General features: G+C 38.6%; 4 protein-coding genes across 4 annotated transcripts; 1 reads left to right on the plus strand and 3 right to left on the minus strand.

The window, feature by feature from the left end:
- Positions 1–7,077: 7,077 nt before the first annotated feature.
- tha1 (threonine aldolase 1) lies at positions 7,078–18,541 on the plus strand. Its single transcript, XM_022669011.2, has 7 exons — positions 7,078–7,450; positions 8,386–8,469; positions 9,182–9,270; positions 9,603–9,788; positions 10,548–10,685; positions 14,095–14,287; positions 15,287–18,541. The coding sequence occupies exons 1-7, from the start codon at positions 7,162–7,164 to the stop codon at positions 15,592–15,594; spliced, it is 1,287 nt and encodes a 428-aa protein (XP_022524732.2). The 5' UTR covers positions 7,078–7,161; the 3' UTR covers positions 15,595–18,541.
- On the minus strand, positions 16,004–27,151 carry tmem235b (transmembrane protein 235b). Its single transcript, XM_007259293.4, has 4 exons — positions 26,694–27,151; positions 25,347–25,406; positions 23,911–24,048; positions 16,004–19,205 (listed from the first exon to the last, which is right to left on the minus strand). Exons 1-4 carry the CDS (start codon positions 26,863–26,865, stop codon positions 18,970–18,972), a joined length of 606 nt encoding a protein of 201 aa, XP_007259355.2. The 5' UTR covers positions 26,866–27,151; the 3' UTR covers positions 16,004–18,969.
- A 4,821-nt stretch (positions 27,152–31,972) lies between these two features.
- birc5a (baculoviral IAP repeat containing 5a) lies at positions 31,973–34,477 on the minus strand. Its single transcript, XM_007259294.3, has 4 exons — positions 34,271–34,477; positions 33,729–33,838; positions 32,665–32,782; positions 31,973–32,316 (listed from the first exon to the last, which is right to left on the minus strand). The coding sequence occupies exons 1-4, from the start codon at positions 34,376–34,378 to the stop codon at positions 32,224–32,226; spliced, it is 429 nt and encodes a 142-aa protein (XP_007259356.2). The 5' UTR covers positions 34,379–34,477; the 3' UTR covers positions 31,973–32,223.
- A 2,229-nt stretch (positions 34,478–36,706) lies between these two features.
- Positions 36,707–51,132, minus strand: fscn2b (fascin actin-bundling protein 2b, retinal). The gene is made up of 5 exons (XM_007259296.4): positions 49,226–51,132; positions 39,114–39,270; positions 38,738–38,859; positions 38,382–38,549; positions 36,707–37,906 (listed from the first exon to the last, which is right to left on the minus strand). The coding sequence occupies exons 1-5, from the start codon at positions 50,043–50,045 to the stop codon at positions 37,701–37,703; spliced, it is 1,473 nt and encodes a 490-aa protein (XP_007259358.1). The 5' UTR covers positions 50,046–51,132; the 3' UTR covers positions 36,707–37,700.
- Positions 51,133–61,998: the final 10,866 nt, after the last annotated feature.

The following is a 61,998-nucleotide window of genomic DNA, read 5'->3' on the forward strand; positions in this document are numbered from 1 at the left end:
AATTACTGTTTTGTCCAAAATGTCTACTTCAGTTTAAGCCCTGACTGGTCATTGTGCTATATGTAAAACTTAAGATATCCAGTGTGATAGCATAGTAGTGCAAATCGCATGAAAATGAGCAAAAAAATTGATCTACAGTAAGGGGTTAAGCATCTTTATTTGTCCTTTGGGCATCTCCAAGTGTCCCTTTAGGCATCTCCAAATGTATTTTTGGGCATCTTCGAGTGTTCCTTTGGGCATTTCCAAATGTCATTTTTGGCATCTCCAAGTGTCCCTTTGGGCATCTCCAAGTGTCATTTTGGGCATCTCCAAATGTCATTTTAGGCATCTCCAAATGTCCCTTTGGTCATCTCCAAGTGTCCCTTTGGGCATCTCCAAATGTCATTTTGGGCATCTCCAAGTGTCCCTTTGGGCATCTCCAAGTGTCCCTTTGGGCATCTCCAAGTGTCCCTTTGGTCATCTCCAAGTGTCCCTTTGGGCATCTCCAAGTGTCCCTTTGGTCATCTCCAAGTGTCCCTTTGGGCATTTCCAAATGTTATTTTGGGCATTTCCAAATGTTATTTTGGGCATCTCCAAGTGTCCCTTTGGGCATCTCCAAATGTCATTTTGGGCATCTCCAAGTGTCATTTTAGGCATCTCCAAATGTATCTTTAGGCATCTCCAAGTGTCATTTTAAGCATCTTTATTTGTCCTTTGGGCATCTCCAAGTGTCCCTTTAGGCATCTCCAAATGTATTTTTGGGCATCTTCGAGTGTTCCTTTGGGCATTTCCAAATGTTATTTTGGGCATCTCCAAGTGTCCCTTTGGACATCTCCAAGTGTCATTTTGGGCATCTCCAAGTGTCATTTTGGACATCTCCAAGTGTCATTTTGGACATCTCCAAGTGTCATTTTGGACATCTCCAAGTGTCATTTTGAGCATCTCCAAGTGTCATTTTGGGCATCTCCAAGTGTCATTTTAGGCATCTCCAAGTGTATCTTTGGGCATCTCCAAGTGTCATTTTAGGCATCTTCAAATGTCCCTTTGGTCATCTCCAAGTGTCCCTTTGGGCATCTCCAAGTGTCATTTTAGGCATCTCCAAGTGTCCTTTTAGGCATCTCCAAATGTCATTTTAGGCATCTCCAAATGTCCCTTTGGTCATCTCCAAGTGTCCCTTTGGGCATCTCCAAGTGTCATTTTAGGCATCTCCAAGTGTCCCTTTGGTCATCTCCAAGTGTCCCTTTGGGCATCTCCAAATGTCATTTTGGGCATCTCCAAGCGTCATTTTGGGAATCTCCAAATGTATCTTTAGGCATCTCCAAGTTTCATTTTAAGCATCTTTATTTGTCCTTTGGGCATCTCCAAGTGTCCCTTTGGGCATCTCCAAGTGTCCCTTTAGGCATCTCCAAATGTATCTTTGGGCATCTCCAAATGTCATTTTAGGCATCTCCAAATGTATCTTTGGGCATCTCCAAGTGTCATTTTAGGCATCTCCAAATGTCCCTTTGGTCATCTCCAAGTGTCCCTTTGGGCATCTCCAAGTGTCATTTTAGGCATCTCCAAGTGTCCCTTTGGTCATCTCCAAGTGTCCCTTTGGGCATCTCCAAATGTATCTTTAGGCATCTCCAAGTGTCATTTTAAGCATCTTTATTTGTCATTTGGGCATCTCCAAGTGTCCCTTTAGGCATCTCCAAATGTATTTTTGGGCATCTTCGAGTGTTCCTTTGGGCATTTCCAAATGTTATTTTGGGCATCTCCAAGTGTCATTTTGGGCATCTCCAAGTGTCATTTTAGGCATCTCCAAGTGTATCTTTAGGCATCTCCAAGTGTCCCTTTGGGCATCTCCAAGTGTCATTTTAGGCATCTCCAAATGTCCCTTTGGTCATCTCCAAGTGTCCCTTTGGGCATCTCCAAGTGTCATTTTAGGCATCTCCAAGTGTCCTTTTAGGCATCTCCAAATGTCATTTTAGGCATCTCCAAATGTCCCTTTGGTCATCTCCAAGTGTCCCTTTGGGCATCTCCAAGTGTCATTTTAGGCATCTCCAAGTGTCCCTTTGGTCATCTCCAAGTGTCCCTTTGGTCATCTCCAAGTGTCCCTTTGGGCATCTCCAAATGTCATTTTGGGCATCTCCAAGTGTCATTTTGGGCATCTCCAAATGTATCTTTAGGCATCTCCAAGTTTCATTTTAAGCATCTTTATTTGTCCTTTGGGCATCTCCAAGTGTCCCTTTGGGCATCTCCAAGTGTCCCTTTAGGCATCTCCAAGTGTCCCTTTGGGCATCTTCGAGTGTTCCTTTGGGCATTTCCAAATGTCATTTTGGGCATCTCCAAGTGTCCCTTTGGGCATCTCCAAGTGTCATTTTGGGCATCTCCAAATGCATCTTTGGACATCTCCAAATGTATCTTTGGGCATCTCCAAGTGTCATTTTAGGCATCTCCAAATGCATCTTTGGGCATCTCCAAGTGTCATTTTAGGCATCTCCAAATGTATCTTTGGGCATCTCCAAGTGTCATTTTAGGCATCTCCAAATGTCCCTTTGGTCATCTCCAAGTGTCCCTTTGGGCATCTCCAAGTGTCATTTTAGGCATCTCCAAGTGTCCCTTTGGTCATCTCCAAGTGTCCCTTTGGGCATCTCCAAATGTCATTTTGGGCATCTCCAAGTGTCATTTTGGGCATCTCCAAATGTATCTTTAGGCATCTCCAAGTGTCATTTTAAGCATCTTTATTTGTCCTTTGGGCATACAGGAAGAACCGATCCACAGAGGATGCCATCTCCTCCGTGGTCCACACTGCCCTCACCCACCTGGAGCAGAAGGATTCCTACGTCCGTATGCTCTTTGTGGACTTCACATCCGCTTTCAACACCATGATTCCACAGACCCTGATAAATAAACTCTCCTCACTAGGACTGAGCTCTTCGCTGTGCAACTGGGTCCTAGACTTCCTGACCAACAGGCCGCAGTCTGTGAGAATTCACAACATCTCCTCCCCCACTATAATCCTCAGCACTGGCTCCCCTCAGGGCTGTGTGCTGAGCCCCCTCCTGTTCACACTGCTCACATATGACTGCTCACCTCTCCATCCAGGCTGTCATATTGTGAAGTTTGCAGACGACACAGCAGTGGTTGGATGCATCACAAACAGAGATGAGTCCAGCTACAGGCAGGAGGTGGAACACCTGGAGGGTTGGTGCAGAGAGAACAACCTCTGCATCAACGTAAAGAAGACGAAGGAGATGATTGTGGACTTCAGAAGAGGCCAGCATGCCCACCTCCCCCTGCACATTGGAGGATCTGCGGTGGAAGTGGTCGACAGCTACAGGTACTTAGGGGTGCACCTGAGCAGCAACCTCACCTGGAGCAACAACACCTCCACTCTGGTCAGGAAGGCACATCAGCGGCTCTACTTCCTCAGGAGGCTGAGACGAGCTGGACTAGGGAGCGTAGTCCTCACCTCCTTCTACAGATGTGTGGTGGAGAGCGTCGTGTGCTCCAGCATCAATGTGTGGCATGGAAGCTGCTCTGCTGCAGACAGGAAAGCTCTGCAGAGGGTGGTGAAGGCTGCACAGAGGATTGTTGGAGTCAGCTTCCCCAGCACCATGGACATCTACACCTCCAGATGCAGGAAGAGGGCCACCTGCATCAGGAAGGATCCCACCCTCCCAGCACATGCACTTTTTGTCCCGCTTCCCTCAGGACGGAGGCTGCGGAGCATCAAGTGCAAAACAACCAGACTGAGAAACAGCTTCATTCCGGAAGCTGTAAGACTCTTAAACTCCACTTAACAACACACTGCACTGACACACAAGGACAATTACTGCACAAACACGGTCACTTTACCCGCACTGAGACACTTTATTTTCTACTGCTCTAATTCATTTCATGCTGCTATAGCACATTTGCACTCTGGACTTGTTGTTGCAACCTGTCTACTCTTTCTATTTATTTCATTTGGGGTATTTATCTTTAACTATTTTGTATATTCTATTTTTATTGTATTCCTTTATTGTACTTTTATCTATATATCTATTTAATAACAGCTCCTGGGTGTAAACTGGATCGTGAGATCACAATTTCGTTCCACCTCATGTACCACATAAGATGCGAATGACAATAAAATCTCCTTGAATCCTTGAATCTCCAAGTGTCCCTTTAGGCATCTCCAAATGTATTTTTGGGCATCTTTGAGTGTTCCTTTGGGCATTTCCAAATGTCATTTTGGGCATCTCCAAGTGTCCCTTTGGGCATCTAGAAGTGTCATTTTGGGCATCTCCAAATGCATCTTTGGGCATCTCCAAATGTATCTTTGGGCATCTCCAAGTGTCATTTTGCGCATCTACAAATGTATCTTTGGGCATCTCCAAGTGTCATTTTAAGCACCTTAATTTGTCCTTTGGACATCTACAAGTGTCATTTTAAGCACCTCCATTTGTCCTTTGGGCATCTCCAAGTGTCCCTTTGTGCATCTCCAAGTGTCATTTTGGGCATCTCCAAGTGTCATTTTGGGCATCTCCAAGTGTAATTTTGGGCATCTTCAAGAGTCCCTTTGGGCATCTCCAAGTGTCATTTTAAGCACCTTAATTCGTACTTTGGGCATCTCCAAATGTCATTTTGGGCATCTCCAGTCCTATTGTTTAAAATACATGATTTTCATCATTGGGCAAAGGTAAATGTTTATATAATATTCTGTCTAAAAACAAAACACTAAATAGGTTGAAAATTTCCCTTAAACAGGTCAAACACAAACAAATATAAACATTAAATAGGAATCCCACTAATTTCTTAAAAACGTAGTTTGACTAAACTAGTGGCTGCTTAATGTGAGCACATAACTAGCTAAGCTAGTAAGCTAACTCGCCTGTTTGCTAACTGCTCGGCAGCTATCAAAGACCCACAAAACGTATGTGACGTTAATTATGCAGAAGAAATCTGAATATAATTTTCTATTGTGAGTATTTTCATATTTTTTCATCATGTTTGCACTGTAAGTAAGTTAAACTTTAGCTACTGTTAAAATTAGTTTGCTATTTAGCTAGCTAGCTAGCTAGCTAACGTAACTACTTTTAATACTCTGCCTATAGGAATATGTAGCTTGAGTCAGGTACCTTACGGTACGCGTCCACTGGCACTTAAGCCCAGACGCATCCCATTCATTTCAATGGAGAGAGCCGCCGCATGCCGCGGTGCATACTGGGTTGCGTTGCGTTGAGCGCAGCCCCGCCCTCCGGCAGGAAAGTTGAACAGATCTCAACTTTATTCAAATGAATCCGGCCGCCGCGCTGCGTCCAGCCAATCATGGAACAGCAGGCTGCCACACCACACACAGACGAGCCTCACACACACAGAACAGGCGCCTTTTAAACACAGAAGAGAGGCTTAAAATGGCGGAATATGGATTTATACAACTATAGATCACAGTGAAGTTTACTAAAAAGGTAAAAATATTAAACTTATGATTGACTACATCTGTTGCTTCATTTGAATTCAAAAACGTTACGGACACGCCCACACGCGGCGAGCCAAGAGATCCGGTGTTCTGTCGAATTTTCCTACCCATCGATACATGCTTCCCAAAGGTACTGCGCATGCGCCGACCTACACAATTTAATTATTTCTCGAGTTTTATGTATAATTACTGGGGTTTAGGGGGGTTTATATGCATTAAACGACCTGGACGCACTGTCATTGCACAAAAGTGTAAATGGAAACTAAAAATTACACTTATTATCATAAATAAATACAAAAGCAGTTTGTAATGAGCTATATTTACTATAACTTTGCCATGGTACAATGAATTATGCAATCCAAATCTAATAACGTACATCTACTGGAATATCACTGGGTACATGCCCTAAAATAGTGCTTCTTTTGTATTTTTACAGTTAAATATACATTGGGGCAGCACGGTTCGACAAGGTAGCAGAATTCGACAGAACACCGGCACAGCGACCTGCGTTTAAGAAAAGTGCCAGTGGACACGTACCGTTAGACCTACAATAATAAAGAAACCACCCACAATTAAAATGTTGAGTAATTAAGCTTTCTAAAATATCTAAAAAGCATACCTGTCAAATTTTAGATTAAAAAATAAGGAATATTTTCCTCTGTCCACTTAAAGTTGTCCCACCAGCCCAACGTAGGTTCAGTATCCCTTACATTTTAAGACAGGTTTACCTGTCTTACCTGATTATCATAATCTGAAATGTTGCGGACATTCCTACATATGTCATTCTTTTAATACAGCCAAATTAAAAACACTTTTCCAAATATTTTTTTAAAAGTTAAGATTTCATGTCTTTTTGGCATAAATGCACTCTTTTTTTATAATATATTTTTTATTTATTTAATGGATTTAAAATTGAACAAAGGGTGCACAAATTCTGCAAACTGAATCTTTTGATCACTCCACCCCTGATCAGTTTAGTTAATTTTTAACATTTCTAGTTCAAGCTGTATTTTTTTTTATTTTAAAAGGTTTAATCTGTGTGTTTTATTTCAGAGACGAGTATTTTTAAGCAGCTATCAGAAAAATCTCATCACAGTTTACATGATTAGCCTACCGTTCCCTTTCTTTTAGAAAAATCGCTGTATGTCCAGATATGTTTTAACATCAGCTGCTCCGACAAGCTGCCTGTGGCTTCCCCACACTGACCCTCCTTTGCAAGCTGATTGGCTGTTTCTCCTGAAAAGCCCAATACCCTACTCCTGAAAAGCGGGACTTTCTCCTTGAACCGGCTGCACGATTGGTTAAGAGACACAGAGCAGTCAGCTCCCTGTCTCCTCAATAATATATATATTTTTATTTTAATATAATAAGGGAAATTTACGGGAAAATACTAATACGGGAGGACAGCGGGAAAGAGGAGTAAAATACGGTAGTTTCCCGGCCAAAACGGGAGACTTGACAGGTATGAAAAAGTAGCTAATATGGTAATATGTAGCCATATTCACGTAATTTTACCACATAGGTTCAAATTCGCAGCTCACCGACTGCCACCCCAGAGAGCAGTGATAAAGGAGGGGAATGCACTTATTATTATTGGTACGCCTCTCTCGAATCGATTAATCATGCTGTACTGTTGATGCCTTGCTGTAGTCAATGATTGCCGAAAGCACAGATGCAAAGTTCAGGCAGGCTCTAAAGCGTGTGTACAGTAAATCCTCCACACTGCAGATTCAGCCATGAGCTCTAACACACTCCTCCGCTCAGTCCGGGCGCTTCTGAGATGCACAAGCCGCTCTCCGGCCTCCCCCGTGGGCAGCCCAGCCCGCCGCTTCCTCAGAGCGACCCCAGTCAGGCTTTACTACAACCGAACCGGAGCGGGAGCCGCAGACACTGGCGGGTCAGTGCCGGTGCTCACGGTGGACCTCCGCAGCGACACGGTCACCAAACCCGGTCCCGCGATGCGACGAGCCATGGCCGAAGCGGAGGTGGGGGACGATGTGTTTGGAGAAGACCCCACGGTTAATGGTTAGACATGTCACCCACTTATAACTGTATTCATTACTTCAGCCAAAAGTTTTTTATCTGCTGAAAAAGCGATAACGTTACTGCCCCGCAGCAGCACAGCTCGACCTGTCTTTCAATAAATGTACATACACTCAGCACTCAGTTTAACAATTAGCTAAACAACTACTTAACCATACTCTATAGAGTTAATCATTAACGTTTATACAGTACCAAACTTTGAGACTCATCTTCTCATTTTTCCTACGTTCTAAATGAATACTGAAGTCATCCAATATTGAACTTAAAATACTCTGTAAAGCATTTATGTGGGCTCTCATTTGGGGTGCTGCTAACTGTGGAAAGGTTTGTCTGCATGGGTCTTTATGTTATGGGTTCTAATTGCTTTCTTTTGTAAAAAAAAAACAGCTATCATTTCCCCTATTTTCACTGTTTGTTCGTGTCTGTTTCTTCTAATTTTATTGATTATTGCAATGCATAATAAAAAGGCAGTGTTACAAATGATCTACATGAATTGTGGCTTAAGAATATCTGAGAGAATGTAAGAATATATGTAGGACTTTTTTTATTTGGGAGCTTTTATTTCATTAATATTTTTTTTACTAAGTTTAAAGAAAAATGTTTTTTTTTTTCTGTACTTGCCTACATTTCCTGTGTATTCCAGAAGAGGTCTCCCTTTGTATCTCTGTGTATTTAAAAAAATTTAATGATTGATTGTGGATTAATGGAATTGCCTGCCGGGATAACATGAGTTGACAGAATTTGCCGGGTAACATCAGTTCCCAAACAACAACCCACAAAATATGTATACTGTTAAAATTTGTTCTTAAATACTGTTCTGGTCCCTATCTGAAAACAGGTACTTGCACCTGACTAATGTGAATTTTTTATAATTGTTTAAATATATTTTCTTTCTTTCTGTGTGTATGTGTTTGTAGAACTGCAGAAGATGGCAACTGACATTTTTGGCATGGAGGCAGCTTTGTTCATGCCCTCAGGGACCATGAGCAATCTGATTTCAGGTAAGATGAATGGTGAACAGTGCCAAGAGATTAAGATAAAATTAGTTTCTATTCTTCAATGGTAATAGCATAGTGGGAAAAGGTACAGAGTTAATAATATAGTTTCTTCAGTGGAGCCCTCAGAAAAATCGCGAGACTCGCATTTTCTTTGTAAGCTTTTGAGTATGAGAATGGCAGCATGGTAACCTAAAACATGAATTCTGAAATGTTTTAGATCATAGTCCTTTTGAGGCTGTTGCTTTATATTTAAATTTGTTACACAGCAATTACACATGCAGTGTTTCAGTGTAATACTTTAAAACAACTGTGAAATATGTGTGTAAATGTAAAAGGGAAATATATATTTATGTTAAAGTTGTCAGTGCATGCAATTTTTGAATTGTATTGAAGTCTAACATCAGAACTGAAAACCTTATTTACCCTAGAAATATGTGCGTTGTTACGCCTGAGGGCATGCAAGCTGAGTGCACAGTTTAAATAAACACTGCAAAATGTTTAGTGTCATATTAATGTTAACATATATGTACACAAGGCACATCTTCATATTAAATTAAGACACATTCGGGGACATCACATTAAGAAAACACTATATCATGATACAAATCTGAATTTTGCATAGTGCTGTATGTTAACACCTTTAGGACAGCATTTGGAATGCTTTCTAAAATGGAAAAGTCTCACAGCTCTTTGCATCTTTTTCTCTGTCTCACAGTTATGGTGCACTGCAGGGAAAGAGGGGATGAAATGATATTAGGTGATCTGTCTCACCTGCACATATATGAGCAGGGAGGAAGTGCACAGGTATGGTTTATAACATGCCCATCTTTGCAAGCATTTATTTCATTTACCAGAATTAATTTCGTAATGTTTTTGCAATTTAACTAGCACTGTCCATCACAAGTTCCAATAATTGAGTGAGTTGACTGGACATGTTTTGACATTTACTCATTATTTTAAACCCCAATCCAAAGCTCAATGTTTAAACCAGCTGTCCAGAGAGTTCATTGTGATTTGTTCCCACAAGGCAAACTCTATAGAGCGTGCATTTTCTGATGTATGCCACATTATCTGGGGGTCTGTTCATGATGGGTTGGATGTTGATGAAAGGCACCTGCTCTGATGCGTTTCCCCAGCTTGCCGGCGTACACTCCACTACCGTCACGACTCTGCCTAATGGAACGTTTGATCTGGACCAGCTGGACTCGAAGATTCGTCATGGTTACCCTGATGCTCACTACCCCCGCTCCCGCCTGGTGTGTGTGGAAAACACACACAACATTCTGGGTGGACGTGTGGTCCCACTCCCCTTCCTGCAGGAGGTTAGAGACATACAACAAGGTCCCACTGTGTTAGTCAGAATGACATATTGTTGATTGAAAATGGTTCTATATATGTAGAGATGGACCGATCAGTATTTTTGGGGCTGATCGCTGATGCAGATTTTGGGTGGAACTAGGTGCCAAGTCCTAAACTTTTAGGACTTGGTAATGCATTGTTATGGAGAGCTTATTGAGTTAATGTGCTGTACAACTGTTTCTCAAGATGAAATATACTTTAATTTTTTAATCAACTGCATTAAAAGAAATTCCAGTATAGAACTGCACAACAAAAGAGCTGTGTATCCAACACTTAAAACTCTATTTTGTTAAACATGATTCTTTTAACTTTGGTTTAAAGTATTCTGTAGATAGATAGCAGGATTTTGTGTGGTTATGGTAATAGCTACTGTTTGGACTGAAACAAGTACTCTTAAGAGGGGTACATGATTAATGGTGTTAAAAATCTTTATTCTGTTTACTTATCTAGAGAAATGTCTGCAGATTGCAAATTTTGACTGAAAATTGGCCAATACTGATACAAAGTCAGTCTTTCTCAAGCTAATATTATGAAATTGAGACTATGTAGGTTGTATGACTTATGACTATGACTAGATATATATAAGAAGAGAGTAATGTGTTTTTGTACCATAAAATTATATGTTAAGCTTTGAGGTGTATATAGAAGTGTAAAAGCTGTTGATATTATTACTAGTAGTATTTTGATTGCCTGTAATTTCATTGTGTGTGTGTGTGTGTTAGCTGCGTTCTTTAGCAGATCAGTATGGACTTGCGTTGCACATGGATGGGGCTAGGCTGATGAATGCAGCAGCGGCGCTGGGTGTCCATCCGTCTGTCATACTGAAACACTGTCACTCTGTCAGTGTCTGTCTGTCTAAGGTAGGAGTCTACCCACTGAAAAATGATTTAATCTCAGTTTTTATTAATGTTCTTTTTACATGTAATGCCTATTATAGCATGCAAAATACACTGCCTGGCCAAAACAAATGGCCACCAAAAGAAGAGAGTCACAGACTCTAATATTTAATTGGACCTCCTTTTAGCTTTGATTACGGCACGCATTGACTGTGCCATCGTTTCAATAAGCTTCTGCAATGTCACAAGATTTATTTCAATCCAGTATTGCATTAATTTGTCTGACCCCTGCACAAATCCTTCTCCAGCACATCCCAAAGATTCTCAATTAAGTTCAGGTCTGGACTCTGAACCACTCTTTCACATTTCCAGCCCCATGAATCCTGGCATTGTCATCTTGGAATATACCCGTGTCATCAGGGTAGAAAAAATCCATTGATGGAATAACCTGGTCTATATTCAGTATTTTCCTCATTATTTGAGAACATACTGTTGCTAAACCTAGACCAGACCAACTGCAGCATCAACCCCACATCATTTACTTACTTAAATCCAGATGGTGACTTTTTTTTTGGCCAGGCAGTGTATATTATTTCATATTGTTTATTAACATGGTAGCAAGGGGGGGCAGTAAGTCACTAAAAACTTGTATATTGTGAACAAACATATCAAATATACAGTACAGAGCTATCTCCAGCATGTCAAGAGCTATAATCCAGGTTACTTTAAGGAAAATATCTTTTTTTTTTTACAAAAGTGTATTGAAATGCTTCTGCTGTTAAGATATGAATTCATACACCATATCAAAAGCAGGCTGGATGTAAAACCAAGAAAGAAATGCATAAATAGAGGAATCAGCTCTTACATCAGTTCTCTAACCCAAACAATAGTTTCTTTCTGGACAATATTTACATACAGTAAAACTGTATGGAAAGTTGAAAAAAAAAAACAGTCTGTACTGAAGTATAAACATAGTACTGTATCAAAATAGTCTATTAAAATGTTATGAAGACAGAAATATACTGTACAGCGTGCAGTTACTGACACAAGCAGATGTAAGTGCTAACATCATGCTCTACAAACTATAATGAGACGTTAAGTTTTATTGTTAGAATTACAAATTTACTTAAGCAGTGCCACTTTAACATTTTTTAATTTGTAAATCTTTAAAAAGGGAAACTCCTACGTATCTGGATTACAATAATGCTTAAATGACAACATGGCTTTTGGTGTTTGAAAAAACAAAAACTTGAAAGATGCCATTACATTCACCCCTGCTTACTCATTCACGATACTTTCATGGTTTCTAACACCTAAAGACTAGCAGGTTTTAAGCGCAGCTTCTTATAAATGATACTTTTCTTAAGTGAATTGTCTACACAATAGAGATTTCCTGCATAATGAAGGCAGTTATTGGTTATGTAACCGGTTACAGCATTTTTGCTGTCCATGTAATCAAGCTTCTTTGTTCTACACAATATTGAATCTCAGGGCTGGCAGCAGGCCTGTAATCATGTCCTTCCACCCAGAATTTGAGACTCCCTGCTTTTCTTTCCAGAAGGAGTAAGCTCTGCATTGCTATTCACTTCATTGCTCACATGCAGGGTTGCCTGGCTGAAGTAAACCCAATCATACTTCCCACTTAATGTAATCCAGAGTGTGGGTGTCAAAGAGGATATTTGCATTTTAATTACAGGACTTGTTTGTATCTTGCAGGAAATGAGCCATCTCTTTTGCATAATTTTGACTCTTTCCCTGACACTGAAAGACATGAAATGAAGTACATGAATAGATATTATTAACAGATTGCTTTTGTGTCCCTCAGCACAAGTTAAGAGGGTTGATATGCAAACTCACTTACTGTCCTCTCATGATATTACTCCCTTCATGGTCTACATTCCATTTGAAACAATTGCAATTCAGTGACTGTTCAGTTCTGTCAGTAGATGTCTGGAGACTCACTCTGGATTTAGAAAGTTAGTTTGTTTGGAATGCTCAGTAACTCCACAGTGCATTACTGCTTAAGTCTTACTGTGTTTAGTGGCAAACTTACTTACTTACTTAATGTCCAAAATATGCTTTGGTCTACATCTAGGAGCTGCTTGTTTACTGTACAAAGCTAGAATCAGAAGATCAGAGGACTAGTGTCATGTGACATCTCCTGCTTTGAGTGAAGAGATAAACCAGTTAACAATAAATCACATTATTGTTCACAAATGTTAGAGGGGGAAATACGTATGTGTGAAATTAAAAATTAATAGGAGGCAAATATCACACAATTAAAGTAAAGCACACATTTTGTTAATTATACCCAGCTTTTCTGTTAGAACAGTTGGACTGTGTTGTTTTGGTCCTTTATCTAAAATGGAAACAAATCCTTTAAAGAAAAAGTTTGTGGGTTTTAAGGCCTAATTTCAAACAGGTGTTGTTAACACTTGTGTTGTAAATAAGCTAATATGTAATATACAAGTAATGTTTCAATGCAGGAGGCAGTGAAATAGCATTTCAGATCATTACAGTGAGGCACTATGGATCAGTATTGTTAACAGATGCCAGTTAATCCAAAAGACAGTCCCTGGTATTCTCACTCATCTCGTGATGGGGTGGTATCCCTTCACTTTTTTTTCTTTTTCTCCAGTTTTATTGCTCTCAAAGGCCCAAATATTAAAAAGTAAATTTTTTCTACTACTTTACTGTTCAGAGTAACAAAAACCTTAAGCATAGATAGATACTTTATTGATCCCCGAGGGGAAATTCTTGACATCCAGCAGCAGGTGTGTATAGCACACAAAGTTACAAAAAGATAAAAAAATATAAATCATACATATAAATACAACAAAATAAAAAATAAAATGAAATTATAAAAGTACAGTCTTTAGTGTGTGTGTGTGATGTAAAATGGAGGTAGTGCAGTTGAACACAATAGACAGCGAACACCAAAGCATGAGGCTTTGCTGACTTTATACATAGTAAATACATGTGACTCACAACTGATTTGTGGGTAGGAATACTGATTAACCAGTGACTGGACCTTCCAGAGACAGGCATCTGTACTACTGTACAATCACTGCACTCAGGTCATCTTCTCTTCACTAATTGTAAGACTATCAGCACCAGTTGACTGGAACTCAGTCAGCCACTGTAAAGGGGGTGAAATTTTCTTTTGTAATTTTTCCAATTCGAAGTGGGACTAGAAAGTACTAAGTAAAAAAACATGCTTTAAATCATTTTTAACCAGTGGTCAATACTGTATACAAGACCACCTCAAAAAAGACGTGTTATTATCTTCCCAATTCAACACAAATTCGTATATTGCTAATTAGAACACAAAAATAAAATCCATATTAATTGGACAAATGATTATTAGTTTCTGATTCTGTGTAAGCAGTTGTGTTTCTAAGAGTTCATATGTTATGATGTCTGTGTTTGTTAGGGACTGGGGGCGCCAGTGGGCACCATGCTTGCTGGGTCCAAAGACTTCATTCAGAGAGCAGTGCGTGCTCGGAAAGCACTGGGTGGTGGAATGCGTCAGTCAGGCATTTTGGCTGCAGCCGGTAAGATTGCCCTGTCTGACATGCCTGGTAGACTGGATGAGGACCACAGGAATGCCAGGAGCTTTGCTGAAGGTAATGTAAAAATGATTTAAGCTATTATAGATGGCTAGACTTATAATAATGAATAGCTCGTTTGATATGAGTCATTATGGGTTCTGTTGGATACAGATTGTATCTACTGTAGCAGTTAGAATTTAATATAGAAGTGATCTGATCAGTCATCCAAAAGGGGAGTTTACTGCTGATTTAATTATTTGGAATATGTCAGCGATGTGCATTATCAGAGTAAATGCAAGGGCTGTTACTGGGTGCCAGATGGATACAGTAAACATTCCTCAAGCAGCAGTGTCACATGTCTAACAGTTCCTTTCATAGAGGCTGTGCATTTGACCTATATACAGCTCTGGAAAAAAATAAGAGACCACTTAAAATTTAAGTTGAGTTTTTTATTTATTTTTTTATTTTACCAAATTAAAAACCTCTGGAATAAAACGAGGAAGATGGATGATCACAAGCCATCAAACCAAGCTGAACTGCTTGAATTTTTGCATCAGGAGTGGCAAACATTTATCCAAAAGCAGTGTGTAAGACTGGTGGAGGAGAAAATGCTAAGATGCAAGAAAACTGTAAATAAATATATTAGACAGTGCAGGGATGTTTATACACTGATGCTATTAACTAGAATGCTACAGAAATACTATGGCTTTCAATATAAATATAAAAACGTTTTGGATCTGCTGCTTTAACATAAAACTGCATTTAAAACTGTTATTTATAACACACATACTGTGCAGTAAAAAGAGTTGGTTCCTCTTTGTTGTTCTGAATAAATTTTCACACAAAACCTGACAGTAGAACTAAAGACGTAGAATTATACTCAGATTTTAATGCATTTGTTGTTTATTGATTGTGATAAAACCATACAGAGAGGTTAAATATATGAAAATTCTGCATATAAATAGTCAAACATGTAGTAACATTTCCTGCATGCAGACTATCCCAATATGCATCAGTGTAAAGTCGTTTGTTTTCCTCAGGTGTGTAATAAAAGGCCTCTTGTTTTATTTGCAGCTCTGACACAGTGCGACCCTCCTCTGTACCAGGTGGACTTGGCTGCCATGGAAACGAACATTGTTCGATTCGGTCTGCACGACCCTGGGCCGAGTCCCACTGAGTTCTGTGAGCTGATGGGAACTGTGAGTGAGGCGGAGGTGGATGCTCTGGGTCAGGGAGTGAGTGTCCTGATGTTTCCTCATGTCGGAGGCACTGTGAGAGCTGTGTGGCATCTTGGCATTAGTGAGGAGGACACTCAGCTGGCCATAAAGAAAGCACAATTTGTGGCCCATCAGCGCAGCTTAACATCAGGAAGAGGCAGATGAAGCCACAGGACACATCTCTTCCACCTACTACACTCACTTAAACTAATAACTACAAATCTGACACCTCAGAATCCTTGATTTAGATTGACCAAGGATCTATTTTTTTTAACTATTACAGCCTTTTATTCTAATTTAGTGCCAGCACTATTGCAGTATCATTAAGATTTTGAATAGATTACTATTTTTATACTGAATCTGAAAACAGTGACTCGTTTTTGCACTTTGCACATTTTTTAAACATACAACAATGCTCAAACTTAGTGATGCACCAAAATAAAATTAAACATTTGGCCAAAGGCTGAATACCAAAAGTTGTTTTTTTATTATATTTTGAAGGTTTTTCACAACTGCATAAAGTAAATAAGCTAAGTGTATTTTTGTATTGCATTAAAAAAGGCAACTACAAAACTACAATTTTAAATTATTTATTGTATAATGAACATCCTAGCAGATACATATATACATATATTTCACAGTAGTGGCTCCTTGCTACAAAATTATTCCACCACTGCTTCAGATTTTTATAAAATGTCATAAAATCACAATTACAAACACAGCAGGGGGCTTTTACTTTGAAACAAAGGAAGCAGACAAAGCTGGGCTGTAGCTTTTTAGCCCAGGTTGCAAAAAGTTGAGTTAAAACTGCAGTTCTAACAGACAGGTTCCCAAATATTCAGTGCCTCCTTACTCAAAACTGATACTCCTAAGTTTCATGTTCAGTATACTGTACACAGACAGTACAGATTTTCAGAAGGCATGCACATCTACACATTTTAAAAGCATTGCAGTATAGTTATCTGGTTATTGTGCATCATAAATAAAAGCTAAAAACACATTAAGAGATACAAGTATAACAAATACAAATAACAAACAAATATAATTTTCTTATTGTTTGAGATTTAAAACAAGTAATTCCAATATATGCCCATTACATCAATCAGTTAAGATACCAGAAGCATGTATTTGCAAATAACAGAAAAATAATTCTATCAGATCTCTGAATCTCCAGGCATACATGATTAAGAGATTTTCAACACACTTTAGAAAGCTTTCCTGTTTTTGGAGTAATTGACTTTATCACCAGGGCTTATGTAATAGTGTCCCATAAGTGTGTAACACGCTCATTATAGAGACGGATCGTCATGACGACTAAAATGAGATTGCATTTGCTGTGCTGCAACTCCAGAGGAGGCCAGAACTGTGTGTTAGTCACAGCACATAACTCAGATCCCTCAGATCCTGAGGGCTCGTATCTGCTTTACAACATTGCAGTGAATCTGAGTTAATGATATTTTGTGTACAAATAGCCCATTGAAGTTATTGGATTGTATATTTGGTTTTATTTCTAATTTATCCCCTGACATAAACCTTGCATTTGTGTTAACATTGATGGTCACATCAATAGTTGCCCATGGCAACAACATACCCTTTAATTCTCAACACATGTTAATGTCAGTGCTCTAAAAATAGCTTGTCACAATTACTTCATACATGTTTAAAGCTCACCTGGTGTATTATAGCAATGAGTACCCAGGTACATAATTAGCTCCTCAATAGTGCTGGACTATATTTCTTAATTAAGTTCAATATGATATAATCCCGATGTCTATATAAACAGTATAAAGCCACCGACTGTAGCGTATAGCTCGGCTTGAATGCAGTGAATTGATGGCAGCTCCTGTAATGAACATCAGGTAGTGACAGATTCTGTAAATAATGTGAACCTCGTTGTATCCAAGGCCAGTTTTTTGATAGTCTGATGTTTCTTTATTCGTCTAAAAATAAAGAATTTATAAAATATCCTATAGGTTACTAAGAAGTAAGTATTATCAAAAATTAAATATTTGCCAATATTTTAATTAAAATTTACTTATAAAAGTCCAATTAACATAAAAGTACCTACATGCCCTTTATTATTTGTTGTCTTTTAATTAATACTATCTGGCCTGAGGGCTCCTATTAAAAAGCCTAGAATAGTGGATTAGCTGCAATGCTAACTCTTTTCTGAACAGACTTGAAACTTGATTTTTGATAACAGAATAATGTCACTGTACTGGTTAGATTGAGTAGGCCCTCTCACAGAGTATGAATTTAGACATAAAAAAAAAAAAGTACGGTACGATTTTGTGCAATGGAACCTTCACATAGAATCTGATGTTTTTCACCTTCTGTGCTCTGTAAATGAGGCAAGACACTTCACAGCATAATATCTCAAATGTCCACTCTTTCAGTTCATCCATATGCGTTCTGCTCCTTTTTCTGCACTTAATTTCCTCTTCCACCCAAGTTCTCATTAGCGAGGAAAGCTCTAGGTCAAGGTCCTTTGTGGAACATGGACAGAAAAGGATGCACCTAGACACAGTGTTGAACACCGTATAAGCTTTTCTCTTTTTCTCTTATCCATAAAAAAATGGACATTGTATAATGTATTCCAAGTATATTCCAAGAACTCACATTTGTCAACTGAAGAAAGCATTTTTTGTGTGTTATATATTACTTAAACACAAAGCACGCAGTTACTGGAGAAGTGGCCTACAATGAATTGAAACTGAAGAGACTGATGAAATTCTTACCTAACTGGATCACTGGATCACTGTCACAAAATCAAGAGGATGTGTAACCATGCATTTAAAAAGAAATTATGTATGTGACTTTTTAGATTATTGCTAGTAAAAATTTAATCCCAGTTGTCTTTAAAAATTGAAACTATTGAAATTCAGTATTAAGGAGAAAATAGAATGCATTTCAATTTGTTCTTTAAAGTATAAATAATATGTATGTGATTTGATTGGAACAAAAATTGCTCAGGTACAGGTTTACACCCCAACTTAAACCTTGTAATTTCTTCACAAATGTATGGAACTGGTCTATTTTTACAGCTCTGGTTTGGTTATACAAAATGTTTTTTTTTTTTTCCCAATAAAAAGACAACGGTTTTTGAGGTTAAGTGTATGTCACTCTCTTTTAGGAAGTTCACTCTCATTATTTAAATTATTTTAAACCTTTAATAGATGCCAAACTGTATTTAAATCCTTCTTATCTGACCTCTATTTAAACAAACGAGCAAAGTGCAGCAAAAATAATACTGTCAGTGAATAGAGATTTGTTTACGACCATCAGTCTTAAAGACTGCTCTCTCCCATAATAAAAAAATAATTAGGTAATAATAACAGACATTATACATTTGATCAATATTCAGGACAAACATTACCTCATATAGAATAACTGGTATTGCGTTTAAAAAGTACTTACTTAGTAAAAGAAATAATGTACAATGTGTGCTAACACAAGTACGTGCACTTTTTAACTTGGCAAACACACACAGAGAAATTACCTCATATAATAACAGTGCTTTGAACTGGAGAAATATGTCTCCTATATGGGGGCCACAGTCTCCTGGTACTGGATTAATTGGGCCATCCTGGCAGAAATCAGCAGGAGAAAACCTGTTATCACTTCCAGAATAAAGGACAGCCAGGCCATGCCCATTGACCAGCCGAACGACGTGTGAACCAGAGCCATCTGCTCCGGCCCCATCCTCCTCTCTGTCATCTCCAGAGCCTGCTGGGAATACGTGATGTACAGACTTACACCAGAGAGTGTAAGAAGACCTAAAAAAAAAAACAGACAATATTCCAGTTTGTACAGAAATAATTTGTCCATATTTTACAATATACAATGGGGCCAAAACCTGCCTTGGAATTTACAATTAACTACCTGAAGTGACGAGGTAAAAACATTCATATTTGTTAATGTAAAACAATAATTATGCCCAAACATTAGCATAAACTGTCCAAGTGCACATTACTGTATATATCATCTACAGACAAAAGTACTGGGACACCTTCTCATTCACTGTTTCTACTGACATCAAGAGTATTAAAAATTGTTTATTCTGCTTTTATTTGAGTAACTGTCTTTACTTGCTTTCTACTAGACTTTCTACCTGGACAATCATCATCCCACCTCTCCACTCCAACTTCCCAGTTAATCTCCGACCACAGCAAATTAACTATAGGTGTAAAAAATGATAATTGGGGCATTACATTTTTGAGTCGTTAAGCAAATGTTAAATATTAATGGTACATAATACAGTTGCAAGAAAAAGTATGTGAACCCTTTGGGATTACTTGGATTTCTGCATAAATTGGTCATTAAATGTGTTCTGATTTTTATCTAAGTCACAACAATAGACAAACACAGTCTGCTTAAACTAATACCACACAAAAAAAATATATGTTTGCATGGTTTTATTGAACACAACATGTTAACATTCACAGTGCAGGGTGGAAAAAGTATGTGAACCTTTGGATTTAAGAACTGGTTGACCCTCCTTTGGCAGCAATAACCTCAACCAAACATTCAGAACACATTTAATGACCAATTTATGCAAAAATCCAAGTAATCCCAAAGGGTTCACATACTTTTTTGCAACTGTATACAATTTAGTTTAATGTTAAACAATGCAGAAGAGTCCTGTGAACTTCAGACACATTTCATCTGTTGAAGGACACTGTGCTGATTCAGATATGTGGTGTTGCATCTGATTTAGATGACTATAACTCACTTTTTACAGCCCTTCTTGCCCACATGGCTGCCCAGATAAATCTTTCACACTCTTTCAGGTCCACCTTATTATGTTTTCAAGTTGACTCAAACAATGCAAGCATTAGCCAAAAAAACAGATCTAAATCTTATTTTATGCAACGCCAATGTGCCAGTCGTAAACATCGACATGCTTTATAACAGCACTCAACAGATGAACTACCAGATCCTACAGGTAAGAGGTGAACCACGGAACTCGCCAAGCAGATTTCAGAGCACCTTCCTCAGCCTACCCTGCACAGACCTACTACAACCTGCTGAATTAGAGCAGAGCTTATATTTCACCATTACTACAGAACCCTCTGATGAGCTGAGTCTCAGACAGCAGGCAACACAACCAATTCACCATTACAGCGGCTCTCTGTGGAACTGCAGCAGCGGAACTACATCTACTTAAACTCAGACCAAATGAGACTGGATCTTCACACCAGCCATAAACTTAAGAGGCAATAAAGACTGAAATGAACGTAACGTTCTAATTAGCAAAAGTAGCAATAACACAAGACTGAAACAGACAGGACGAATTCAGAAATTAAGAACAGCAGTTTGTTCAGCTAAAAAGATCAGGATTATCAACCTGACTTACATTACCAATCAATTAATCAATCAACTTTTATTTTTACTCTGGAATACTGTGAGGGTAACCCTCATTTTCAGTGCAGCCGAGGATTTCAAGATAAAGAGACTGAAAAGCAAAATAACAATAAATAAGATTTAACTAAAAAGAGACAAAACAACAATAAACAAACAGAATTAAAGCATTAAAAATAAACCACAAATTAAGATTTAAGAAGGAGGAAAACAAGAGTTTAATAAAGTACAGGATAAGTGGACAAGCTAAAATTTAAAGCAGTTAAATTATTGTCATATTAAGAATAAAATAAAATGGTAGACAGGCAAAAAGTAAAATAGAAAATGACCTAAATACATACATTTAAGGAACACTTGATAGCTACAGAGATGTTTAACGTTGTTTAGATCAAATTAAAAAGGTCTAAAACAGCTCATTCTTTATAAACGCAAGTAAAAATATCTACCTGTTAAAAATTATAGCTTTGAAGTCTCTGAGACCTTTGGATTAAAATGATTGCTGAGCGTGACTGAAATAAAATCCCTGTGGTGAAGCTTTCTCTCGTTTCGTCCACTCTTTTCTGCTCTGGCAATCAATTTTGTCCTAACATTTCAAGAACAATAGACAAACCTTCAGAATCATGCACGTGGTGCGTGCTCCTCTCATATCAGGTCAGTGGGAGATGGAAACCTGGGCTTTATGGTCACTGAGAGTGGTCTATTGTGTGTTTAGCCTTTGCGATAGGGATCTGCTTTCATTAGTTAGCTTACAAAGCTGGCCTTTCTCAAATTTAAAGAGGGAAACTCATATCTAAATTTTTACGACATTTGAATTTTACAGTTCTGTCATGAAGAATGGACCAATAGAAATGTTCCAATATCATAAAATCTTTTTAGACTGACTTTTATTAAAAGTTAAAGTTTTGTGGGTTCGATACCTGGATTTGAGAGCTGCCAGTGTTGGGCATGCCCAGGCTTCGGAGCATGGGCATAGCTAGCCCTTTTCAGGGGTGCTCAATAAGCCATGTAGCCCCAGCCCGCAAAATCGAAAGTTGAAAGTTGGGATTTTGTTGCTTTTATAACGGAATTTTGTCTCTGGTAAACTGTTTAAATTCAAGAAAGTAGATTGCTGAACAGAATTTTAAGAAGGAAAATACTCCCCTTCCTGTTCAATCGGTACAAAGGTACTTGTTTTGTCTGTTTTGAAGATATAAGGTTTTTGTACAACAGTGATGTAAATGATTTGTGTTGAATTACCACAGCAAACATTAAAGCCTAACATGTTAAATTAGCCTCAAATGAAATCAGTGCTGAATGCAGAGGTGAAGTAATGTAGTTGACGTCAGGAAACAGAGTGACCCAGAGAAAAGCAGACGCTAAGAATTTAACAGTTCATTTACATTCCATGTTGGACAGTGTTAAACGCATCCCATGTGCTCCTCATTACCGCTGAGATACGTGTAAAGCATTATTTACTGGCTGCTCCTTACATTTCAAGACAAGGAGACCTTTATGTGTGTCATATGCTTTGAGTGCCAATTGAGAGGACACTAAACCTCAGGCTTTAAAATGCTGACTGTATCTCTGTAGAACTGAGGACGTGACATCTTTTCCTACACATTTCTCCACTGTATAGTAATGGCCTTTCTGAATAACGAGCCTGGTAAGAAGCAGAAATATGGATTTTACTGTAAAAAAAACAACTAACTTTTCCCTTACAATTTCCCTTAAAATCCAGCAAGACGTGTGGTACTTAAGAGGCTTAGGCTGTACCAACAAACAATCTGAGGTTATTAACTATAATTGAAGTGCAGAGGTATTTATTAATTTAGTTTGAGTGTGGGTACTAGATGATAACTAACAACACATGGATACAGTGAGAGGAAATGTGCAGATAGTTAAGTTTGTATGCAATACACTGTTAAAATGACAATATTCTTGAGAGACTTTTAGAGGTTCTTTAGTCTAAAACAGTGGAGGAACCTTTTAAACGTTTAACATCCTTACCAAGCAAAAAAGTTTTTTTCTTTCTACAGACCTGCAGTTTTTTCTATTATACACTTCTATGAAAATATGAAATAACAATTTGTGCTAAAACACAAATCACAAATACAAAATATTAATAATAAACTGCATGTTTTAGTGATACAAAATTATATGTTTACCTATGTTTTTACCAAAAATGGACACTGTGTCAGGAGTGATTTACAGAATAATACTAAAAAGGCTGAAACACAGTGACCTATATTGGATTTTATTAGCTAAGCATTCCTCTGCTGATTGGTAGAGAGATGGTACAATCAGGTCGATCAGTTACACACATTTTAAATAAGATATAATGATTTAAATAAGTTGAGCGGAAGTTAAAGGGTTACTGCGTTTTAAGGAACCTTCAGGTAAACAATTTCCTTCTAACAATCTTTTTAATAAAAGTTCCTCAAAGCACCTTAAGATGTTCATCCACAGTTTCAAACTAAAGAACCCCACAGAGTTCCTCAAGTACTTATACTATTAACAGTAGGTTGTCTCCAATCCTGCTCCTGTAGAGCTACTTTCCCATAGACCTCAGATCCAAGCCCAATCACCCCCACCTGATTCAAATAATGAGTTCAGGGGTCCTTAATTAGCCTAATGAGTGTGTTTTAGATTTGGGTTAAAATAAAATCTGGCAGGAAGGTAGCTCTCCAAGAGCTGCATGTTAGATTAGCATTAATATGCTGATTATAGAACATTATAGAAAAATGTTCATGTTCACACTTCCCATCCTCTCTTTTATCCCTCCTCTTTTGTAAGTCTGATAGAACCGCAGCTGAGGAAAATGTAATAAAGCCATTCATTTCTCCCACAGGTATTAAACGCTAATTTGCTGTAATAACATCAGTCCCAAAACTCTTAACAAAATTAATCCTAGTGAGTAACATTTATAAGGCTGCAAATTTCCTATCCGCCTTTCTTTTCTTCAGCAGATAAAAGCCCAATCAATACTCATTAAAAGATGTTACAAATTGCAATCGCAAAACACGTCATTCTGCTGTTATTACACAACCATTACCTTCAAATTACCAGTAGATGGGAAACCAAAACACTGATGCTTTGTTGCTAGACGAACATGGACAGACATACTGAAGGGATGAGACTTACTGCAGAGGAGAAAATAGGAGGCAGCACCCATGAGGAGAGCTCTACTCCGGGCCAGAGAGCTGACCAGACCACATATTCCTCCAAACACTAACAGCACCAGACTCAGAGGCAGCAGAATGGCAATCACATTATGCATGTCTGCATGAAAGAAGGTGAATTACAACAGATTACTTTGGACTGCAAACACAACCATGCAGTTATGTTCATTGAGATATGCAGAGCAGAACACACACTGTTGAAGGTTTCAGATGGTCTAAGCTGGTCTTCGATTGTCAAGACGGTTAAAAAGATGGTCATTCAGTGATAGTGATAGAAAATCATCTGGATAAACTGTTTAACCAGTTCTTGACTCGTGGACCATAGTGGTCAGGTTTTTTATGATGGTAAATCAGCCTGGTTAATGAGGGTCTTGTTGGGTTACCAGCTAAATCAGTGTTTCTCATGCTGCCTTTATATGAAGATTGAAAGCTGACATAAATATGCAAATCTGCAATTTGTATATTTGTATAACATTTAGCTAACTTTTGATGAACTTAAATATTTGATGGCTTAATTAATCAATGAAAATTTTAATTTTAAAATGCTGTTGAAAAAACACATTGTGGCAAAATTTTCCTTTAGATATTTTTTTTCAGATAAAAAGATAGCTTTGCAAGATAAAAACATTTAAATCCACAAATTAAAATCTATATGATTCAAAACCCTGAAATTAAATTTTTACAGGTCACAGGTGAAACATCTGGTTGATTATGGCCACTAAAATGTATTGGTCTGAATTTTTATTATTTATTCTATACACATTTATTTATATATTATTTATTTATCATATATTTAGCCATTTATTTTAGCTTCAAATATTTATGTCATCCTTTAAGCTTCATACCTTTCAATTATGTCAAAAATATTGTATTTACAAGATGTGGGCACTTAAATGCCACCACAAACTCAAATGTACCTGTGGGAAGATGGTAGATGTTTACAACCACCATCTACACATGAAATATACACCAAGCTACTGTTCATATTGTGCTATTTGCTAGTGTTTTGCAGTAATTTTAAAACAAAAAGACAGAAGCAAATAAAAAATATATATATTTTTAGGGTAACTTTTTGTTTGGTCCTGATGGCAGACTGTCCTGCATGTTTATTGCCTGTCCTACCTCCCAACATACCTGATTCAACTAATTACTTAATTAACAAGTCATTTTACAGTTTCTCATGTGTGAAACCACTAAAATGTGCAGAGCAGTGTGCCTCGAGGATCAGGACTGAGAAACACTGAGTTATACCATCAAATGAAATTAACAAAAATACCCACAGCTAAGCCTTTCAGGCTATTTTTTCAACAGGGCTCACAAGAAAACATGTTTTGAAAGCATTTCTGTTCTACTTCAAATCTGTGTGATTTAAGCATCATAAAAGACTGACGTACTTACTCTGCATGTGTATTTCCGAGTCTGAAAGGCTGGGAGGGGGCTCTGAAAAGGGCTGTACATCTACAATAAAAGACAGCAGATTTATTATCCACAAGAAAAGAGAGAGGGTTATGGGTTATGGCATATTTCTTTAGCTCCTGGAAGACACAGCACTTGAATACTGTCAGAGAGATGTGTAACAAGCAGGGAACAAGTAACAAAAGGCATCCCTGCTGACAAATCCAGCTTAAGACCAGCTTCTCCTGGCAGCTGGTTTCAGATGGCCTATCTTTGATGGTCAAGTTGGTTGAAAAGCTACTCATTCAGGACAAAACATACTATATTCATATAGTCAAGTTTTTTTGCAGTTCTTGATCAGCATAGCATTCAAAAGGGTGAGTTTTATGGTTTAGCTGGAATGATTAATGTAACCAAGCTAAGCAGTTATTTAGACCATAGCATCAATAGGTCAATAGGGGTGGGACAATATATTGATACCTCAATATATTGTATTGTTTTCGTTTGCAATACTTTATCAATGTAGTGTCAAATATTGATATTAGATATTTTCCTTTAATATATTTTTTGTTCGATTTTTTTTTTCTGTAAGCTTATGTCTGTAGCGCAATTGTATTCTACCTAGACATTTTAGCATTGAAAAAAATTACACTCTTGGAAGAGCTGCAGTCAGTGTATATGTGTTAAAGAGACAGGAGCAAGCTAAGCTAGGCACTTTGTTGTGTCATTATTTCATACTGGTTGTGAAACTGACACTGATAAATAATAATAAATCCATAAATCCTAGTATTTTCTTTTTTAGAAGTTTTTATCCTCTTCAGTAACACAGACAAGATAATTGTCTTGCGACATATGAAGTATTGCAGAATCACAGTATTGTGATATCATAGTTATCGTGAGCAACATATAATGAGATTCCACTTTAACATGATAAAAATCAATCATATACTGAAACAATGTACATTGTTCAAGTCAAGAGCTGGATAACCAGACAGTTTTTTAAAGCATATAGTATGTTTTTCTTTGGATGATCAGCTTTACAACCCTTGACCCTCAAATATCAGCTTGAACTGACTGAGCAGGGTCAGCATAACCAATTTAACCAAGCTCTGGTAGTGAAGGTAGTCAACCAACAGCAACAGCTAGTGCATCAAACTTAAATAACAGCATACCCTATGCTGATTAATCAACTTAACCACATTCAGCTGACCAGTTTTTTTCAGTATGAATAACATTACACCACTCCATAGAAAAATAGGCAAAATAATAAAAACAGCAGATACATCATCAGACCATGTTCAGTCTACAGTTCAGCAGATATTTTACAGGTTTATACATATTAAAACATACCATCACTGACGCCCCACAGTCCAGAATGCAGGTGGTTGTTGTCTGTGTGGTTTGAGCGCTTGTCCTCTATAATATACCAGTACTCGGTTCCTATTGCGAGCGCCAGAAAGCAGAAGCTGAGGATCCCAGTAACTCCAGCGCTGATCACCACAGACCCGAACCCAACTTTCATATCGAGCCGAGTCTCTTCTCTCTTCTCTGTTACTAAAGCAGAACGACGCAAAGCGAGCCGCACAGCAAACTTCCTCCAGCAGCTCAAACACACACACACACAAACACACACAGCTCCAGCCTAAAGCACGCAGTGCCGTGAATAAATCAGACCTCGCGCTTTTACACCATTATTACTGCACTGACTGAACAACACGGGCACGCTCACATCTACCAACACCACCAACACGCGCGCGCGCTCTCTGACACACACGTCAGTAAACTCGGCAACAGCCACTGTAGAAGCTATGAGATTATAATTCAAACTAGAAAAGGTAAAGTTCGTGAACGAACTTTAAGTTGGCTTGGAAAAGAACGCTAATAACGTTAAAAAGTTAAAATGGTTGCTAAGCTTTTTCCGTCTGAAGAGTGTGAAGAGTCATTGATATGCTGTTAACGCTAAATGCTAAAAACGCTGACATCTAAAAACATTTGGTTAAACGCTGAAATCTAAAAACATTTGGTTAAACGCTGAAATCTAAAAATGTTTGATTAAACACTGAAATCTAAAAACGTTTGGTTAAACGATGAAATCTAAAAACATTTGGTTAAACGCTGAAATCTAAAAACGTTTGATTAAACGCTGACATCTAAAAACGTTTGGTTAAACGCTGAAATCTAAAAACGCTTGTTTAAATGCTGAAATCGTAAAACTTTTGGTTAAAGTTTTGATTGCTAATGTGTTGCTAGGCGGTTGCTATCATTTCTGAAAAGATTGCTAAGCTGTTGCTAGGCAATTGCTAATGTTTTCCAGGTGGTTGCTAAGCTGTTGCTAACTTGTTGCTAGGCAATTGCTAACATATAACAGGTGATTGCTTAGGTGTTGCTAGGTGGTTGCTAGGGTGTTGCTAGGTTGTTGCTATCATTTCTAAAGTGGTTGCTAAGTGGTTGCTAGGCAGTTGCTATCGTTTTCCTAGTGGTTGTTAAGGTGTTGCTAAGTGGTTGCTAGGCAGTTGCTATCATTTCTAAAGTGGTTGCTAGGCAGTTGCTAACGTTTTCCCAATGGTTGTTAAGGTGTTGCTAAGTGGTTGCTAGGCAGTTGCTTTCGTTTCTAAAGTGGTTGCTAAGTGGTTGCTAGGCAGTTGCTAACATTTTCCAGGTGGTTGCTAGGCAGTTGCTAAGTGGTTGCTAGGCAGTTGCTAACGTTTTCCAAGTGGTTGCTAGGCAGTTGCTAAGTGGTTGCTAGGCAGTTGCTGACATTTTCCAGGTGGTTGCTAAGTGGTTGCTAGGTAGTTGCTAACATATTCCAGGTGGTTGCTAGGCAGCTGCTAAGTGGTTGCTAGGCAGTTGCTAACGTTTTCCAAGTGGTTGCTAGGCAGTTGCTAAGTGGTTGCTAGGCAGTTGCTAACGTTTTCCAGGTGGTTGCTAAGTGGTTGCTAGGCAGTTGCTAACGTTTTCCAGGTGGTTGCTAGGCAGTTGCTAAGTGGTTGCTAGGCAGTTGCTAACGTTTTCCAGGTGGTTGCTCAGCGGTTGCTAGGCAGTTGCTAACGTTTTCCAGGTGGTTGCTAAGTGGTTGCTAGGCAGTTGCTAACGTATTCCAGGTGGTTGCTAGGCAGTTGCTAAGTGGTTGCTAGGCAGTTGCTAACGTTTTCCAAGTGGTTGCTAGGCAGTTGCTAAGTGGTTGCTAGGCAGTTGCTAATGTTTTCCAGGTGGTTGCTCAGTGGTTGCTAGGCAGTTGCTAACGTTTTCCAGGTGGTTGCTAAGTGGTTGCTAGGCAGTTGCTAACATATTCCAGGTGGTTGCTAGGCAGTTGCTAAGTGGTTGCTAGGCAGTTGCTAACGTTTTCCAGGTGGTTGCTCAGTGGTTGCTAGGCAGTTGCTAACGTTTTCCAGGTGGTTGCTAAGTGATTGCTAGGCAGTTGCTAACGTATTCCAGGTGGTTGCTAGGCAGTTGCTAAGTGGTTGCTAGGCAGTTGCTAACGTTTTCCAGGTGGTTGCTCAGTGGTTGCTAAGCAGTTATTAGGTGGTTGCTAAGCCCTGGCTGGGGTGCCGGGGTGTCCAAACTTTTGACTGATAGCTGCTCCATACAGCAGCTCCTCCATACACTCACAGTACTGGAGGAGCAGGGGAGAGAAGGGGTTCCGTGCGCAGAGCTGCTCGTGTGTGAGTTAGAACTCTGGGCCCCCCATTCATTTCTATGGGAAAACTTCGTACGTGGTTGCTAGGCAGCTGCTAAGTGGTTGCTAGGCAGTTGCTAACGTTTTCCAAGTGGTTGCTAGGCAGTTGCTAAGTGGTTGCTAGGCAGTTGCTAACGTTTTCCAGGTGGTTGCTAAGTGGTTGCTAGGCAGTTGCTAACGTTTTCCAGGTGGTTGCTGGGCAGTTGCTAAGTGGTTGCTAGGCAGTTGCTAACGTTTTCCAGGTGGTTGCTCAGCGGTTGCTAGGCAGTTGCTAACGTTTTCCAGGTGGTTGCTAAGTGGTTGCTAGGCAGTTGCTAACGTATTCCAGGTGGTTGCTAGGCAGTTGCTAAGTGGTTGCTAGGCAGTTGCTAACGTTTTCCAAGTGGTTGCTAGGCAGTTGCTAAGTGGTTGCTAGGCAGTTGCTAATGTTTTCCAGGTGGTTGCTCAGTGGTTGCTAGGCAGTTGCTAACGTTTTCCAGGTGGTTGCTAAGTGGTTGCTAGGCAGTTGCTAACGTATTCCAGGTGGTTGCTAGGCAGTTGCTAAGTGGTTGCTAGGCAGTTGCTAACGTTTTCCAGGTGGTTGCTCAGTGGTTGCTAGGCAGTTGCTAACGTTTTCCAGGTGGTTGCTAAGTGATTGCTAGGCAGTTGCTAACGTATTCCAGGTGGTTGCTAGGCAGTTGCTAAGTGGTTGCTAGGCAGTTGCTAACGTTTTCCAGGTGGTTGCTCAGTGGTTGCTAAGCAGTTATTAGCTGGTTGCTAAGCCCTGGCTGGGGTGCCGGGGTGTCCAAACTTTTGACTGATAGCTGCTCCATACAGCAGCTCCTCCATACACTCACAGTACTGGAGGAGCAGGGGAGAGAAGGGGTTCCGTGCGCAGAGCTGCTCGTGTGTGAGTTAGAACTCTGGGCCCCCCATTCATTTCTATGGGAAAACTTCGTACGACATTTGTACGAAAACCGTACGACATATCGTCAAAATGTTAAAATTTTCGGAAAGAACACGGTAAGTTCTATAGACCGTCCGATTTTTGTCTTTGTATGTCAAAAATTGTTACCTACACAGTCGTTCAAAGTTGTCCCCCATTCATTTCCTATGGGAAAAAAAAGCGTACGTTTACGAAGTTTTTACGAAAACCGTACGATGTATCGCTTAAAAAAGCACAAGCAACCTATTCGGGTATAGGTCCTACGATACTGCAAAATTTCGTGGTTCTACGTCAAAAGCCCTAGGAGGAGATAGTGATTAAATTTTGCGAATAGAATAATAATAATAAGTAGAATAAGATTACGAAGAACAGTAAGTTGGCTTTTCCAAGCCAACTTAACTATATAATCATATTTAATGTAAATAACGTTGAATACAAACACATAAATTAAACACAATAAAAAAGTTTAATAGGGATAAAAATGACTTAACGATACCATTAAGGAATAGCACACCTCCGTTCTCCCACAGCGTTCCAAGATCCAGAAATTTTGTCCAAACATCTTTGAGAATGGGTGACACGGGCAAATTTGCCCCGATAAATTGCCTTTTCCACCGTTATCTAGGCTCAAAGTAGCTCCACACCTCCTTGCTAGAATTCAAAGAGCCCTGACATTTAAAACGAGGCATTTATACCCTAAAAAAGTGCACAAGAAGCTTATTACATACCACAGTTTACATTCCATAACGCTTGCTTCCGCTCCGTGCGCCACCATCACGGTACTGATAATGACAGACATATATACATTCAGTCCGCATAGACTGCCTCCTGGCGCCGGCTGCTACGCTAGGAGGGAAGCTATGCGGATCTATGTATATATGTCTATATACAGTAATGGCGGTGCTCGGAGCTGAAGCCAACCTTTTAGGATGTAAACAGTCTTTTTTAGTAAGCTTCTAGTGCACTTAAGTTATTATAGCCTCGTTTCCAATGTCAGGGCTCTCCGGATTCTAGCAAGGAAGTGTGGAGCTACTTTGAGCTGGATAACGGTGGAAAAAGTGATTTATCAGGGCAAATTTTGCCGTGTCACCCAGTCTGAATGGTGTTTGGACAAACTGTTAAGATTTCTGGATTTCAGAACGCTGCAGGAGAACGAAGGTGTGCAATTCAACTTTATGTTTTACTACACCAAAAGTCCATTTTTCACCGACATTCTTCATTCTTTAAATCATTAGTTGATTTACCCTTTTTTTACCAGGGTACAAAATGAAATATTTGTACAATATAAAGGCTTTAAAGAGAACACCTCGATTTTTTTGTACTTAGTGCTTTTATGGAAAACCTGCGCTACATAACAAAATAATGTTTTTAATCATTGGGGGATGAGTTCCTCCTAAGGTTTCATCCTCTTTAATGTAAGGGAGATTTTCCTTGCCACTGATGTCACCACAATTATTGGAATCACTGTGGTACTGTGGTCGCTCATTAGAGGCTTGGACCCGTTTTCTCTGTACAGATGCTTTGTGACAACATCTGTTGTTAAAAGAGCTATATAAATACATTTGAACGGAACTGAATAATTGTTATTTAAAAGTTAATTTCTTTACACAAAAACACAGTGCAAGTATTTTTTTACAGCTCTTGGATGAAACGTGTGGTAAGAAAATCTTTACATAAACATATCAAAGAATGTTTATTTGCATTATACAAACGTCATTATACTGTACTATTCTTGGTTCTCATCACCTCAGTGATGCACATTTAGAGGATTTCCTACATTTTACTAGTAAAAGTTGCATTCTAATGACTAGTACCAACCAGTAAACTGTGTACACTGAGTATACTCAAAATCGAGTGTGGTTATGACTAAGACTATTATACCACAATGCAATGCAATGCAATAAAAAAATATTATATATATTATCTATATATTAGTATCTTCTAGTATGTTGTACACAATTGGACAACTGACTAAATGTAGTTAGAAATACATGACTGTCTTAGAGAGGAAATGATGAAGTAAAAACATTTTTAATAGTTGTATTTTTATTCTTGATTTTCCAATTCAATAAACATGTTCCAGTCTGACAAACAGCAAATAGCAAATAGATTTGCTAAGATATTCCTTGAATTTTACACAGTATTGCCATTAATCTATACATACATACAAACATAAATACAGACAAACAGACATACATACATCAGTTACAAATAATTAAATTCCTTGTCCATGCAAGATAAAACAATAAGAAAATATGTAGACTTGACTTAGTTCATCTTTATTCTTCACCCATTGCAGTCTGGATGATCTGGCCTCTCTTTAACTTCGCAGCTTCTTCAAATTTATCAATGGTTTGATTGCATTTCTTTTTCTACAACATAAAAACAAAAAACAATTGAAATACTAATTTTAATAAATAGAATATATACTAAAGTTTTACCTTCATATGTTAGACAATTCCAGAGCCTAGTAAGTCTCCCAGAAAAAAATAACTACAAATTCAAGAGCCATTATTGGCACATTATTGGACTGTTATTGCACTTGTTTAAATAGGTAGCATTAAATGCCTTGAATAACTTTTTAAAAATGTGGTTTATTGTTTTAAAGATTCAACTACTGTTAAAATCAGTATGGTTTGGACTTCACAAGCATATGTTCTCAAACTGTGCAAAATATTAAAAACTCTGTACAACATTCATGTGTTTGCCCACATACTTACAATCACAAACTTCTGTCTTTCTTTTTCCAGTCTGAGAAACTCCTCCACAGTCAGACTCTCCACTGACTTTTTCAGAGTGATGAATGTGCAGCTGGGGGAATGCGCTTTGTGCTCCTTTCTGTATCAGAGAATAGCATGTGCAGTGTGATGTTAGGTTAAAGCACTCTCTCTTGTAGCTTGTATGAATTAAATTGTGGTGCATATCCAGTATTACACAACATGAATCAAAATATAAATGTTCTAATAATTATATGTACAAAAAGTATCCTTTCAGTATTAGATCACCCTTCCCGTCATATGGTTTTCAGTCCAATACAATCTAAATTAAACAAGTGTTTTTTTCCACCCGCAGTGAATGTAAAGACGCTAATATTAGCTCACTGTTCTTTCCTGAGTGGATATGAAGAACATATTGAGCTAGAATACATTATATCTGTTCATAAAATGCCCAGCATAAGAATCTTCTTGTTGGTACTTCCTAACAGCATTTTAACATGTACTTGTTAAAATCTGATATTCTAGATCCTAGGTTTATTTATGTGCACTCTTGACACCTTACTGTACATGTGTACCAGTACTCCTGGACACTAGCCACTTTACTAAATACCTAAATACACACACCTCTTGCACAAGGTTTTATTTAAAAATGCACTGACTTTTCTTTGGTTAGACTCTTATGCACATTTTTACATGTTTTCAAAGAAATATTTGTAAATAGATTTTTCTTTAGGGTGGCTAATTAAATTGGAATCATATTAGTATCAGCCGTTATTTTGACCAAACGACACTGGCAACACTATTACAACTGGCCAACACTGACCAAAATACACAAATATAGCCCTAAATTCCCACGCTGGTGATTTGTAACAAAATGTCTTTGTAATAAGTTAGACATATGTATCTATAGTTGACTTTTGTGCCTGCACTCACCGTTTTATACTAATGTGCTGTTTTGTGGTAAAATTCCTTTTGGATCTTCTTTGCTTTTCTATTAAATTATTTACTTCCTTAGGTACTTGTTTGTTTATTTATTCTTCTTTTATTTTATTTTTTTAAAGACTTACTCTGGGTCGTCTTCAGGTTCCCAGCCCTCCAGTTCTTTCAGACAGAAGAAGCACTGCGCTACATCAGGGCTGTTAGCAGAGGGTGTGTGGATGAATCCAGCTTTAGCCATCTACAAGATTCAAGATTTAATATATTTTATTGTCACATCACAGAGTAGAGGTGTACAGGTGAGTGAAACACTTGCAGGGTGCAGGTTCCCACTAGTATGCAAAGACCAATATTTACAACATAGTAGAATAATAAAATAAAACAGAAATATACAGTTAACTGAAACAGTTTACACAGTATACACAATACACACGATAATTACACTATAGACATATGGCATTGTAGATATACGTTAATATGACTGGATATTAAAGAATATGCTGATATCTGAGTGTGTATTTGGAAGTGCAGAGATAGTCCAGTATGTGAAAGAGTAATATGAATAAAGTGCATGGTACAGAACGCATTTAAACGGGTTAACAGTGAAAACAGTCCATAGCAGCAGGACAGTTAAAGCTAATGCTAACAGGTATTAGGTGCTTATTCTACTTACAGTCTCGGGGGTGCACGCGCAGCCCTCTTCGAAAGGCCACCCGACGAAAGTTAAAAGTCTGTTTTCATAAAAGTAGAGCTTCGTATCCTCGTCAGGAGTGAAAGTCATGCTTAAGGTTTATTTTATATTTATCTAACGACCCGAACTCCGCTCCCACACAGACAGACACAACACCTCTACCGCCTGCAGAACTTTAAATTCACAGCGCGGCTTGAGATTGGTTAAGGACTTCGGCACGCATGCGCAGTTCATAAGAAACAGCGCCAACCTGTGGACCGTTTGCGTCTAGTTTCATCACGTGTTCAGCAGCCTTAGCTGGAAAGTCTCGGGTACATCCAAAAACAATATCATACACTAAACTAGACTAGTGAGTGCACTACTTAGGGTCATTTACTCCTAATTACAATCTAGCTAGCTACCAAGTACGCTAATAAGCTGTTTTATATGGAGCCTTGTATCGATAATTTATTCACAATCCACATGTGGATCGTTCTCAGCTCCTTGATACTTAATTATTTTAAAATGATGAGACCTTTGTCCTCATATGGAAACACTGGCTGGGTCCAGAAACTTTTCCTACTCTCAAACTAGTTCATAGTTCATAGTTCATTTCATTCACAGACTCAAACAGAATTTTATTTAGTTTTATTGTGACTTTTATTTTGACAGAAAATCGTTTCGGACAACTGTTGCTAGAATGACAATGCTCAACCGTAGCACCACTGACCGCATGTTTTATACTGGGCGAATAGACAAAATCAGTGCATTTCAAAGGTTTGACTGTAATGTCTGTACTGAAACCAAAGCGCCATGTTTGAGGTAGCGTCAGCAGTAGCTTTAAGTAGTAGAAACGATCTTAGTTACTAATCTTTGGAGAATTTCAAGCCAAAAAAACAAATAAAACAAAACTAGAGAAACAGACACAAAGTGAGGAAATAGCGCCTCCAGGTGACCTGAGAGAGGATGCCAGAGACTCAGATTTACATTAATTATCATCATTTAACAACACTGATATACACAACCTGACTACAACAAGGTGAAATGTTATTTTTGCTGTATCCAGCTTTGTAATTGTACCTGGATATTATTATATAAACGCTAGTGTTTACACCTGTGAACACTTCTGAAACTAGACTTTAAAGCCAAAAAGACTTCCTTTCTATTTCACCTGAAGCACCAAAATCAGCAGTAAGAATAATCTGTTGTGATCAATGAAAGTGCAGACTTTACTGTTTTTAAACATATCTGGGTATGTATGGACAGGTCTGTCTTTGGGGACTGTTACTTGTACAGCCTTACTTTCTGATCCCAAATGATAATGATAATTTATAAATGTTAGCATAATTTACTGTACCAACATGAGGACAAAGACAAAGATCACGTCCTATGAATCCCAAATTAAGAGGAGAAATTAAAAATGCACACCAAGCAAAGGTACAGGTCTCAGGAGGTTAAAGAAGATATTCACTTATATCTGCTTAACTACACACAAACACAAACATATATATATAGTAAATATATAGTAAAAAAACATCCAAATTGCTGAGTTTATTAAGAGCATAATACAGTTATTTAAACAGAAAATGTTGTTGTACACGATGTGATGCCTGTACTTTGTTTTAGTCTATGTATTCTTTTATTAATTTAAATATTTTTTATTGTTATTGTAAAATAATGCTATATGTAGCATGTCCTGGCTTGTAACTTATTACTCCGGCAAAAAAAACAAAAACATGATTTTGACCCTCTGACACATACAGCTACGTAAGGAACTAAAGATGGGTTCATTAGATTAAGCCAAAATGTTGTTTCTGAAATAAAAAAAACAACTATTTCTTGAGATGAAGTACAAATAATTAGAAAGAAAAAAACTAAATAATAAATACAACTTTTGCTGAGTAAAATATAGAAAAACAGTATTTCTATGAATTAACACCTCCAGCATGTACCAGCAAAATAACTGATTTCAATATACATCCCTGTTTGTTTTTCAATGCACTCCATATCTCTGTTCATCCATCAGTTTTTTATACTCTTTTTCCAGGTCAGGGTAGCAGTGGAACTGGAACCTACCCAGGATCGTTGGGAGCAACAATGACTTCGTTGGGGTGTAAGGCAGGAATACTCAGGGAATATCCCCTACCAGGTCAGCAGTCCAGTGCAGGTACCACACACATGCCTGTCATTTTTGTCAAAATTTAAGTGCCAGATCTCAAATCATAACATGATAAACCCTAAAAAACACAAAAATATAAGTGTTATTGCTTTAAATATAGCTGAGTAAAAATAATTAACAGACTAATAATAATAATAATAATAATAATAATAATAATATCAAACTGTTTCCACTGTTGCTGAGAGCAGTTGTCTTTATGAAACCACATTATGGTGCAGGTGCAGACCCTCCTAACAAACCCAAAAAATAGTTAACTAATGTTTGGCAGAGACTGTTTTATTGGAAAAAAAGCAATTCAGTGTTTAAAGCTTCATTACAGCAGGTCTTACAAAATACACTTTTATAATCAATTTTCAAGTAACATTAAGTTGCCTGATTGTCCTTTATCCTCTTGACCACTAGTGAACTTCACTCTAAAATCACAGACAGATGATTTCTATTGCTTTTAAAACCCATTAGAGGGGAAAACAGATAGAGAGAAAGAGAGACAGTTGTTGCTGAATGGTAAGATGGTACCAGAGGAAATGGTTTGTATGATGAATGATTTTCTTCAGAACATTTAAAACATGAAGCTTCACTTTCTGCAGAAATAATAAAGATTTATTTTTATGTGCTCCTACACTCAATAGTGTCTTAACACACGCAGAAATGTGTAACTTGAACTACTGTCTTTCGAGTCCATCAGAATTGGCAAGAATAGAGAGGCAGAAAGGCAAAGAAACCATACAGGGAGGGACAACAGGTAGAACATAGTCAAAAGTATTGGTTAAGGCCCACAGGCAGAAAACCATAGTGGCTCTGGGTGTATGTAAGGTTGTATAGTGTCAAAGAGGAACACTTTTGAAAAGTGACTGCTCAATAGTGCTAAATATTAACAACACAAACAGGCAAATTATACATCTAGAAATATACCTAAGAGATAACAGGGGGCACGTTGTTAACTTTTTACACTTTAAACCTAATAAATAATATTACAGGGGAAAATCAAGTTAAGTGTATGCAGTGTTTGCTAGTTTACTACAGGCGTAAAGTTTTTTAAATTTCAGATTTATAAAACCTGTTAGCCTATAAGTAACTCAGAATACTGACACAAAAACTAATGGTGACTGAAAATTGATTTTATTATTTACCCACAAAATTGCTCAGTTTCCAAACATGCACATTCACACATACTGCATCCTCCACTGCTTCCATAGCAAGTCCAAAAGTTTCAGGTGGCAAGAGAATGACAGTATCCAAGATGGCCACTAGGTGTCAATATTCCCAGAGAGATGAGCCATCAGCATTCTCTCCATCACTTTTCAGTGTGCCCCCTTGGTCTCCGCGCAGATACTTGCCATTCTTGCCCCTTATTGCAATTCGCCCATGTTCTAAGAACTCAAAGCAGAAATCTTCAGGTGTGTCGCCATCAGAGCACACCATGCCACTGCTGGAAACATACCAGAACCTTCCTCCTGCACCTGCAGGACAATCATACATATAAGACTTGAACTGTTCAAAAGAACAGTTAAAACATTACAAAACTTGATACTTGATTCAGACTTACAATTCTCTATTCATAAAGGCATGTGAAATAAGATAACATACAATAGTAAAGAAATTAACTGATTTCTCACAAAAGAGAGAGATGGTTAACATATGGTTATGGTTAAAGGCTCAAAGGTTTATTTCCTAACTAACATCCAAAAAGAAATGTCTTAATATAAAGAAATATAAAGGATGTTACATTCTTACTAATGCACACTGCATAACTAGCAGATTTGACCAAGTATCTGAATTAATCCCATAATATTGTTTAGCTCTAGTTTCCCACAAGCAGATTAAGCTTAAACTGAGACTTTAAGAGACTTTTAAGATTGAAGCCCCACTGCTAAGACCAATCGTAAGCCATGACTAAGAAAGAGCCCTTAATATAGCCAACAAAAAAAAAATCACCTTTAATATGATATGCTCCGTCACTGAAGCCTAATGTGAAGATGTCATAAACTGAGCGATTGGCGTCCAGTGTGTTTGAATTCTTGTGGTGGCACACGTATCCGTTCTCCCCTCGTAGGATTAGGATGGGCCTGTTGATCAGCTTTAGAATCATTTGCTCATCCTCCCCTGTGAAATGATGTAATGCAGAGCGGCAGATTAATAAAGGCACACTCATGCTTGATAGTAAAGAAGAAAAATACATATATTTGTTATTTGAGCTGTAATTTAAAGTGCAAATGATGTAATATCCCATTCACAATATTCATCTAACTCAGATCTTCTCCACATTCATTCCAGTAAACACCAGCACTCACCTACTGAGTCGCTGACTGCAGCGAGCTGTCCATTCTTCTTAGTGCACACATATTTCCCATTGTTAGCTCGTAGCGCCACCCTCCGTCCGAGCCACACGATGTCAAACATGGTGTTGGCGCCTCTGCACACACGGAGGAGACAGAAGCACTCTTTATCTTTTGACATTTATGGGCCATTAAAGGAAAATGTATGTAATCAATACATCAGGGTGTTTTAAGTGATACACACTTAACTCAGCAGTTATAACAGCTCTAACTGGCCCTCATAACTATCAGCCTGAAGTGTGACATTAAGGGCATTTATAGTGAAACGGGAGAAACACTCATGGTAATAACAGCAGTCTGCAGCATTTGTAGGTGAGAGCATCATACTTACGCTTCTCTGGCTGTCGACTGAATGCCTCCGTGAGCTACAAGCGTCCAGTAGTTGCCTTCATTTGTCCTGAACTTACATTTTTTGCTGTCTTTATCGATCTCCATTTGAAATGTCTCCATGTCTGTTTCATCCTCCTGATTCGCTGAGACACTCACGCCTGAGGAGAGGCAAATATAAAACATGCGTCAAACATGCCAAACCATTTTTTTTACTCACAGATACAAATGCTCTTAAATTCTCTCTCTCTTTTCACATTGACTTCCATTGAAAGTGAAGAAGTTTAGTTCTTTCTCCTGTAAAGCTGCTGTTTTGGAGATGCAATGTTTTTATGAGACATAAGAACCAATACCACTAGTCACAATAACACAGTATAAACAGTGATATATCTCTTCAGGATTATCTGCCAGTCTTTAATCTGGAGAAGCTGAGCTGATTAACTTGCTGTAATGAAGCTTACTGTAAATTCGTCTCAATCTGGTCTCTGAATGTTGTCTCATTATGACTTACATGAGCAGTTAATTCAGCTAATTCAAGTGTATGTTGCAGTAAATAATCCAGGTGGCCATGATGATCTAAATAACAACATTTTTCTATGGATTTACATGGTGCATAAGTTACTATTACATAAAAAACCTCCACCATCCACTAAAAGGTTCATTAGGGAATCAATAGTGCCTTGGAAAATGGAAAATGTTTATACATTACCTTGATGCAAAACTTTATATAGCCACTGTCCTGCAATTAATTTTTTTTTTTTTTGCTGTTTTTCACATTTGACAGTGAATCTGGTTGTCTGGCTGTCTTTTACAGTGTGTCCAAACAAAATGATAGATTTACTAATTAAAATGTTTCAAACTGACTTGGCAAAAAATATTTCCACTGAAATTTAATCTTCTATTTAATCTTCTTCTGAATGTTTTGCAGATACATGGTTTTAGCATGACATTAATAATATATTTGGCAGTTGTGCCCATTTGTATGGTTGCAAAGGCCTTGCTGCATACAATGTTTTAAGCCTGTTTTCTCTGGGGTTTCTGTAACTGAAGTCTATGAGCTACAACTCTATGCCAACGATGTCTTTATAAAATTCTCGGTAATGCAAAAATGTAACAGGATGCTGGTTCACATAGAAGAACCACATGTATGCTCGTATAGACGGTACCATCACGCTCGAAATTCATCCTATTCACAGTTTTATTTACAGCAAGAGAATGTTAATAGTATTACAGCAGAGGCTAAAGCGTTTCATGCATTACATTCTAAAACTAGTGAAAGAGAGCTAATGGATTTGCTGAGGAGGCTAACACCAGTTAATGAGACAAAATATTTGGACCTAATAGATCCAAGTTAGTTCCAGCATGTGGTGAAATATGCATTCCTGAGTGGAAAATAACAGTGGCGCATGCATCAGTTATATCAGTTACATTGATGAGGTAAGAGTAGGATACACGCCCTCATTAAATACAAATTACCTTAGAAAACAGATTGCACAGTCATGTCACAATATTATGACCACCTCCTTGTTTCTCCAATCATTGTCAATGTTATTAAAAACCACTGAGCATGTAGGAGCAGTTTGTAGTTCTATAATTACAGCTTGTTCACTGTGTTCTTCATTGGTTAACTCCACCACAGAGCAGTTTATTTTTGGGTGGTGGGTCATTCTCAGCACTGCAGTGACACTGGCATGGTGGTTGCGTGTTAGTGTGTGTTGTGTACTGGTATATATATATATAGACACAGCAGAGCTGCTGGAGTTTTTAAGCACCTCACTGTATTCCTGAACTGAGAATAGTCCATTAACTGCATCCTGTAGGCAGCGTCCTCTTAGCAGTGATGAAGGACTAGAGAATAATCAACACACACTGTGCAGCAACAGATAAGCTTATGTCTCTGACTTTACATCTGCAAGATGGACCAACCTAAGTGAGAGTGTGCAATAGAGAGGACAGTGAGTGTACACAGTGTTTAAAAACTCCAGCAGCACTGCTGTATCTCAACATTCAAACTGACACCGCACACACTAACACACCACCACCATGTCAGTGTCACTGCAGTGCTGAGAATGACCCAGCACCCAAGTAATATCTGCTCTGTGGTGGTCCTGTGGGGTCTTGAACACTGAAGAACAGGACGAAAGGCGGCTAGTAAAGTATATGTAAATAGAATGTGTGTGTATTATTATTTGCTATTATTATTATTATTTTTAGTAGTAGTAGTACTACACAATTCTTTTAAACACCATATACATCACATTGTATATCTGATTGTATTCTGCAGTCAAACTAACGGCATCAGTCAAAACGGCCTAGACAGACTGCATTTGTTCAGGACCAGAGTGGATGTGTCCAAAAATACCCCTTGATTATTTTCTTAATCCTTTAACAGCCCAAATCTTAAACCTGACCTCCTGCCTCCTCCACCCTCTCTTACCCTTCCTTCTCTCCTTCTCTCTCTCTCTCTCTCTCTTTCTCTCCATACTCTCCTAATGCTCTGTCTGTGGAGAAATGCAAAGCCGCACCGTGGGGCTCAATAAGCAGCTTTGAGTGGCGTAGGTACAATCCTTCAGCTCTGCCTCCATAGTCCCTCAACAGAGAAGAAAAGAAAAGGCTGAAGTGATGCCTGTGTTTTCGATGGGACACAGCAGGGTGCTGGAGACGTGCAGAGAGAGAAACCAGAACTATCAGCAGCATGCATCCATTGCATGCTTGTGCTTTATTATGTATGCCTGCATGTGTTTGTGTGCATTCGTCATCCAGCGGTATATCTCACCATTCATTATCAGAACTACACTGGCTGTTATACAGCTTCTTCACAGTTTCTAACACAATAGCACAATATGTACCTGTTTAGGCTATTTAGCTTCTACTGGAGACCGTAAACACAAAGCTGGCCTACGTACCACAAGCAAGAGTGTGAAAAAGTTGCAGCCTCTTTTTTCTTTTACTTTTTGATTAGGTAATATTTCAGTGCAGCCCTTCATCTCTGTGTACCGTTACACTTCATTTTCCAATTTCATGTCTGATTCTGCTTTACTTTTACACACCTGATAGAAACAGAGAGCCCAGCTGTGACTGGACTCTCCCCTTATCTAGTCGTTTGATCAGTTCTCCTCCCCGACGTGATGACCATTGAGCTCAATCCTGCACGCTTCAGCATGACCTCAGGCCCATCACAGAATACTCCCTCTCAATTTACTAACCCATTTCTGGGGAATGTAACAGTACCCAGAGATACAGAGACGGGCACAGGGCCCTCTGCAAACTGGGCCAAGTAGATCAGTGTATGTGGACCTTGTCAGACACCTACGCGATTAAATGAAACAATGCAAATGAGGACCACACACACGGCATCTGTTTACCTGTAGATTCTGACCATATTCTTAGAGCTTGGGTAAAGAGCTTCCTGAAACTAGTCTACTGGTCTAGAGATCTTGATGTTGGTTAAATTACTTAAGTAAATTATCAAGACATTTTCTCAGAGATGAATTATATATGGTAACCTGATAAGGGTACTAATCTTCTGTGGTTTACCAACCGTCCTTAACCTTTTTGCTAGCTTCTCCTTTCTATTTCTTTCCAAGAACACAGACCTAGATATGCACACAGATAGCCCGTCTCATCCTTTATACTAGACTTGCCCTTCTTTTTCACCTTCCAGGCAGATTAAAATGCCCCCAACAATGCCTGAAGGTGCTGAAGGACATGGTAACCGATCTGCCCACTGGAGCCCATGCCGTCTTTCCTACTTTAGGAGATAAGCTCTCATTTTGGATTGGTTCCCCTTCACCTCACAACCCCAGCCTTTCCACTTCCTCCATACCTGCTGCAGCCTAATCTTACTCCCAACCTGTCACCGCCAATCCAATCCAAACTAACAAATTCCCAATCTGAACAAAGCCAACCGAATGATCAGATGAACGGTTTGGAAAAATTGCCTTCTGACGTCACGTCTCATTATTGATTACGAGATCATCTGAGCTTGTGTTGCATCCTAGAGTGAGACGCCCAGGGCTTAATGAACCCCAGACCTGCAGAGCTGATTGGACGACTTGTCGGAAGTCATCTCGGCCTCCCTTCATCATGTAGCTGCTCTCTGGGAGAAATGAACTGCTGCATCCATTAGCAGAATTACTTTAGCTTAATTGCTTTTTTGTATGGGATGAATATGCAGTAGATAGTGAGAGATGCTTCTTTCTCATTAGCTACAACTACTCCATCTGCTGTGCACCATTCTCCCTCTATTTCTCTCCCACTACCAAAACAGCTCAATTTTAGTGATGCATCGCTGACTCATTTTTCACAATGCAGGTTCTGAATTCACAGTCAGTTTCTCAAAAGTAGAAATACAGCATTAACTACTTTTGGTTGTAAACTATCAATGCCTGTTTAGACACAAATATTGAGTAAAAATAAGTTTTTTATTCATTATCAAGTTCAAAGTTTGAAGTGTAAACCAATTCTATAATAATTAGGCATCTGAACATAAGTTATTTCTCTTAAAAAAAAAAAACTGAAGCAAAGATACAGGAATGGTCAGTGTAAATCCAAAGCGTTATTCTTGGCTCAGCTCAATCCTGGCATACGCCCTGACCCATATCCCTTGTTACCTCATATACAAGAGAAAAATGCAGCTCCTCTGCTACTAAAACCAAACTGCCAAATTATGGTTGGTTGGATGGTTTGCCACAGACTACAAAACAACAAGAAAAGCTATTTGTATTTGTGACTGCAGAAGTTTCCACACTAACAGTCTACACTGTAGGTACAATAAAGAAAACATTTTCATCAAACATTTTGTAACAAATGTTGTGCTTCTGTTCTATTTAAAATATCTTTTATTTTAAATGAGAGGGAATCTACCCCTTAAATGTGCCCCATGAGAGGATTTATACATCTTTAAACAAGAAATCCATAACGCAGTCATTCATAACTACAGGTCATTTATTGTCTTAGTCTTACCTCAGCCATCATTTGGTTGCACTAAATTTGTGTTTTCACAATACCAAAACTAAAACTTTCTATACGATACCTGCCAAAATATCTCAATACCGATACTGAAACTATAGCACGGCCAAAAACCTAAAGCATCAGAAATGAATGGAATGATGAAAGAGAAGATTATCAGTGTGATGATGTTTATTCTTTATTTCAAGTATGAACATAATAAGTTTTTAAAAATTCTTGGGAAGTAACTTCTGTCTGAGAGGGAGCCTCTACTAACCAGAAAATCTCTGAAAAAAGTTACTTTTAAAGAAATGTATTTATTGAAAGATGCTTATTGAGTGTTTTCCACAATGGATTAATCATGTATTTCTCACCAAAGAGTGATGATGCTGCAATATTAAGAAACTTTAGGATTTCTTTCTAGCTCTTTTTAGCCATATATGTGGCTTATACTAATGTGTTGAGGCATGCTTGAGTTATTAAGCTGAGAAGATGACAAGGTGCGATTTTTGTGTCAAACCCAATGCCTGTTGCCGATTGGGTTAAAGTATCAGTACTAAATATATGAAGTATTCTTCTATTTATAATGATGAGGTATTGATATACTTTTTGTGCATCACTACTTGGCACTTGATTTTTACAAATCAAGCAGCTAATTAGCGTTTATGCGTTACGTATTATATATATTTAGCCTTATGTTTACGCTACCAATATATTCTTAGCCATTTAGTCTGAACTGTAGCCATCATTGGACTGCTGCTTCAGTTTGGTAACATTACTGTTGTTTGTCTGAGGACCCTGATGTTGTTAATGTCAGCACTGCTGTTTGCGATAGGCGTTGTTTGCATGCCTTCACATTCTGCGAGAAATACCTCAGCAGCAGACTGTGCTCATGGCCTTTACAGAGGGAAAACGAGGGCGTCAGGTGTGCTTGTCCAGTGCGAAAGTTGGTCCGTCTGGCCAGACATTAGCAATATTAGCTGAACATTATCACTTTTATAAGAGTTCCACTTTTCACAACTGAAGATCTCTTCTTGTTGAGAGTGTACCTAGCGCAGAACACTTTCACACTCTTCATTGTCTTTCCCTCCTACTGGGTCGGCCCAGAAGACCGGCCCTCCCTGAGGATTCTCTGATTTGCGCCCTTATTGTAGCCCTTCTCATTGCATGGTCCCCCGATAAAGAAAAGCAGCGGAAGGCTTGTGTTTCTGAAAGCAGACTCCGCCATCATTGAAATGACCCTGTCCACTCAATTATTTATCACACCTTACCATTCTTGTGAGTGTGTGTGTATCTGTCTATGTACCATTTTGAGTGTGTGCGCATGTGCATGCTTGTGCATGTATCAATGGGTGTTCATGAGCATCCTCTTCCTGCCTCTTATCTCAAGATTAAAAAAGGAGGTGGGGGCATTGCTGACTGAGAATGTGTAAGTGTGTGTGTGTGTGTGTGTGTGTGTGTGTGTGTGTGGGTGTATGGAGTGGATTGGAGAAAATGGGATCTGTTACTGACCCAGCTTCTCTTCCCTTCAGTGCATATTCAAAGCCAATCAGTTTCTCCAGTAATTTATCTATTGCAGGTGGCTCAAAGTGCTTACCAGGAACGCTGTGCTGGAGACGGTATAAACCATTTCAGCATGCAGGGTTTACATTACACTATCGCTGCAACATGCAGCTCAACTAAGGTGCCTGGTCAAGAAGGCAAACAAAAAATATGCAGTGTGTTTGGGATCAGTTCACTTAGCCAGCGAATATAAAACAGCAGCATCTGGCCGAATAATAAAGCACTGCGCAGCTGAACAGACAGTTGCAGTACATTATATTGTTAAGGTCATGCTCGCGAGAAGGGCCTTTTGTTCGCCAGCTTTTCAGTATTATTACAGCACATGAAACTGCAGCATTTGCTGTGGACTAATGTGGAAATATATGCATTATTTTTAAAGAATAGAAGAACTACGCAATTTGAAATTGTTCTTTCATTATTACTTGGGTTAAGTAAGTAATTAAACATGTTGTATCTTTCAGTGGACATAGTTTACTCTAAACAATGCCTTTTAAGTTCCACTTTTCCAAATTGTCACTTCTTTCTTTTTTTTTTTATAAAAAATACAGCGCTAAAAGTAATTACAACTGTACAACTTAATGGCACACGGTAAAATGTCTCACCTTCTGGCAGCCACCATCGAGCCTCACTTAGGTCTGTCACAATAATTACATTATTGACTTATCGTACAATAAACATGGACATGACCTTAATAATTTTGAAAATCGTGAAATTGTCCATTAAACTCACATAAAATGTAACTTTTATACATATAACTTTTTATAATACAGAACAGTATTTTAGACAGTTGTTTAAAGAGCAAATCACCACTTTTTTATTTTGAACACAGGAATGTCATGTAGTGTTTTCTGCACAGCTGCATCAGGCCCATCTACCAGTGGATATTTTATGTGCTTTTTTGATGAGGATATTTTTGAGCACATAAACCAACCTGTGAGGCACCCAAGCATAATAAACTTTCCAGCTATCTGCCAATATTAACTAAAAAACACAACAACTGATATAGACAGTTCTCCTCAGTGCACTGTGGTAACTCAGAAAAAACACAGAAATGACCTTTGACCTCACACCTAAAAAAAATCACAACCCAAACCTGCTTTAGTTGAATGTTTTGTAATTAGTCTATATCAGTTCATCTGACATTTTAAAAGAAATTCTCTGTGCGTCCCTGAAATGGTGCACCCATTGTGCATCCATCTGTACACACACACACACACACACACAGGCTCGGGTCCATAGAAAAGCTCTGCCAATACAATGGGCTGCTCTGAGCAGCCACATATGACCCTAGGTTCACCACACTTAAGCGCTGGCTAGTGGAGTATAAAGCCCTGAGTACTGGGCTGTGGAGCAGTGGGACTGGGTTATCAGGAGTAACACAGCACCACTGGATTCATTTAGGATGAGTCTGATAGGTGTTTGTAATTTAGAACCAATTACATCAGTACCTGATCTCACTTTCACTAATAGTCTTGTGGCTGAATGCAATTATGCAAACACAATGTTAGTTATTTTAAAAAAGTTCAAAATAAATTCAAATCTGTACATTTACAAATTAAGTTCTACAGATTCTCACATATTTTATCATTTTTATAGATGATAAGATTCTTATTTACATATTTAAAGCATTTAAAGGGTATTTTTGGTGTTATTGTTTATGTTTGCTGTTTACATGTTTGCACTAAATATTCTGCACTTTAGTATTTTGGTGGACTTTTTGCTACATTACATTATTTTTGTTCAATTATTTATTTTGTTACATGATTAGTATTTTATACCAATTCAGGCTCTTGGTGAGTTACTACTGCTTACACAATTGACAAAAGTTTACAGATTTATTTTGTTTTCGCTGAAACTTAATATTAATATTTATATTTACATGAAACATTTTGTTGCAGTAGTTTATTCTTGAAATTGATTAAATATTTTTCGTTTTTTTCAGGGTTGTTTTTTACATTTCCAAACAATACCCTGAAATATTGGGATAATACTTTAGAGACATGCACCCCTACAGCTTCCTTCAGCTACATACTGTGTATACATACTTAAAAACTTAACTGCACTGGAAAGTGTTAACATAAAGCTACAAATAACACTTAAATAAGTGTGGATAAGTGGTAAATTATATAATTATTATCATGTGTTCTCTTTGTTAAAAGGCTTTTGCCAAAAAATGCTACCTATATAATACATTTCCTGTAAAAGATGTGTCTCTGCATTTACAGCACATGTATATAAGCCTATTCTTGTTCTATTCTTGAAAGCATTTATATGTTTTTATTACATTAATCATAGATGTGAATCGTGGCCCAAATTTTTAAAAGCAGACATATCAGAAAAAAAACTCCTTTATATTTAAGAAATAAAATAGTTTAACAAAAGGTGCATTCACACGCTAGTCAGCAGTGTCCCACTAGTGCAGTCACAACTACAAGCAGGTCACGTTCAGGCCCTTTGTTGTCGGAGTGACATGAAAAATGGCGGACACAAGGTTCAGTTTTACCTGCTTATTAGGGGAAAATGGTTAAATTCACAGAGATTACAGATTAAAATGATGTACAATAACAACCATTAACAGTGTCTGCACTGTAAAAAAAATAATGATCTACCATCAAAAACTGATTATTTTTATGTTAAAAGGTTATTGGCTATTTCAACGTGGGAAAACTGTTAATCCCTGAATTGTACACTAGTAATTATAATTTAAAGGGGTATTCATGTGCAGCTTTCAAGACTGGAACCTATATTTGTCATAATTTTGATAGCATGTAAATGCAGCATAATCCCAGATACTAAAACTAAATTAATATTAATGTATAAAATATATATTTAGATGTCAGACCTGTTTCTGATTATGTATGATTATAGACCAAGTTGTGACTTCTGGTAGGACTTCAAAATCTGTGCACTCTTTTATGAGGAAATAAACCAGCCATTCCTTATAAACTTTTTAAATATTTCCAGTTTTTCTGTTAAAAAATAAATGTAATATAATATAAAAATATTATATAAAAAATTATGAATAAACATCTCTTATTTTTCCTTTGTTGTCAAGTATCTGGGCTGTATGAGGCTGTTAAAGGAACATTACCCTAAATCTGGAATCTAATCTAAGAAGAACACACAATGGTCACACTGCTGCAGTCATAAACTAGACAAAGAAAATAACAGCTCTTGTGGGATCCATTCTTAAAAGGAAATTACCTCAGGATTACAAAAAGCATACAGCTGGGCATGCTTCCCTACAGCACACTGTAATTCTCTAGTCTCAGTTACCCAATAGGTATCAGTTGATTGTGACAGAAGCAGCCGTAATGAGGTCTAGTTACACAAAACAACTACAAGAGGACAAAGAGTGTGAGGGATGGGGAGACCTCTGCCATCACATCATCAGGATTAGGATATCTTTTAGATTTAGGCCAATTTAAGAAATAATTGGTCTAGGTCTGGTCTAATTTGAACCTTATTAAACATAGTTACTGCTTTTGCAAATGACTGACTGAATTAAGACGGCTTTAAACAGCAGAACTAAGGCACTTGCCCAGAAATAGTCTCTAATCTTAGAGCTATGAGGGGAACTAGAACACAGTCAGCATTACTTACCTTGTCGGATTGAGACAAATCTGTTATTGGCGGCCTGAAACACCACCTGTGGATGGCTTTCTTCCAGATCAAACAACTCATCCTTGCCTGGTTTGGAGCAGCGTCCTGAACGTAAGGTGCCTGTTGGCCCCATGGGGCTCAAGTACTTTCCTTCACAGTCCTTGAAAGCTAATTTACCAGATTTCAGTTCCAGGGTATATCCTGTTCCGCGACCATTTTCAAAAGACAGCTTCCCATCACTGCTTAGAAACCGGCTGTCACAGGTCTTTAGGCAGTATTTGCCATCTACGTAAACCAGGGTTAGGAGAGCATCGACGCCCCACGGGATGTTGCTGTCCACAGCTATCTCACCCTCAGGTGCAGACAGGTGGGCATAGCGCTTGCGAGCTACGCTTAGCAAGTTTGCTTGTGGGTGCAGGGCCAGGTGCATGGCCCACAGCTCTGCTTCACCAATGGTCTGAGCAAAGCAGGACAGATAGTCTTTTGACCCTCCAAAAAAACGCAGATGTGGCTCGGACTGCAGGGCCCAGCGACCGTCTGACTGTGCGACAATTAGGAACCTGCAGTCGCTCTCTTGTGACTCAGCCTCGCAACTCACCTTGCCATCTTTATCAGATGCCAGGTAGCGGCCCAAGTGGCTCCGCAGGTACACGACCTGCCCATCTTTCTCATCTTGCTCAAGTGTCCAGATCTGCTTTTTCTTGAGACTTGGTGCTGAAGCGTTCACTTTGAACCCGAATGCCTCTGCAGTTAAGTAACGGCTCTCAAAGTTAATCAGCCCAAATTGGAGCTTGAGGGCTTTATTGCCATTTGTGGGCATTGTCGTCCACTCAGGTGAATGCAGGAGAAGATTGCAGGAGCAGATATGAAACTGATTAACAGAAGCGATATATTTCCCACAAAGGATGAAGTTTTCAAAAAACAACAAGCTTCCTGATTTACTTGCCTGGTGTCTCTTTTTTTCTTGTAAATCTTCTGATAAATATCTGCCTTTTCTTATTAGTTTGGTTCTTGGATTTGTCGGTCTTCTTTCAGTGTTTTCTTCAGGTCCTTGGCTTCTTCTCTAAGTAAAAAAAGACTTCTCTTGTCTTGCTCCCCAGACAGCTTGCTGAGGCTCTGGGTTTTTTCTTCTGTTTCCTAATCAGCTCAGATTAAAATCAGCAGGACTCAACACCTCAATCCAGTGAGCTGTTGACGTCACCTTGATCCCACCGGTTCTTTCTCTTCCCTGCTTTTCTCACTCCCCTTTTTCCTACTCCCGTGCTCCTATTGCTCTATGTTCTATTGCTCGTTTCACCTCACCAATCTTAGTCTGGTCTGTGTCTGTCTGTCTTTCCAGTGGCTACCTGTGGGATTACCAAAAAACTGATCTCCTAAAGTGATGCTGTCCAAGGCCAAGCAGCACAGCGTGACTCCCCTCTTGCTGCTCCTCTTGTCTCTTCTTTCCTGTCTAGTTGATTAATTTCTGTGCCTCTTTTTCCTCTTCTCAGTGCTGTTCCTTCATTCATATCTTAGTTTTCCACCTGATTGGGCTTGAGTTTGATTGGTGGGTCCTTTAAACAGGGACATCGCTGAACGGAAACGGGTGCCCTACAAGATCTCCAAAGGCAGGCCCTTAGCAAGACTTAGACATGCTCTGTTCCCAGAAGGATGGCCATTTAATTAAGGCCGTTACTAGCACAAATGCTATCTAGCACTGATAGTACATCTGCACAATGCAATAAAACTTGCAGCAAAACATGCACTACGCACCAGCTTTTTCTTTTCCTCTTTTTCCTTGATTTGTATTTTTTCAGCCTTTTTCCTCTTCCTTGCTGGTCTTATTCCATAAACCCTTTTCTGAGGCCCTGTAATCCACCCTTTCTGTGGTCGCTGTGTCTTTATCCACTGCCCCAGTCTTCAGCTCTTTGCTGATGGCGTTGGGACACAAAGCTGGGTAACAAGAGCCCTCCCCCAGCGACAGTGGCCTGACTAAGGGATCAGTTTTCCAGAACACGCTTGGTATAAAGTTACATAGCTTCTCTGATTCCAAGCTCTGTGGTTCATCTTTGCAGGGGGTTCTACACATATGTGTGTTTACAGAAATGTATGCGCCCTGAAAAGCAGATAATCAAAGATAATTTGGGCTTTTTTATAATTGAATATGTTTCTATTCCAAAATTCCGTTTCTAAATCCAAAAATAAATATGATGTTGTCTAAATAGCTTGTACATTTCTTAGCCATGTGGGTAAGATGCAGCACATACTGTCCATTCATTTCAAATCCCAAACATATTTGTTAGGAGAACAGTCTCTCAGAGGCCCCCTAATCTTCCTTTCAATTATCCCACTACATTATTAGCCCAATCTAATCCACTAACAGCCCCCGGTCCCTCCTCTTTCCTCCAGTGTGTCTCTGAGAAACTGGACCTTCCATCTGTCAGCAATTGACTACAAGTGTATGAATCAGCCTGAGATATACACCAGCATGCCATGTACAATACAGGCTTTACAAACATGTAAACCTTTTTAAGAATGTTTAGCATATGAAAAATATTACTTTGATATAATCTAAAACACCATCCATCACATACGTTTGTACTCTTAATGAAATGTAATGGCACATTTAGGCTAGGGCTGCGCAATGAAAATGAGAGTGCTGTAGTTTTTTATTTTGCAGTATATGTACAGTATGTACCAGAAGTCACTAAAAGTCAATGATCCCATACTTTACAATAACAATAATAAAAACAGTATAAGTATTATTGGGCAAATATGATCTGCTTCTGGTCAATGCACCCAGCAGCAAAAAAAGTTTTGAATTTGCCTTGCATGTCCTGAGATGCCATGTTTGAGCACACCTACATTGTATGTATGTATCTACTTAATTTAGGCACACATTGAGTCATATATTATTAAATGCCTTAAAAAATAAAATAAAATAAAATAAACATTTGCTACACACTTTAACATCCCACCAACTCACAATGCTATTTTTATAGCTCTCCCAGCGGACTACTTAGATGCTCTCCAAGGATTTCTTGCATGGCTAACCCCTCCCTGCTTTGGAATCAGTAGTGTAATCCATGAACAGCCTGACTGACACCTTTGGCTCTGTTGTTTGACAGAAAGAGCCGACTGTGACCTGTGAGTCAGATTAATTCTACTGTCTGCACGTTTACGGCCAGGCAGAAACCCTCTTTCTGAAAGAACTCTCATGATGTACATATGTTTTACACTGACATGCCAAAAGTCATGGGACTGCAGTATGTAAATTGATCGTGAAGTGTTACTTCAGGAAATGGCTTGGGAACACCCACACCTGTACATCTTTTGAGTGAGCTTTAACATTTGCCATCAATAATCAGTCATTGTGCAACATAAAGTGAATTTCTATATAGAAATTCTCTAGATTTAGAGTAGAGATATTATATTTTATGCTAAGCAGAACTACTGTACATTACCTGATATTAATATCAACATTACTGTCAAATGTTTAACGTCTTTATCAAGCTTAAAGTATTACAATGCCTGGCATTCATAATTCATTTTATTTCAATCAAGTAAAGAATATGCAGTACTAGTTGAATCCACTAGAGGACAGTAGAGTTACAGGAGTAAACATGAATAGAAACACTTTCTGTGGAAATCATCTGTTCATGTTATGTCACTGTTTCACAAAATTAAATGAGCCTTTCCAACAAATAAACATAAATCAACAATGTATTAGTTATTTACATTATTTACATAATTCAAAAAATAAGTTTGAATAAAGCAAATTTTGACATTTAAAAAATTGTGTCCATTAAAAAATACTTTTTTTTTAGAGTTAGTGGTTAATATATGGTTACTCATTTGTTTGTTCAACATGCTATTCCAGTCAAGTAAAACAGTAAAAAAAAGTTGAGTAAAACAGTAAAATTGACACAAGCTAATAAAGGAAGTGATTATGTACAGTATGTGTTTAGAGCACATTCTTCATCAATGTTTACATCCAACATTATAAACTTCAGAAATGAGATTCCTCTATTATGCAATTTTAATGGGTATTTTAGTGTCTATTTTTGAGTTTACTGACATGCCAAAGATTTATGGGCAGTTTCCAAAACTAAGGATTGAGCATAGTCATAGACTGTATTTTTTCATTTCATTTTCAATATCCATTAAAAATTATGTGTAGTCCAAGACTAGGTTTAATCCCTGGCCAGGAAAATGTCCACAATGCCATCCTGCAGAACTATATAAAACAAAAATATCATGACTAGAACAAGTTAAACTAAACTCAAATAAGAGAGTCACTCACCTCATTGTAGACTTCACGCACAGGTTGCAGGCCACACCTACGTACTGTCAAGGTGTCAAGGGAAGGTTCCAAAACATGCCTCGAGATGGTATTCTACAATAAGCAGCACTACCCCATGGAGCGGTCCCGCCACCAATCTCCAACTCTTATTAGTCTCCTCAATATAAGACACTACTAATATATCCACCACTATTGTTTTATTTGTTGATGTTCTGCACCAAGTGCATTGCCATGGCCCATTACCTAAGTCTGACCCAGTTTGGTGCAGGGTGGTCATATGTTGTGGTGTGTGTGTGTGTGTGTGTGTGTGTGTTTGTACGTGTGTGGTAAGGCTGCAACAGCAGTGGCTCTTGATAGGCGAGCAGATGTTTTTGGGAGGCCAGCCCTGCCAGGTTCGCTCTGAAATGGTGCTTTAGAGCCCATTACCCTGCTCCTCTGATGACACTCAAATAGCTATCATTACCACGCAGCCCGGGGAGGGAGTGAGACTGTCAGAGAGAGAGAGAGAGAGAGAGAGAGAGAAGGAGAGAAGGAGAGAGAGAGAGAGCTGGGTATAGGAGTGGATGGAATAAAGACAGAAAAAGCTAGAGTTTAAAAATGAACATTTCAGAGTTAACAGCCTCCAGCCTTTTCTACCCTATTAACTGCAATGCTGCTCTTCCTCTGCACTGTTGATAGCAAACCACTATCCTCAGTACCACCAACTCACGTGCACCTCTCTCCTTCTCTCTCTCTCTCTCTCTCTCTCTCTCTCTCTCTCCATCATTTTGTCTCTTCATCATCTCTTTCATTTTTCTGTCTCTCGCATCCTCCTCCACCTATGATCTTTTCTCTCCACCCTCTACCAATCTCCCTCGTTTTGTCCCCTCCTCCCACTTGCCCTTTCCTCACCCCATCCTCAATTTTTCTCACCCTCCTCCCCTCGACCCCCTCTCCATTGATCTCTGTCTTTAGAAACCAAAGACTCATTTCCATCGCTCTATCTTGCTCTCTATCTCTCTCTTCCCCTCTCCACCAAAGACTCTGAATCTGCTCTCTCCTTCCATCAATTCTGCAGCCTCATCCTCTGCTATTGTCCATTTGTATAGTCCCCTCTGTCCCCTAACAAACCCCCACCCTCTCTGACTCTGTCTCTCCCTCTCTCTCTATTTATATACATACACACACAAACATATTATATGGACAAAAATATGAAATATTGGGGGAGCAGCTTTTAAACCAATAAATTCAGGTTTAGTCTTATTGCCACATGTCAATAAGATAGAGAACCTCACAACACAGTGTGTCTTCACAAACATTTTTGAAAGAATGGATCGTTCCAGATATGTCAGATATTTCATGATCAAATGTAACGGGTATTTAAAAAAATGGAAAAGGTCCTTTTAAAAGTTGAAATTTCGGAACAAACTACATTGAACACTGTGAGCCAGGCGTTTTCTTGCAGTATCAGAGTATGACCTCAGATGACCTCAAATGAATGAACAGATGCTCTTCTGGATGAATGGGCCAAAATTCCCCCAACACACTCCAAACTTTTGTAGAAAGTTTTCCCAGAAGAATGGAAGCTGATAGAGCTGAAAATTGGGACCAACTCCATTTTAATGTCTGTGGTTTTAAAATCAGAAATAATCAAATCTCATATAGGTGTCCCAATACTTTTGTCCATGCAGTGGTTATTGTGCATATAACATGCAGTGTCAATATGGCAATTTAACATTGTACAGACGTGAAAAAAAGTCAGTTAAATGTCAGACAGTAAAAATTTTGATTTAAAAACCAACAATGATGTTGAATGTTAGCAACACAACTTATGACAAACATTAGTGTTAAAATGTCATGTGCAGACAAAATAACTGAGGGCATTTTATGTCAGCAGGACGTTGGCATATGATATTTCAAATATGTATTTTGGTTAAGAGACAGAACATTACTTAAACATCTATTTAAAACAAACAAAATATCAATGTCCGCTATTTTCATTATTCTACACAAGTTGACATTGGCATTCAACATTTTTTCATTTCATTTTCAGAACACCTGATGTCACAACCTTCTTTAAACCAGATAACATCTACAGATGTTGGTGGCCAGCTGGGATGCATGCAATTGTATGAATAAGTGAATGAATGAATGAATGAATGAATGAATGAATGAATGAATGGCAAAAGCATATTTCAGTTAAGATGTGATCGTGCTGAAAGTCTGAAAGTGGCAGATAGCTTTCACCCTCAGCATCTGGGCAGCCTAGTCACCCCTGACCAGTACACTGACTCAAGCCTACCGTCCACTCCCGCCTGCTCATCATTTCTGGCTTTGTTGAGCAACAAATATGAGGTGTGATTTATTCTGCTAGATATCAGCTCACATTCTGTCATCGTTCTTCTTTATAATTTTGCTCCTGACCTCACATTTTGTGCTGCAATGCGTAGCGTTACAGAAAGACAGTAGCTATCACGGGTGATATGCAACACGCATGAACGTCCTTGCTTAGAAAAAGAAAACCCAAAAAACAGCATGCTTAGCTCAAACTGGTTAAACTGGTTGACCAGCTTAGATTTTCACCAGCATGGGGGCATACTTTGTTGTTTGAGTTGGATGTTGAGCTGATTAAAGTGACTGTCCGTTAGAGCATGCTAAACGGTACTTTTAAAAATATGCATTGTGGTGCAGTCTCTTTTCAGACTAGAGGAATCTGATGATTTTTTTATCTCATCAACTTTCTTTAGTTCTAATTCTGCATGTATTTTATTTTACAATGCATGAATGAACAGAAGAAGACTGAGTTTGCTGTTCTGATGTATTCATGTTCACAGTAGCTCTTGTATCAGGAACATTAGCAGCACCCCGGTTGCTCAGGTACCCAGCACAATCTATTATAGCCAGAAAAATGTCTTTTTTAAAAAATGAATATGTGTGGCTTTGCAAGAATGGTAGCAGAAGCACACTGATACATTTTGATATAATAATTTGGCCCCTCAACATTAAGAATCACTGCTGCTTTCAGTTTAAAAGAAAAATCTTAAGGACTGCTGCTAGTATGATAAAGCTTGACCATGCTATAGTCAACCAGTAAGACTAGAAAGACCAAGCATGACCAAAATGTAAAGCAGCATAGCCTCCACAATGCTGGTCCAGAGCTGGATCTTACCTGGATGTTCTGGATGGCCAGTGGAATCTGGAACTGGGATGACATGACTATCCTTGGCCACAGGACTTCTAGCTTATTGTACCTAAATTAAGTAAGTCAGTGAGCTCCAATAATCAAACTGATCAACTCTGTTCATATTATAAGCTGTTCACTCTCCCATTCAGGAAGGCTGACAGTGCTGGTGGACTCTTTAGTGCAGTGAGAAAAGGCGAGGAAGACTAGGGAAGGAGCTGGAGGCAGCAGTGGTTGGGCTGTGGTGTTTTTGGCTGCTGCTGGATCTGGGTCTACAAGGGGGCTGGAAACTGCAGCGATAGCCATGCGGATCTGCGTGACCTCCTCGTCCACATTGGCAGCGGTAAATTGTTCCTCTACTACATAATTCATAGAGGGTAAACGGCAGGAGCACTCGCCATTACTTCCAGCCCTCCAGCAGACCTGAAGGTGGCAGTGTTGCTTTTCCTGTTGCTGTATTTCAGCAGCAAGGGTCTTAAAAAGGGAAAAAGGGAAGATTAATGCTCGGTTTGTCAGTCTTGGTGCCTCTGTGACTATGAAGATGATAAGATAATACTCTGTTAACTATTTTTAACCAGCAGTTTATTGCCCTCGCAAATTGGACCTTCAGCAGAACAGTAAGAGAAAGAACAAGATTACAAATGAGAAATATGTGCTGCTTAAATCAATGTGGCAATTAACCATCTTTCTTTCTTTTAAACGTTTTTACAATTGATGGGCATTTCCTTTCGAGCTACTATGCTGAATTAGTGCCATAATTCTTATACAGTTTAAGCTATAGTCTATTTACATCATAGTCCTTCTCTAGAGTGCTCACAAAACATGACAAAGCTCAAAGCATAATTTATAATTAATAAAATAATTATTAATAAAAAAAGACATTTTTTGTGTTAATATGTTACATCTATGCCGTATAACTTTACATTTGATAATCAAATATTGACAAACAAATAAAAAAATAGAATACATTTTTATGAATTTTGTAGTTCTTGCTTTTGTATCCTGCTTAAAAAAAATCTTTTATTTCTTTATCTTAATATATATGCCGCCTGACTTTCTGTGCTTACAAAATTAACATCTAACACCTAAACAGACAAATATAATATATATATAGGCTATAGTAGTTCTTGCTTTTTGTAGCCTGCTTACCAAACACGACATAACTCATAACTAAAAAACAAACCATTTATGTAGAAGAGACTTACTTACATTTTCTTTTATTATTTTATTTATTTATTCATTCTTTTTTTAATCCAAATGAGCTAAAAATAATTTCACAATGTAGGTGTGTTGGGTTAGCGCTGGTTCCTTTTAAAAGTGTCATTTTTTTCTTCTACAGCTCTGTCTCAACAATTTAACCACTATAATGCTTTTAATAAAGTTTTTTTGTTCCATATAACTAGTTTTGAGACGATATATAGAACAACATGGTAAAGTACAAATGATGATATGCATTTTGTTGTTGTGTCATTTGTATTACATCAGGATTTACAGTCATGTGCCCAAAACTGGTCTTTTTTGGGTTGGGTTGAATCATCATCGTCACCACACAGATACAGTATATGCGGTCCACATCTTTCTAACGTTTAAACATTTACTAAATAAACACTCACCTAAACAGATAAATAGATTACACTTTTATAAAGTTGTGACAGTGCCATAAACGTTTTGCATTTTACATCTCCAGCTTACTTTATTGCTTTAATTTTATTTTCCTCTCCAGATTAAATTTCTCCCACGAATTACTGTAATAGAAAACTAAAGAGATAACCGCGTTTCAGAGAGCGCTCGCGAGGAGAGAGCAGGAGTGAGGAGAGGGTTAAAAATATCAAGACCGTTGCGATGAATAGAGAACTGTATGAAACTGCCAACCAATCAGAGTCGAGATTAACACTTTGCTTGAACGTGATTGGCCAGGCTGGATTTGATGTGCGTCCGTTCATGTGTACATGTGTCTTGTCCCACGTGGGGCGTGGGGTCGGTGCTGTGCGGTTATAGGCTGCACGGACATCAACAAGCCACGCCCCCCGAGACGGAATTGGATGGATAGTGCGGTCCAGGCCACGCCTCCTACCTTGTTCTCTGTCAGCGGAAATAGCCGCGCGCCTCCGGCTCGTCGCCTCGCATCTACGAGACGGCGCGGGAAAGCAGCGCGGTTCTGACATTCTGTGGCGCAGCTCTTAACAGCCTTAATATGATTTCTTTTAAAAACATGATTATTTGAAATGATATTTAACTCTGTGTTTTCTCCGCCTCTGCCTCCGTCTTGCAGCAGCAGCAGCATGGTATTTCATTTATTCTGCAGAGCATCACTTCACTCTTTCTCGCGCGCTCTCTCATCACTCTTTCTCTCTGCTTTATTGTATCATCGCACACCGATATTTGACATTATTGCAAATCCGAACGGACACCAAATGCGCGCGCTCGCCATCCCCGCGCGCGCTCCCTCGTCGTTGCGCATTGGTAATTACGCGCGTCTTGATGGGATGCAGCATCCTGAGCGAATCAGACAGCAGCAGCATCAGACCATCGGACAGCTCGTGCAGCAGCAGCAGCACACACAGCGCAGCGCGCGCGTGTCTGGACTACATGATCATCCAACATACAACAAGTTGGGTTGTTATTGTAAATATTGATCTGCTCCCATCCCTCTGTCCTTCCTACCATCATCCATCTATCCATCTACCAATCTCTCCATCTCTCCATCCGCTCAGTTTGACCCCCTCTCTCTTACACTCTGCAGATAGAAGCAGCAGTCAGAGTGCATGCAGGCTATCTGCTGAAGCCAAAAAGGTCAGTCAGACAAGGTGAGCCTCCAGGCTGCCGAGTTCTGTCCGCTCTCTAATGGATCCATGGATCTGTCCCGTTTGGATCCTAAAAAAACTTAAACTTAAAATCCGGACCACTGGCCTTGACTTGCAGCATGCAGCAAGGTATAAACTCACTACACCAATAATTCAGCATCAGCAGGAAAAAAAATCCAGTCTATTCATTCATTTTTATTTACCAAGCTTCTTATCCGCTTTTTTTTGGTCAGGGTCGCAGTTAGAGTGCAGAGCAGGAACACCCCAGGACAGGGCACCCGACCATCCCAGGGTTAGAAAAGGTTTTTCTAAATACAAAAAAAAAAAAAATGCAAAAAAAAAAAGCAATGCAAAGTGATCCTTGTGTGTTCAAACAAATGAGGTCTTACTGGGTTGGCCTTCCAGTAATGGTGTTCATAGAATGTTGCTTAAGCAGTTCTTTGTTTAGTTGAAAGGTTCTTCTGTGGGAAATGAAAAACCTATTTCCATTTTAAGCAATATCATTATTTAAACCTTGCAACGTCTAAGGATCTAAAATAACCCGCCACCATGTTTAACAGAAGAAAAACAATAGATAAATTAACTTTATCTCAGCTTGAACTTTATTGCTTTTGCCTAGAGTGACTCCAGCATTAGAGAAATTCTGTAGAAACGACACTTCTATTTATATAGTGAAATCCCATGATTGTTATCAAGTCTGATGATAGAAGCTAAACAATACTGCACTGACCTAAGGAAAATTGCGTGTGGGGTCTCCTGCATACTGATGTGGATGTGATTTTGGTCAGTTGCTTCTCGATTTGCATAGAAAGTTTAGTCAGATGTTGAAACACAATTTCAGAAATGCAATTCATTTAGCACTCACTGTCAGGCCTTTCCAATAAGCCACATCACTTGAACAGTGTTCAACCTTGCAAAAAAATTACACCCCACAACCTATAAAGGAGTGGGCATTTCCAAGCCGTCCCGTGAGGTAACACATTGTGATCAATATACATACTGCTGTCTCATGACTTTTGGCATCTTGTTGCATAAATATAGAACCTTCTTTTGCCTGGTAAAATGATTTTTGTCTACAGTGGAAACCTTTAATAATAGACATTGTTTTGTCTCAAGTGTCAAAAAATCACCTACCATCATTTTTAACAGCAGGAAAAAAGAATAATGAAGGAAAATTAATTACTATTTTAAGAGTGACCCCAATATTACAGACAGTGATACAACCATGAAAGCTGTACATTTCTAGAAAACATAGATTGTTCACATTACCAGACAAATGTGAAAAGTTAAGGGTTTTTTTGCCTTGTGATGTGTATCCATTTTGTGGACATGCAACATAAATGTGAGTGGTCAGATTGAATATATTGCACAATTTTTGCTCATACTCATGCTCTTGTCATTAGACATTAGACTTCCTGGCAGAATCTGAGTCCCCTTTACATGCATGTCACATGTCAGTATGTGTGCATACACAATAGCAATTTTAGTTTCTGTTTATAAAAAATATTAATATAAAAATTTCCTTCACAACAAACAACATACTATTGCTTAAAAAGAGTCTGAATCTGGCAGGGAGTCAGAATTTGGCACAGCACTGGTTCACATTCATGTTGCATGCCCACAACCGGAATACATATTCCAAATGAAAGTGGTAAGGAAAAGATAAGGTTTGACATGTCTACATACATAGACAATCTGAATCAGATTTGCGTCACTTTCACCTGGATTCAGCATAACACTGACAGTGTGGCAAAAACAACAGAGGCAATACGTGTATTAATGCATGTATGTGTGATGTTTCAGAAACATTTCAGACAGATTTACACTTACATTTAGTCATCAGTTTTGACTCAAAGGGAATTTAAAGAGTGTCATTGAGGAACTAAAAAAAGGACTTTTTAAGATAAGATTTAATCTATGGGTTTTATATTGTTGATCTCAATATTGAAATTACATTTTATCAGGCAAAATGGATAAATATATTGTGATATAAACTTTGCCCATATTGTCTAGCCCTACAATATACAATTTGCCGCATAAAGTGTGCAATGCAGTATGCAATGCTAAGTAAGATACTGCGCAGTTATCTGTAATGTGCATTGTTTTAATGCAGAGTTCAGCATAGTCATGGCTTTGTTTAGGTGCATTGTTTCAGTTTAAAACACAGTGTAGTAATGATTTTCAGTGCTTTACAGAACCCTCTTTTCTAAGTGTGTACGATTCAGCCATCATTGCGGTTCTTCCACCACGTCTGGATCCGAGACTGACTAGACTTCTGACACGCTGGTTGGAGGCGCATATTTAGTCTTGATGATTACCATGGTGGTTGCTGTAGCAATCATGTCCTTTTCCTCACAGCCCCCTGTATGTCTTCTGTTTGTCATTCATGCCTGGCTGGCAGAAATGCACCTTGGCATTCTGGGACACAGTTAATGAGTTTATAGGGTGATTTTTCTTCATTTTTTTTATTCTTTCTCTCTCTCTGTCTTTCTGTTTCTATCTCATTTGTACTCTGTCGACTGATGAT

This window comes from Astyanax mexicanus, chromosome 15, assembly GCF_023375975.1.
Source record: "Astyanax mexicanus isolate ESR-SI-001 chromosome 15, AstMex3_surface, whole genome shotgun sequence".
Taxonomy (NCBI): domain Eukaryota; kingdom Metazoa; phylum Chordata; class Actinopteri; order Characiformes; family Acestrorhamphidae; genus Astyanax; species Astyanax mexicanus.

Coding starts and splice junctions, on each gene's coding strand:
- tha1 (XM_022669011.2), top strand. CDS start 7,162: ATGAGCTCTAACACACTCCTCCGCTCAGTCCGGGCGCTTCTGAGATGC. Junction 8,470..9,181: donor CATGAGCAATCTGATTTCAG/GTAAGATGAATG, acceptor TCTGTCTCACAG/TTATGGTGCACTGCAGGGAA. Junction 14,288..15,286: donor TGCCAGGAGCTTTGCTGAAG/GTAATGTAAAAA, acceptor TTTTATTTGCAG/CTCTGACACAGTGCGACCCT.
- tmem235b (XM_007259293.4), bottom strand. CDS start 26,865: ATGAAAGTTGGGTTCGGGTCTGTGGTGATCAGCGCTGGAGTTACTGGG. Junction 24,049..25,346: donor CTCGGAAATACACATGCAGA/GTAAGTACGTCA, acceptor TCTTTCATGCAG/ACATGCATAATGTGATTGCC. Junction 19,206..23,910: donor CTCCTATTTTCTCCTCTGCA/GTAAGTCTCATC, acceptor TTTTTTTTTTAG/GTCTTCTTACACTCTCTGGT.
- birc5a (XM_007259294.3), bottom strand. CDS start 34,378: ATGACTTTCACTCCTGACGAGGATACGAAGCTCTACTTTTATGAAAAC. Junction 32,783..33,728: donor GAACCTGAAGACGACCCAGA/GTAAGTCTTTAA, acceptor TCTCTGATACAG/AAAGGAGCACAAAGCGCATT. Junction 32,317..32,664: donor AAAGACAGAAGTTTGTGATT/GTAAGTATGTGG, acceptor TTTATGTTGTAG/AAAAAGAAATGCAATCAAAC.
- fscn2b (XM_007259296.4), bottom strand. CDS start 50,045: ATGCCCACAAATGGCAATAAAGCCCTCAAGCTCCAATTTGGGCTGATT. Junction 38,860..39,113: donor CAGTCGACAGCCAGAGAAGC/GTAAGTATGATG, acceptor CCGTGTGTGCAG/AGGCGCCAACACCATGTTTG. Junction 38,550..38,737: donor TGCAGTCAGCGACTCAGTAG/GTGAGTGCTGGT, acceptor ATCATTTCACAG/GGGAGGATGAGCAAATGATT.